The sequence below is a fragment of the Gambusia affinis genome, linkage group LG01, assembly GCF_019740435.1.
Source record: "Gambusia affinis linkage group LG01, SWU_Gaff_1.0, whole genome shotgun sequence".
NCBI classification, from domain to species: Eukaryota; Metazoa; Chordata; class Actinopteri; order Cyprinodontiformes; family Poeciliidae; genus Gambusia; species Gambusia affinis.
The window spans coordinates 32,406,774-32,458,239 of record NC_057868.1 but is presented as its reverse complement, the minus strand read 5'-3'; the positions used below and the strand labels follow the sequence as shown (position 1 = coordinate 32,458,239).

Genomic DNA, 51,466 nt, shown 5'->3' with positions numbered 1-51,466 from the left:
AACCCCTCTCATAGCATATCTAGTCATCTTTAGTCACTTTTAATTCCATCTGTTAAAATGATTGAGGGTCATTTTATTATTTAGAGTTAAAAATCTGTTCTCTGCTGCCTAAATGATAGACAAAATAAATAAACTCTGTATTTTATGAAAATGAACCTTCACTGCCAGAAGCCGGGCGAAAGAAACAAACAAACAAAAAAAAAATGAAGGTGGTGATCATTGCTGACTTCAGCGAAAACATATCACAATATTTGCCTTGCTTTTAGTAAATACTTTAGTCTTTGGTCAATATATTCCTCCTCAGTTTATACATATAGTCATACACACACAAATATGCATGTACATACACACTTATAAACGTGTAATAAACTGGATATTTGTGCACGTATGTGTTCACACTTTTTCATAAAGGACCTTTAGCACAAAACATCAAGACTGAAATAAATAATTAAAGCGAGAACAAAAGTACCTGTTCATAAATTGTGTCAAACGAACAAACAAACAAAAAAATAATAATAATTAGTGAACAAAAGAACGACAAATAAAATAAAAAGTAGCCTTATGTACAGCGATAATTTTCTTTTCACACAGGCTAAAAGGCGTTGTTTTAAATAAACAGACTTTGCATCTTTCAAGAAGCCTGAGAGAGAGGCTAGACATGAGAAAAACACGTTGTCCTCCAACATGTACGCGTGCCGAGATGGCTGTCAAACAAGAGCTTTCTCCTCCCGTCGAGAACGCTTCCCCTTCTCCGGAGTCCTAAAAGTTCATGTTTTCCTCTTTGCTTGGGATTCAAGTGATGGCGATTGTAGTTCTCAGCTGTTTCGCTTGCGCTGTGAGTCTCGCTCAGTGGTGCCGTGTCCTTGCAGTGGGTACCGACCCAGCGTCCGCTGCTGCCATGGCTGCTAGCTGTTAGGTGGCCCATCGTTTAGGAAGTAGGTTGTCATTTCCCCTTTACCTTTGACCTTAACGACTCCACGGCACTCCAGCACGTATCCTTTGCTATCAAGCACCTGGTAGAGGTCTGTGGTCACCTGGGGAGTTTAGAAAATATCAAATGAGCATTTAGGGCAATAGAGTCATATTCTGAGGTACTCTCTGAGGTAGTTTTGTAGGTAACTCTATGGTTGACTTCATACCACCAAACACACAAACATCCCCATTTAAAACAGACTTTCTGGACTCCTCTTACTTAAAGTAGTGAGATTTATAACACTAAACATCCCCACAGTAACATTCAATCTTGGTTTTGAATTTACTGATATTTACAGATGCTTTCATAAAACAAACAGTGGAGAAAATGGTAAAAATGCAATTTAGGATAATAATGTCACTTTGGTTTTTATTTGGTATCGTTAGTTGAAATTTATCGAGACGACTGTAAATCGATTTCCAGCCATCCCTGGATGTTGAGTTACTAAAAATACTAAGTTTACCAAAGATGCTGTACTACTATTTTGTGCATTAATTTTTTTAATTTGAATAAATGCCTCTCGTCCTTCCAAGTTGAATTTCCATTGTTATGTATATTAAAACTTACCTGAATGCGGTCAGGTACACCTGTGCTGTCCATGCGACTGGCCACGTTTACTGTGTTTCCCCAAATATCATACTGGGGCTTCCGGGCGCCAATAACTCCTGCTACCACTGGCCCAATATTCAGACCTGTGAATTAGCAAACTTTGTAAAAACATGCGCTGTGAAGAACAGGCTTACAATTTTCCCCATAATTTTCTCGCCATACCTATCTTCATCTGGAAGTTGTTGAAGGAATGCTCATTGATATATTTCATCTGCTCTCTCAGTCTCATAGCATAGTCTGCTAGCGCTGTAATATGAGAACGGCCCTCTTTGTCATAAGTGGAGTCGTTAAGACCGGAGGCCGCCATGTAGGTAGAACCAATGGTCTTGATCTTCTCCAGCTGCCTGTACTTCTCTTCACTGATGATCTGAGCCGTAAAAAAAAAAACCAGATGTTCATTTTCTCCAAGTTGCACTTTAATACTGTGATCTGAGTTTTGTAAAAAAAAATAATAATAATTTTTTACCTCATCGAAGTCAGCGATGATCTCATTGAGCAGACGGAGACACTCAACCCCCTCGTTGTTGGCCTCCAGCTCCACGTAGAACTCAGAGAAATTGCTGATGGATGCGAACATGACGGCTACGCACTCACAGGACTGGTAGTACAGCTCATCGTTGCGCCGTTCTCGAGCCAAGAAGTGAGCAGCCACGTCTTTCGGCAGGATGTTGTGAAGGAGGCGGCGGTTGTAGGCCTGCAGCTCCTCCATCTCTTCCTTCTCCTCGGTGGCCTGACAGGAAATAAACAGCTTTGATGAGGACCATGATGCCACAACAGAGACGTAATTATTCACCAGGAATCCAGAGTTTGGTAGTAACTACTTACATTCAATGTTTAAGAAAAAAATTACTTTTAGGAGTATTTTTATTGTGCTGTACCTTTTACTTTTAATTGAGTAGTTTTATTATGAAGTATCGCTACTCTTATTTGAGTAAAATCTCTGGACACTCTACTCATTTGAATAACTTCACTGAATGAAGAACAAGCTTGTTTTATATAAAAATTCCCCTGACACATATCTGTAGTTTTTGTTAAATTTTCTCATATTTTTTGTTGCTGTTGTTTTCTCCCTCTTTTTCCCATTTCTACCCAAAATATCTGTGACTCTAGATTAATCAAAACAAGTCAGAAAATATCTGCCATGATTAAAAGAAAAAAGTATCCTAACCCAAATATGTTAAACAATTAATTTTTGTTGTGACACCACTTGGTTATGCTCCGTTTTATCTTTGTATCCATTTTAATGTGTACCTCCTTTTTTTATTTTATTAGTTTTTTTTGTTGTTATTATTCATTCTCTTATCTAATTTATTTGTTTGTCTGTGATGTACGTTTTGTATGCACTGTTTGGCGAATAATAAACAAAAAGTTTAATTAATTTTAAAGTAAAAGAAATTAAGAAAATGTTTCTTTTGCCCGATTTTGTAATAATATTATTCATAAGAATTCTTGTTATTTTGGTATTTAAAATACAACAATTTCCACATAACTTTATATACTGATGATGGTCATTTTTAAATATTGAAATAATGATGCTTTGTTTTAACAAATACTTTTTACTTTTACTTGAGCAAAACTATGTTTAATGTTTTTTTGGTGTACACACAGGAATCACAGAGCGACAGACCTAAGCATAAAAGTGACCCGACAGCGCCCTCTGGTGGCCGTACCTGTAGTTTCCAGAGGAAGTCGAGGCGGGCCGTAGATTCAACCTGTTGTGCGTGCAGGTACAGCGCCAGGACGAAGACTGTGAGGATCACAGGAGTCATGACCCGCAGGGACACTTTGGTCACAGAGTATGGGCTGCAAAGAGACCGAAACTCAGACTGAATGAAAGAAACTCAGAGGAATGACTACATTTTTAACAAAAGCAATTGAAACAACATACCACTCAACTGTAGTTTCATTGAAACTGGACCTGAAATTACAAAGAGAAAATTATTTTTGTTTGTTGGAGTTGTGAAATATGGAAAAATTTTAACTATTATTACTATTAATTTTAAATATTTAAATGCTAATGAAAAAATTAGGAAGCACAGTAAAATGAAATTCCTTCTTGAGGAGATAAAGGGACGCTTCGAAAAGAAATATAGGGTAGGACACTTTCTTCACATGTTTTAAGTTCATTTTAGGACTAGATAAATAATAAAAAAAACAATCTAATGTTTTAGATTTATTCATTCTGGTAAAGATATAAAGAAAAAAATTATAAGTTATTTCATAAATGTAAATAAACAGAACTTACCAACTGGTTTCATTTAAAGCACTAAAAAGAAAAAAAAAGCTCAGTGAAAACACAAAAAGTATTTTTAAAAAACTGTCAAAATGAACAAATTGTAATTTCAATATATGATAATATTTAATACCAGTTTTAACAATGATGAAAGATTCAACCAAAGACACAGATTATTTGTCATGACAGTTTGACAGTCAAGACAGTTTTAACAAATATGTATAAAAACATCCTGTTTATAAAAGTTGCATAAATAGGTTAAGTATCAAACTCTATAGAGATTAGTTGAAGAATGAGTCACATAATGAGCAAACAACAAAAATTTGGTGATTTGATGCCAAGTTTTAGAGACAGTTTTAGTTATAAAACCAACATTTAAAGACTTCTTTTACCACAACACGCTGCTGCACTCACATGGCATTGGAGGTGACAAAGAGGTCTGCGTTGTCAAATAGTGCTACTTGTGGCCACTCCACGAGCAGCAGGAAGGTGAGCTGGATGAGCAGCATGAGGGCCAGCTTCCCTATGCTGCTGATTTGCAGGAACACGGAGCAGGCCAGCAGCGTCAGCAGCACACTGTAGCTGAAATACTGGAACAGACAGGAGACAGCCGCGACCCGCATCAGCAACCACGAGTCACAGAAAAATTTGTTTGCTTCTTTTGGAGGCCGCTCCAGAGGAAAGTGGTGTAAGTTGGTTTTACTCACCTCGGGAAAGGGGCAGGAGGGCCCTTGGCTGGGGCAGCTCTCCAGGCCTCCTTCGATGGACACATTCAAGCTGCGGATCAGACACGGTGTCACCAGGCCTGCAGACGTGTTCAGCTTCTCGGCGACGCATTCTGTCAAGCTCTGGGTGTCGCAGGCGAACTGGAGACAATCATCAAGAAACGCATTCAGAATCATGTCCTTAAAAAATATTTATATCTTCTTTTTGTCAACTCTGAGCTTACCATATTAACAAAGGCAGAGATGAAGACAAGGATGATGGAGAAAACTCCAACCAGGGTGCTGTTGGTGCGAGACTGGACAATCTTCTTCGAAACGGTTTGCATTGCAGCTGGGAAGAGCTGCAAACACAAATGATTTCCCGATTATATATCGTCCCAGCACAGTGCCTTATAAAATTATTCATATACCGTAAATTTCTTTCATTTTGTTGCTTTACAACCACAAATGTCAGTGTATGTTATTAGGATGTTATACAGTAGAATTGGAAAGAAAGCATTATACAAAATAGGTTTTTTTTAACCCTAGTGGATAAATAAGTCAGAAAAAAACAATTCTGTTCAATTCTGGCAACAAGTACGTAACTGAATTTCATTCTGGCCTTTAACTAGGCCATTATTAGGCTTAGATTATCTGGCTCTTTTAGGTTTTCTTTTCAGATTGTCTTGTTTTTATTTTAAGCTCTATCCGTCTTTCCATCAACTAGGACCAGCTTCCCTGTCCCTACTGAAGAAAAGCCCTGCTGCTGTTATCGTGTTTCACCATGGAGATGTTGCGTTAAGAATTTCAGTGGTATTTCTCGCCTCTGCATTTCAAGTTATGTTTTAGTCTCATCTGATCAGAGCATCACTTCCCTTCAACAAAATCTTTCTTCTTATTTGTGGAGTGAACGACTAATATTAGTCCGGTCAACTACTGTGATGAATGCAGCTATTTCTTTATAGGCTTTTAGTTGTTTTGTGTTATTTCTTTTTATGAATCTTGCATTGAGCAGCAATACATAATATGTTCAAAGCTTGTGATTTTGTTTCATAATTATATCAAATGAGCTTAATTTACTAATTATGTCATTGCTGAAAGCAATTTTTTACACTATATTTTATTTAGGGGTATCAAGTTATGTTCATTTTTGAAAACATGATCGATTCAGTTGCACATCCCTTGGATCATGAGTTTCTAAAAATTGTACAGTATTTTCTATTACAGTTTGTACATTATTTTATTATTGTTAATTTTATTTCTTTATATATTGTTTATATGGCTACTTTTTAAGTGAACCTATATATTAGGGCTGTGTAATTTTAGATTCTACACTATTTTCAATAAACATTTTTTCTTGTAAAGTATTGATTTTCCATCCTTGAGTATCAATACATTAAATCCTACTCAAATCCCTCCTGTTCCAACTTTCACATGTACATTAAAAATGGCATGTAATGAAACAACCAGTTACAATTAAATAAAAATAATTAAATGAAATAGATAAATTATATTATCTAATATAACTGAAAAAGACAAAAAAAGGTTCCTTTTCTGCATAACCAAATACACAAAGCCACACAATTAACATTTAAACAAAGCAAACGTATAACAAAAACTAAAATCTTTTACACCAGTATTACACAATCAGTTCAATTAATTTAATCCACGTCTATGGAACAGTCACAAAATGTCACCAAAATCACTCTGTCCCTCTAAAATCTTTTAGAAAATCTTAAAAATGTATTGAATCGCACCGTTTTCTGAATATTGTGATATATATTGTATTGTGAACAGAATATCATGTATAGTATCGTTAGATTAGTGTGTTGCTACAGTCCTGCTATATATCTCTTGCTGCTGTTACACCAGATTTTTTTCTCTGCAGAAATATAAGCATCTTCTATTACAGGAAGATGACTAAACATGAACACCACACTTCAAAACCCCTTTTCATTAACTTCACAATCCTTGTCTTCTTTTATTTTAGTCTACAGTATAAAAGACTAATAAAAAACAATATTTGTGGTTGCAACAAGACAAAATGTGCCAAAATTCAAGGCGCAAGAGTCGTTTTGCATGAAAGAAAATGAGCAACACTTTTGTAAATGTGCCCAGATGAGCTGCTTCGCTACCTTGATGCAAGAGTATATGGCACAGATGAAGAGAATGTTGGCGAGGATGATGAAGATACTGATGTAGATTCCCAGCATCACTGGAGTGCTGCGGGGAAAAGAAATGCATAAAAAGCTTCAGAGGTTCATTTAGTATCTGGTTCAACAAATGTTGATATTTCTGCGCTCGGAGGATTCAGCTACATCTCCTGTTAAATTCCCTAAATAGAGCATTCATTCCTGTTTCTTGTCGTCATATGTTGCAGTCAAAATAAATCACTAAAACAGCTCCAAAGGAGAATTTTACTTACAACTTCTACAGAAATACATGCAGTCAAATAGCAAAATAAGAGAAAATGCTTTTTAGATCCTTTGTCCAAAAACAACCATGATTTGGTTTTTCAGAGTAGTCAATCTGGGAACTGTTATATGTAGAAATAGGAGAACTTTAATGATATTTACCATTTTAATTAGATTAAACTAATTAATCTTGTAGTGGCTACTTGGGGCCTTCACTCCAAACCTCATTATCCTATTTAGATTTTCCCAAGTATGGAGTCATAAAGATTTATTGCAATTTGAAAAATTGTGACAAGGAAGAGGCAGAGTTCATTCAAGTGATGAACCCTAACCCTATTTATATTATATTTAATATAATCATGTGCTTCCTACAATAATAAGAGCGACCAAATTGTATTGCAGTTGGATTTTCACAACAGGTATTCCCTTAAAGTACCGCATTTTACAGGTTCCATCATCTTGAGATTGATTTTAAAGCAGTAGTGCAACAGGATTTACAATTTTTCTATTTGGGTTACAAAATTAAAAAACACACAATTCTCTTCACTGCATTTCCCTTCACAAAAGAGACACAGAAACTCTAAAAGTTCTGCAAAGCCTTCTCAGAGGAGTAAAGGCTTTACAGCTCCAAAATATGGGCTGATACTATTTTGAGCCCTACAGATAAGGAAAAGTCGTGCCTCAATAGGTGTATAGACCGTTTGCAACTACGTCACTTAATCATTCGAACCACCATGAGGGACATCAGAAATGAAGGAAGTATTGAACTGAACGACTGAAGTTGTTTTATTCGTGACTTCTTCTTGTCCGAGTCAGGCTGATTTGTCTTTGAGCGTAACACATGTGGTTGGGGCTCACAAGACGGCGGTATTTACAGAAGCTTGAAACAGCTAGCTTAGAAACCGATCGGTACTTCCTCCCTCCTGACACATTGATCAAATTACCGACTTTGGCTGAATTCACACTATATGATTTATGTCGCTAAGGAATAACCCGCGTCTCCGTAAAAATGTACCGAAGACGAGACGCTAACCAGTTGTTTTTTTTTCCCCCTACATGCTAGGCTACATGACGGTTGGGCTTTGTTTCCATGGTTACTGGTGGTTAGATGCGTACCTTCGTCATAATGAAACATTTGATATCTTTCTAATCATACTTACTTATAAAGTATATGAACGTTAATCTTCTTACCTCGTAAAAAGTGTTAACTGCAAATCCGCGGTTACACCGAGGGCTGCCAGTCATTATGATTAACAGCTGCTATCCGTAGCCGCCGCCATCTTTCCTCGTAAAAAGTTATACAATAAAATGACACGTTTTGGTTTGCATCCTTGTCTGTTTGTGCAGCCAACCGCGCAGCTTCATGTGACAATTTTTACTGCAAAATCAACTAAATAAAAACGATTTTAGGCCACCAAATTTGCATCCACGATGGATGTTTTGGCGTCCATCTTGGTGAAGCGGGTGTTCTATCAGATCATCATACGTTGTCAGAATATCATACATGCCTGCGCATGCGCATTAAGAAGTCCGACTGTCTAGCTGTCAGTTCAGCACACGCGACAAGTTGTGACGAAAATAAGTCATTAAATTGTTTTCAATTATAACTAAATAGATATACATGCATTATCGTGGTTTCAAAGTGTATTTAAAGCAGGGTCTAGCTGTCGCTGCAGTCAACTACAACACACGCCCATGTAAAACTCATTAACCTTCTTAACCGCTAAGTCAGGACGTCGTACAGCTATTAATAACAAAGTGTATGACGATCTATGTCATGTTTCTATGTTGCTGATTAAATAAAATCATATGGTAACGACAGTATATACTTGTCTGATAGACATAGCCGTCAGTTCGTGCTAAGCGTATGACGATCTGAAAGCGTATGCTGATCTGACAGAAGACGGGCATAGTTTCGAAGATAGTGACGTGACGTGCAAAGGGTTAATAAATGCAGCTGAGATAACACTTTAGAAAAAATATATGTAATTTTAGAAGTGCTTTCTGTTATGTTAACAAGTCACTCACTGGTCTGTTAAAAGAGCATATCTACTGAACACAATGGATTTTTATAGTGAAGTCAACTGTATAAAATTAATTAGCATTTTTCACTGCTAAATTTAGTATAACTGTGAAAATACTTTACAAGTAAATTCATCCTTTTGTGACTCATTCTGACATCATCAAAGTATCATAAGTGCTACTTCTCCACATTTTCAGCTTTATGCAGAAGAGCGTTGACTAGACTCTATAACTTCCCCGCAGTCCAGAACAGTTTTTCTGCACAGTTCTCTGGTTATTATTACATGAGCTCAGTGAAAGCAAAACTAAAGTTTCAATATTTGCAGCTAATGACAGTTTACGTTGGAAACCTTTAAAGATGCTTCTGTAAAATTTGAAACAATGAAAGCAGAAAATTCTGTTAAAAACAGTAAATATTGAAATGTCTAAACATGAAACAGACAGACGCTGCGAGATGTGAGGTACTCACTGTGGAAAGACGACAATCTGTATGAAAGAAATGAAGCAGAATACTAGCAGAGTACAGGCAACATATCCCCCAAAGCGGTCGTCAACTTTCTTGGAATACTGAAACAAAAAAAACACAAAAGGAAATAAATGTTTTTGGGTTTTTGGGGTATGAAAATATTTACTAATGTAGACACAATGAGGGCACTGGTATCACTGTCAGTTTTTTAAAGTCCTCCTCTGATTGTTGCTGCAGACTGCTAGTCAGCTGGCTATAAGAAGGCTCCATTCTTGTCAGAGAAGCAAATTGAAATATCATGTCTCTGAAACCAATAAATGCTACTTATTTTTCTTATTACGGTAAATAGTTGGGTCACTATTTTGACACAGTGAAATTGTAATATTTGTATTAAACATTATCATAATAAAGGAGCATGCTTACTTTGATGTGCAAAAAAAAACCGAAACATTTTTGTTATTTTGCACCTTTTTTTCCAGACTGGACGTCTGGAAGGTGAGAAGGAACTTCTTGACGTGATCTTTTCTGAGCTGGTCAATACTCCGAGCATCAATGGCTCGCCCCAGAAATTCATCCACCTCATCTTCTGGGTTCATGGCCTCCTGAACACCTCGGCTTTCATAAAAGAAAAAAAAGTACGGAATGAGTGTTACTAACTAGTAGTAAAAAAAAAGAACTCCCACAATAATTAGTGAATGGAAAAATATAACTGAGGAAATTCGTGTTATGCAACAGTTTCTCTAACATACTCTACAAAGAAAGGAGAAGAATGCTGAAAAAACAGGATGTCCTTTAATAAGATCTAGTTTTGCTTGGACCCAACTGACCAGGATCAAACTCAAAAGATAAAACTCAATATAATCATGATTAGCGGTCCACCGATACATCTATTACCGATCTTTAAAAAGCCTTTACTGTTGACTCTGATTTTGACCAATACCAATTGTTTTTGTCTGAAATGTTGCTAAACATAGCAAGAAAGTTGCTTAATTGGCAACAGAGGGGTTCCAATATTTACCTGCAAATGTGCAGACATGACATGGAGTTAAATCAATCATGGAGTTAGATCAAATCAGGGAATAAGATATAAGTATCAGTCGATTACCAATATCCTAAAATATTGAGAAAATTGAGAAAATCAGCACTGATAAATCGGTTAATCCCTAATCATGATTCTGGTGTAATCTCATGCAACCCAGTTTCCCTCAGGTTTACATGTGAACTACATGTTTGTTATGATGACTTTATTTGTCTGTCAAAATGTGTTTTACTGTTGTTTCTAAAAAAATAAAAATAGAGTTTAAATAAGGAAAAAGCAGAGACACAGGGAGGCAACGGAGCAAAATAAAAAAAAAAATCTAACAAAATAGTGTTTGGACTTACTTGTCTTTACTGGAGGACTCGTCAATCCCCTAGAAAAACAAAAGAAAGGAGACAAAATGATGGATAGAAGCTGCAGCCTGTCGCTTTTCGCCAGCATATGGATTCTCAGCCTCACCATTTGTCTGAAGACTTTGGAGTCTTTGGTCCTTGGGAAAGTTCTGTCAGGCACCCAGCGCGGCATCAGCCCCTCGTTAGAGTTGGCCCTCGTCCGCTGCATCTTCGCCATCATCGCCTTCTCGTCCTTCTGCTCAGAGAAAGCAACATAAAGGCTTGACCAACTGTTCTCGTGCAACACAACACACAGCGAACAACAAAACAAGTGACTAAGGGCACCTTGTGTATCTGGCTTCTCTCTGGTAGACTGGACAAGCAGACAGGCAGTTGGAGAGCTTTATTTACAAGTTTGTCAGTGGGAAAGAAATTACACACTTGTGGTTTTTTGTGTTCAAAGCAATTGTTAAAACAACCAAAAATAACAAGTAAAAAATATATCTATTTTAAGGACTAAAATAGATTAACAGGCTCTGACCAGATTCATCTACAAAGCTCTCATCATTTCTGTCATGCCGCAGCCTTGAAAGGAAAAAATATAGTCTTATTGTTCTAATCAAATGTTTCTGTTTGTCCACTGACCCGTTTCTGGCTGCAGCCCAGAACCAGGAAGGTCTCAATGCTGTTTTCCTTCAGATACGCGTTCCTCTCTCCTCCATAGCCTGGCTCCACTTCATAATCTCCATTCAGGTACTGCAGTGTGGCCTTGGTGATGTGGATCCGCCTGGTAGAATCAAATGACAATTTTTTAACATTTCATTTAATTTAGATTTACTTCTTTTTGTCTTGCTTTGTTTTTTTTTTTATTCTTTTCTTTTGTAATATTTGAGTTTGTTTTCTGTTCTGTTTTACTATCTTTTCTTCCAATTTCAACTTTAATTTGTTTTATTTTAATATCTTGTTTTATTAACTTTTTAAAAATTTACTTAAATCTGTCACTGGAGATAGGAAGCAGCACCCCTCCGAACCCCATTAGGGACAAGGGTGTACAGAAAATGAATGGATGGATGGGTGGATGGATGGATTACATTATTTAATTTTTTTCATTTTAAAAGGAATAATTTATTTTTATTTTTCATCCATGCATCCATTTTCTGTTCACCCTTGTCCCTAAAGGGGTCGGGAGGTGTGTTGCCACAAGGTTAATTTCATTGATTTCACTCATGTGTTTGAGGAAGAAAAACAAAAACTTCCACAGCGCTCCGATGTAAAGATGTAAAACAAAAAGATTTATAACACAGTTTCTTGCGTTATCCTTTACATGAGCAGTCAAATCTTAAATAACCTCCACAAAACAAACTACGGTTGAAAAACCGTGTGGCTCTGTCGATTCTCACTTGCAGCGACCTCGCTTTCTCCCCCCTCTCTTCCCTTCCGTTAACACCAGGCTGCTCACCTCATTTGCATAAATTGCAAAGTGGCCAATGAAGTTATAAGGCATACAAACTTAAAATAAAACACTTAAAATATTATGAATTTAGCTACATGCAATATAATAATGCTTCCTAAACCACAACAAATTCACTTATTAAATTACTAATTAAACAAATAAGTTTTTACAGTAACTGAATATTTTCTACATTAACTTGGCCTCCACAGGAGGGTTGCTGGTTCCTATCCAGCTACGTTCCAGGCGAGAGGACAGGTCACCCTGAACAGGTCGCCAGTCTGTCGCAGGGCAACACAGAGACATACAGGACACACAACCATTCACACACACACACTCACACCTGGGGAGAATTTAGAGAGCCTAATTAACCTGACAGTCATGTTTTTGGACTGTGGGAGGAAGCCGGAGAAACCGGAGAGAACCCACCATGCACAGGGAGAACATGCAAACTCATGCAGAAAGACCCCGGGTCGGGAATCGAACCCAGGACCTTCTTGCTGCAAGGCAGCAGTGCTATTTATTTTATTTTTCAGTTTTATTTAATTTTATTTTGCTTAATTCTACTTTCTTTTTGCACTCTTGTTTTTGTTTTTACTTCCTAATCAGACTCAACTTCACTTTATTTTATTTTTTTTAATTTAAAGAGGTATGATTTCTTCTATTTTTTTTTTTGCTTTGTTTACTTTTATTTTCTACAATTTCCCTTTCATTTTGATTTTTTTTATTTTGCTTTACATTGTTTGTTTTTTAGTTTAATAAAACTGGCTTTATTCTACTTTATATTTACATAGGAACAATTTAACCTTACCCTACCAAAAGTCTTGCAACAATACATCAGTAACTTATTAAATATATTGTTTAAGAGAACATAAAATCATTTTTAATGAATTAAAATATACATTTAGATCAGGCTCGTTTGTCCGATTAAAAGTACCTTTTTTGAATTCACAATAATTTTTATTTGATTCTAGTATTACTTTAAGCAGAAAATCATCATAATTAACATAAGTAAAGACTTAACATCCCTGTGTGATAATAACCTATATAATAATCTGTTCCACTAATTATTGAAAATTTTTAAACTGGTATGTAAAAATGACACAACCTCCAGAAAGTCTTGATTATAACTGAAACCATTTACCAGCATCACAAAAATATCTTTGCTTACAAGCGAGACAGTAAATATGTGACTAAAACAAATATTACTAACTTGACCAAATATAAATAATATTTCTACAGTTATAATTTAAAAAAAATCTTTGGTGTGGCACTGGCTAATAATATGTAACATCAGAATGAAACTAAACACTATAACCATGATGCAAAACTATTTTCATGACATTCTATTTGTTTTTCTTACAAAAACATTTACACAACAAAGTCTCTGAAAATATATAAAAATAAAGTTTATTGTTGATGATTTAGCGGGTAGCGTTGACTGTACTGATAAAAACAGATTTAAGAAGTGTTAATGCGATTTTCCCCTCACCCTGCTTTGCCCCCCGCCTCCATGTGATTGGCCAGTGTGACGTCATTCGACCACACGTCAAACTGCCACTTCCTGAGTCCCAGCACGCCGCAGTGGACACGCCCACTGTGGATGCCGACGCGCATGTTGACGTTGACCCCCGTCACCTCACGCACCAACCTGTAAACATGGGCACATCAGCGAGCGAAGCAGAATACAGCAAAACTCACCCCAGCCCAGAATGTTTTTATTTCATTTTCTACTTACGAGATGGCTTCGATCATGTCGACGCCCATCTCCACGCAGCAGTGGGCGTGGTCGGCGCGCGGCTCGGGCAGCCCCGACACGCAGTAGTAACAATCGCCTAAAATTTTGATGCGGAGACAATGGTTCTCCTGAGAAACAAGAGACAAGAAAAAGAAGGAATAAAGACAGGACGTCATGAGCAACTTGTTTTCCAGAGTATAAAAAGTTAAGAGATTAATCAGTTTCAAATCTGTTTCTTCTTAAAACAACGATTCTGAAAGCGAGGGCTTTACGTCATGACAGTTGGCGAACCAGACGCTTCCTGATATTTATCTCTTTGTTTTTATTAAATTTGTTTTCGAGTGGAACTACCGCAAAGTCCTCCAGTGTTGCCGCCCAGACTTATTTCCACTTAACATGATCAACAAATTAGCGTTTCCATGGTGACAGAGACAAAACATGGCTACAGTTCGGTCTGCCAATATATGACGACCAGTGGGCAAGAAGATTATGATGTTAGAAGAGAAAAGTTTTTGTGACATGAAATCAAATCTGGGACCCGTCTGCGTAATGACAACGTATTCATCTGCGCTGTGTGTGTGTTTCTGTTTGATGCACAAATTAAATATAAAATATATAAACAAGAATAAAAAGGAGGGCAGAAAGGGAAATATTATGAAAGATAAGAAAGAAACAGAAAGCATAACATATAATCATTCTGTAAAAATATTTTAACCCCCTTTTAGACCCCATTATGTTTTTAGAAAGAAGTTAAAAAAAACAACAACAAAAAGGACAATTATTTAAAAAAAACAATGGTGTGACAGATTTGTTCTTTTTATTTACAATTAAAATCACAATAATTTTGTAATAAACGACCACAAACTGTGTTCATCCTGATCATTTTTCTTCTAATAACAATCATGTTCTAGATCCTACATGACTTTAAATTGAAACTTTGGTTAATAAATGCTGAACTTTTGGTCAGACAAATGATTTAAAATACATTCAAGGATTTTATTATTACATAATGCAGTTTAAATTATCTTTTATTATATTTTAAAGCACAATTTTATTACACATATTGTGGCATTATTACATAAATCAGGTCCGACTTTCTTGAAATATTACGCAAATTACTACTCAATTGCTTTTTTTATTTTGGAAAGATAAAACATCTCAAATTACAAAAAGACACAAAAATTATTTCTCATTTTTGTACAAAACAAAAAGACTGAGCCACTTTACTCAGCATGAAAAGTTTGAGGTTAGAAACAAAGCAGCTGGCGGCTGAACGTCTGCCTGCCTCCTTACCGACGCCAGCTTGTCGAATCGGGCAAAGAGTTCATTGAGTGTCATGACCAGCTCCTGTGCTGTGCATTGGGACGCCAAGCTGGTGAAACCCTCAATGTCTGCAAACAGAATACTGAAGCAGAGGAAAGACAAAGAGAAGCAGAGTTAAAAAAAAAGCATTTTTGTAAAGCGACACAACAACTTTTAGCTTACAGTTGTAGTTTGAAATCTGCAGGGCCGCTGGCCTTGGCATGAGGTCTGACCTTAAAGTGGGCTCAAGGACTTCTGTGTGCGTGTGTGTGTGTGTGTGAGGGTGTGTGTGTGTGTGTGTGAGCTCAGGGCTGTAATTGAATGTGTGCCGAAGCTCTCCATCTTTGGGGATTATCTTATCTTGGCTGCGGGTGATTAAGTATTCCCTCTCTAGTGTTAATTAGCCTCCACTCTGCCAAACCACTCTACCCTCCTCTGACGCTGCGAGCGCGCCCGCACACATGTGTGTAAATCTGTGCGCGTCGACAAGTGACAGCGTAGGTGAAAATTTGGAGAATTTTAAATTTTTTTGGAACAAGCAAACAAATCTTACAGTGATTTTTATTTTTTTACAGCACCAGTCAGAAACTGCTCCTGCCAAGCTGGTATAAATGAGTACTTTTCAGGAAAAAAACCCGGCTTTCCCACCTGACATTGTCGTGTTTCTGGATGTAGATCTTATGAAACATCATGTTTTCCTTCTTGGCATTGATGTCAGCCTTCATCTCCATGGCAACGTGCCTTGGCAACACTGAAAGCAACAGACGTTCCTGGAAAACACACACACACACACGAATATAGAAAATGCAGATTGTGTCATTCACAACATCACTGTCTGGACGCAGAATGTTAAGGCACGCTTCTGAATGTCTTCAGATTAAAACGTGATTTTAATCTATCACAAAGATCCGTTAGAAGTTAAAGAATTTAATTTGGCTCTTTGTAGGTAAAAATTACTGCAATTTACAGAAAGGATCACACAATGTTAATGTGTATAAAGTAAACTGGATTCAGATTCAGGATAAAGTGTAAGAAGTTGTTATTTAGTGTTGGCTCAGACATTCAGGGTTTGCTTACCATAACATGAAATTTTAGAACAAAAAGATATGCTCTGTTGCTCCATTTTTATTTTTCATGAACAAAATAAAACAAACTTTGCAAAGTTTTTACAAACTGGGAGCTTCATATTTGAACTTAAATGTGTTTTATTTTTTAGTAGTTTGTAGTTTTTTCCCCCAGAGATTTGTATTTGGTTCAGAGTTTGAATTTTACTCAAAATATATAGTTCTACTTCTTTGTGAATGTCACTCATAAAAGCTATATTAGATTAAAAATTTCTTCTTTTTAGAAAAATGGGCTTTTTCAAAAATGGATCTTTTGAACAGCTCCTAAAAGTGAATGGCTTCTGAACATTCAGTTCTCTACAAAGAGTCATAAGTCCTGTTGTCAGTTGACAATCAATGCTGGGGATGGGTTTATTGTAAAGTAAAGTAAAAAAAAACAAACAAAAAAAAACAGCCTTTGTTTAAGAAAACCTATTATGCAAAACTCACATTCTTCAAGTTTTTGTGCTTCCTTTTGGGTCTCAAATGCATCTAAAAGCATTCCAAGCACTTAAAAAATCACCTAGAAGCTTTTTGGCAGTAAGTTAATGTTTTTTGGTTTCTGAAAAATGACCCATTTCAAAAACCTCCTGATTGTTGAGTCACATTCTACAGGCCCCGGTCCGTTACCTAGCAACCCAAGTGGAGTTCCAGCCGGTTTGGTCAAGTGGTTTCACCACTGTACGCTCTGTACAACGGATCCTGGAAACAACATGTCTTGTTGTTGACTTACCATCCAGAACCAATTTTCTACTTGCTCGTTGGTTGTGCAGGAGGCTCGACTTCTGCTTTTCAAAGCTTAATGGTTGTACAATTGTTCGTCTGTTTGCAGCCATTTTGTGAGTGTAAACATTGAGTTAGGGGCGTTACCAGCAGCAGTTTATTTGGATTTAAAGAGGCAAGAAAATCTCATTATCTAAGGATGATTCTGAGCAAAAACATGTAACAAACATGTTCTGTATCGCCCATAGCTCTGTGCAAACCTGTTCATGGAAGCATAGATCACCTTTAACACCTCCAGACTGCTGATCGGATTTGGAGACAATTCATCTGAAATGTTGAGGACTGTTTTTCTCATTTCTATGCATTTGACGTCATTAAAAAGCTTAGATTGCACACTTTAGGAGTCTGTAAATATCTCAAAATGCCCTCTGGGAGACTTGTTCCTCATTGTCACATTTGCTATTTTGATCAGAATTTGAAATCTTACTCAGTTCGAACATGTAATGTGCTCAGAAAGACTGCGCCTCCTTGGAGTTGTACCTGCTGCTGATTCTCCCTCTGCAGGTGGAGCCTGGCCTGGATGTAGCCTCTGGTCTCCTGAAACGCTTGTCTCTGGGAAACCTCAGCCGGGTAGTGGGTGCAGATGCCGATGATGTTGGTGCACAGGAAGATGAGGACATTGGCGCTCACCTGGAGAGAGCAGAAAAATTTTTTGCGAGTCTTTTATTGTTTCCAAGAACATATAGTTTAAATATTTGTAATATTGCAGTTGAAACAAGCTTTAAATTAGCAGTGGAGATAGGATTTTACTGATTCTCATTTTATATTAGAACATGATCTCATGAGGTTTGATACACTCTGCTTTTGAGAGTTTATCATGAACAGGTTTCAAGTTATTTAATAGATAATACATTTCCTGTATTTATTTCATCTTTCTCCCTAAAACTGTCCATAATCTGCTGGATTATTAGCAGAAGCTCTGCAGAACCAAACCATGCAAAGAGAGATGCTTAAAAGCCGTCTTCAGTCTGCGCAGGAAGTCAGCAGTCACATCCTGTAAGATCCGATTATGATTTGATCAAATGTAATCAGACACATCTGTCAGCCTGCGCAGCCTGCAATAACTGTTAAAATGGGTTAAATAATTATGGTGCCCTTTAGTTTGTCTGATCATCATGACATTTATCCTTCTTATTAAACAAATATATCAATTGAAAAAGTATTTACGCTTCTCCATTTGCTGCGCCTATTAAACATTAAATGACATCAAAGTTGATTGCAGTTCAGGACTAAAATTGCAAAAAATACACAACATACAAAACTGGTGGGAGGTTGAGAAGATTAAAATACTTAGAAGAGGTGTCAAATATGTTTTTTTTGTTCAGTGAGATGCCAAATACAGACATAAGAGCCAGTTCTCACACTTTGTATCAGCTTGAAAGCTAAATCTCACACGTGTTTGTTGCCAAAAACAATGTTTGTGCTCACATAAGGATGGTTTTTTATTGAAAGGTACGCACATTTACTGCAGACTGTTTTTGTCTGATTGGCTTTTATAAAAAACAGACAGCATTTGATTAGTTTGTTTCTCCATTTTATAATTCAGTTCTTTATTTGGCCAGGAAGGATTCACTGAAATACAATCCCTGGAAGTCTGCCTGCAAATGGTGTCTGAACCAGGTTATCTGGATTTCCGTGCAAACACATGCAAATGAGTAATGCAGGAGACTAAAACAGTACAAATTCAGCCGTAGAAAAATCCATTTCTCAATTGCTTTATTAACATCAAAACCAGAACACTTCGGCAAATTATCTGTGATGTAAACTAAATGGACATTAACGCGTAGACCAGACTCATAAAATACAGATTATTCCCTTCCAACTTTCACCGTGTGTTTAGATTAGATCACGTGTCAAACTCAAGGCCTGTGGGCCAAATCCAGCTCGCCATAGCTTTCTATGTGGTCCTCTATTATAGACTAAGCATTTATTTTGCTTAAATATTATGTTTTCAATCAAATCAAAGCAGTTTTTATTTCTTTATAGCCAAATTGTATTAATCAGTCGCTCCATTTTCTTGAGAATTATCATGGAATTTGTCAAAAACTTTAATTGTACTGAACAGCTGCCTCAGCCTTAACTGATGTCAGTTTGTAGTCCATGATCTACACAGTAATAAAAAGTTGCATTACCGTCATAAATAAACGCAAATATGGCAAATATTTGTTTTAATACTAAAAACACTTAAGATTTTTATTGGCAAAAATCACAAGAAGTATCACAAAATCCTGGAGGGACTAAAAAGATGTTCAACAATATTATTTAATTTCAAAAATTCACTGATAATTTAACAGTTTGTGAAGAGAATTTTTTTATTAACATATTCTGACACGGCCGCCCCTTTAAGAGCATTCATGATCTTGATTTGGCCCAAAACAAAGATGAGTCTGACACTGCTGGACTAGATGTCCTCAAACTCTTTTCTTGTGTCTTTGTAGCATACAACTACTTTTCTCCCAGGTTTCCATTTAGTTAGCTCCATCCATCTTCTAATTAAGCCTCCCTGTCCCACCTGAAGAAAAAAACTCCCACAGCATGATACACACTCCACCATGTATTTCTATGTTCAGTGATACAGATTGTTAGTTTTGATCATTTTAAAGATGTTTCTATATAGAGCAAAGATCTCAATTTTGTATTTTCTTCTCTTATGTTTGCTTAATTCCGTACCTGGATTCTAGTCATTAAAAATGACTCTTCTTCTTCTTTCTGCCACTCTTCCATAAAGACTACTCTTAATTTTTTTCTCCCCTTAACAGATTTCATTACTTTTCAAGACGACTAAAGAGTTTTATTCAGGGGTTTCTGACAGAGTTAACACATAATTTTCCTTCTACTCTCCATAATTTTACTGTTCAATTACATTTAATCCCAACAAATTACATTACAGTTTGATAATTGGTTTGTAATAATAACATTCTATAACTGTAAAATCTTTCACATACAAAATATTTTAGTAATTTTTTTTATTCAAACACGCAGAATGTGAACTACATACCTCTGTGTACCTTTACATTTTCTGTCAGGTCACGAGGGAATATTTACAACATCCTTTACTTGCATCTTTCTTTGGTTTATGTCTAAATCTCTGGGTGAAACTGGGCCTGTTTGTGTTCATATTCCATGCTGCGGTCTGTTCAGAAGCGCCTGCATTTTTTTTTGAGACAATGCGATAACCTCCAGCGTACGATAAAAACTTTCAGTCTGCATCTTGGGAATAGCTGCCGACCCCACATAGGGCCACTTCCTTTAAAAGATGAGCTCTTGTTTCCACGCTGTACGTGACGCTCGTCACTGCGGAGGCCACATGTGGACCCGCAGAGAGGCTGAGACTCCAGAAGAGGAATATGACCTGAATTAAACTCTAACAGGAGCAAAGACGAAGCTTACAGCCACCAGATGCTCTGATGTTTCACACTCCTTTTTTTTTTCCATCTGCTTCTTCTAGCAGCTCTTGTAAGCTAAATGTGTCACAGTGCCATCTACTGGTTGAAAAGGGGAATGCACAAAGGTAGAGCTACTTTATAGTGCAGACAACTGCAGCTGTAAAGGTAAGATACAACATATAAACCTAGAAAACACAATGATGTGCATATAAAACAGCTAGCTGACACTACAAAGACAGTTTCTTATATATTACCCCATAACTCTAAAACTTAAACTTTAAAGTTACTATTAAGACTTTCTGTAAATGGCTTAAGGAGAACGTCATGGTCAGACTTTTCTATTTGTTTTGTTATTTTTGCTGTAAAATGTTATTCAATAAACATAAAATCTATCCTCCCTTGTGTGTCTCTGATGACATCACAAAAGGCACAGCTGATCAGAAACATTTCAAGTTCTTGTTTTGACCTGCAGCACAGCCTGTTCCATCAACATCCAGTCATCCAGACCAGAAGAATTAAGAAAGGCTGGGAAAAATACCACTGTTCAGAAGTTCAGAACGTTGGATTTAACTCATTTTAGTTTCAACATATAACTTCAATAAATAGCTACTGAAATATATCAATAATTTCATCATCATTTGTAAAGAACTGCTGTTTCATTTTTATTTGTAAGCTTTAAAACACAGGAAAACTTAAACATTTTTGCAAAAAGAGGTGCATACGTTTTCCTTTTGTACTGAATATCGATATTTATGGAAAATTATATAAAAAAAATCACAAGTGGTTAAAATAAATTGATCTAGAAGATATTATTGAAACTTTTAGGATCATTTTGTTGTGAAATTTCAGTGCAAAAACTATAAAACTGCAAAAACTTGCAATTATTACAAGATCCATTTTCAAAAACGTTAGTTAATTCTTTAATGTTTTTAGTCTTATTAACATGAACATTTTACAACATATTAAGAGTCATTAACAACAACAGTGGACGGTCAGAAGAACCATCTGTGGTTGCCAACCTGTGACTCCACATCAAATCCCAATAAAATACATCAAGGATTTTGGTTGTAATGTGACAAAATATGAAAAAGTTCAAATTATGCAAACACTCTTGCAAGGCACTTTACAAATACAGTATTTGTGCAATATCCTATTCATAAAACCTCATAGTGTTCAACTCCACAACTAGACTTTTCATAAACATGAGAAAAGGTAACTCAACCAGCTCACATCAAATAAGGAAGCCATCATTTGTTATGGAATAAAACATGTTTCATCTGTTCCTGAACATTTTTTCACACAACCGATTAGATCATATTACTCTTTCTAATTTTAAAGGAATGTTTTGCATGACTAAATATGGATTGTAAAGTTATATTTGCTTCAGATTATTAAATTCACCTTGGAAATCTTTAAGCTGTGAATATTCTGCTGTTCTGTTTTATTATCTTCCACAGACATTAAGAACAAAGGTAAAAGCAAAAGAGATAATGAGATCAAATCAAATAAATGCTTAAAGGAGCCTGGATGTAAACAGTACGGGTTTATTGCGCTGAGGTTCCAAGAAACTTCTGAGAATAGTCAGTGTAGAACAGAAACAAAAATAGAAACAGACGGGTAATGCATTAACAAGTTTACAAAGAAAGTAAATAAAAAGTGGATTATAAAAAAGGAACTGCAGCATAATGGACAAGTCAGATAAAACTGAAGAACGACAGCTGTCGGAGGAAGGAATAGGAAATAAGAGGTACCAAGAAAAGCGGGTCGAGGAAGGAAAAACACAATGTAAGGATGACAGGGGCAGGAAGAATGCGAGTAAGAGGGGAGCGGGGCAGATATGGGCCACTGCAACATTAGGCAGATGGCTCAGAGCGCTCACCACTGTTTACTTTACTCTTACTGTTCAAGCAAAACCAGTCGTGGCGCTAAAGTGAAACCTGCAGCACCGCGCCTGCTTCCAGGTGGACGTGGGAACTCGTGGCCAGTCGAGAGGAGGCCTCTGTGTGCAGAAAGGGCTTTTTATTATTTCCATATGCAAATTTCTGCAGCGACAGTAAGCATACATCAGCATGGATTCCCACGACGTTGGAGTCACACCCTGCGCGCAAGCCTCAAAGTAATTGCTTGCTTTTCTTAAGAGGGCATGGACGAGTGGGTTTACAGAGCACACAGTCATGTCCTGTGTTTATGCAGCAGCACTCCACCTCTTCAGCAGCATTTACCTGCTACCTGCCCAGAGCACACCTGCTCACTTCAACAACACACTCATTAATCTTGACTCCTGTCCACCATTAAAATCCCTCCTCCGTGCTTTATGTTATCTACATCAGGATCACTTTGTGAGCATGAGAACAAATCGTGTATACGATTTTTCCTCTGTAATAAAAGCAGTTGTCGTTTCGCCCAGGTTTGACCCCGGAGGAAGCGGCCAACCGGCTGGTCTGTGGAGAGGCCCTAATCCCCGGGTATCAAAATGGCCTTATGTAAGAGATGCTGTGGACTCCACAGGACAGGAGAAGCAGCAGTAATACTGGCTACTCTGCAGCGTAGATTAAAGTGCATTTTGTCACAAAAAGCCTCTGCCAGCTTAGTGAGGATATGCCGGCTTAATCAATAAACATGGCTGTATGGATGCATTGCAGAATCAATAATCAGCTGTTTTCATAACCAGAACTGTAAAAATGTTGCACGGCACAACCAAACCAACAAACACAGCATGAGGGCGTGTGTGTGTGTGCGCGTGTGTGTGTGTGTGTGTGGTGGTCTCTTATTTCTCATTCGTTTCTTTCCTGCCACTTTTTTTTTTTTTTTTGAATAATCCAAATATATTTATTTCTCCTAAACATTTAAAGATATTTTTTAAAGATGTTTTTTTTCTAAATATGCTTATTGTTCATGATTACACACCTGATGTCTAATTTTTCCAGGACTTTTTCTTGAATTGTTTCTAATCCAGATTACATTAATATATATATTTTTTTTAATTCTCATACCTGCCAAATAGCATTTGAGTGTTTCTGCTACAAGTTTTGTCTTCTTAAATCATCTTTCATGGAACAGTCATGCAAATGTACCGTATTTTCCAGATTATAAGTCACAATTTTTATATGATTTGGTAACATATTTAAGTTTTTTCCCCTCTTTATGACACTTTCTTTTATTTATAGTGAGGAAAATACATCATTTTCCTCCTTTTTGTGTTTTGTCACATGTATTTCAGAACACCCAGCAGATTTTACTATCAGACAAAGGCAACATGAGTAAATATAAAAACCAGTTTTTAAATTCTACCATTTATTCACAGAAAAAAGAAAGTTATTCAAACAAACCTAATCCATTGTGATCAAGTGACATATTTTATGGGTATTTGAACATGAGCAGCTTGTTTAAGATCTCCCACATTCTATTTTGAACTTTGACTAGGCCTCTCCAAAATGGCGGTGAACCCGGTAGTGCGCTGTGGATTATTGTCCTCATAACATGAGCTTAACATCAGAAACGGATTGGCAGTTTTATCAATTATGGCAATTATGGACAAAAATAAAGCTTTTGAGTCTAATTTCCCCCAGTATTATTAAAATGATCACTGTAGTTTTGACTTTGATTGATGATAAACTGATACATGAAGCACCAAAGAAGCTATGAATTTTAACTCCAGCTCCATAGAAAGGCATAACAAGAGTCACTCTGGAGACCAGTACCCTTGTGAATTCAAATAATAGCTCCTACTTTTACAGTTCCCACAGCAAAACAGCCAACATGATGAAAATACAACTCAAACTCAGAATTGGAAAAAATACTTACTTCATTTGTGAATTGTACATGTTTTCCTTTCTTTTCTTTTCAGTAACTTGAAACTTTCATCGCCTTCTCCTCCTAAATCTGTGCTAGTGAAGCAAAAATATATGAGCAGTGCGAGCAGGTAAAAATGACAGAGCTAATGGAATATTCCAGTAATATATTTATAATTTTTCTCCCCCATTTGTGATTAATTTAACACAGCGCTCATGTATTTCATCAGCCAGTTCACCATCCTGACAGTGAGTCTATAAACATGGACTTTTAAGGCCATCGGCCCCTTTTCAGACCAGGGGAGTGAGTGGGAGAGCTGGGACAAATTAAATGCTCAGCTCTTTCTAAGGAGACAAAGAACCCTAATGTGCTGCATCAGAATCCCATTATTTACTGCAGCTATAATCAATATTTTCACATCACGAATGGGTCGCAGTCACGGAAGGAATGACAAACCCACCGCTATTTTCCATGACTGATGCTACCATCACAACTAGTGAGTGGTTTCTGCCTTAGTGTTTCTGTTTTCTGAGTTTTCCCTTTATGTCGCAGCGTTTAGGAAATATACAGGGTTATGTTAGGTTTCCAATCCGATACTAATGCCAGGTATTTCCTGGAAAACCCAATAACTTTAAAGTACTTTAAAGTCTGCTGCCTGAAAGCAGGATGTGAATGATTGTTGGTAATCTTGACCCCGTTTCATCTCAATTTTCATCTAAAATGATGCGATCTCAAACCAATAATCATTTAGCCGTGTGTTAACAAAGCGCAGCAGAAGGTCACATGTCCCCTCCTTTCATGCCGCCGTCTCTCAATCATATGCAGCCCAACAGGTGTCAGAAGGAGAAAAAGAGGTCAAAAAAACTGTTACCTTAGTCCAGGAAACTGTGCAGGGATTTTCAAACTGTTCCTTAGTTTAGTTACTTATTCTGCCTGAGGAAAGAAAACACATCAATGGCTGTCAACGCTGCAAAAACACAAAATCTTACCAAGCATTTTAGGTCTATTGCTAGTGAAAACATCGTAATACACTTCAAATGAAACAAAACTAGCTTATGAATGACTTTTGAGCAAGATTGTTTTAAGTAAACAGTGCCTTAATATTGATTTAAAAAGTGGCAGATTATTTCATTTATAACTTAGGAAATCTTACAAATTAAATAATCTGCCAGTGGAACTAGCACTAGTTTTTAAAATCAACATCGATGACTTATTTGCTTAAAAAGTTCCTATATTTTGCTCAAAAGCTACTTCACAAAAGTTAGTTGTGTTTTCCTGCAAGTGCACCAAGATATTTGAACATCTAGACCTAAAATAATTGGTAAGATTGTTTGCTTTTGCAGTGAAACTTTCCATTTCATGTGCTTTATTGGAAAATGTACGGTAATTATAGAAAAGATGGAAAAAAAAAGGATGGTCTGCCGAAGTCTGACATTTATTCACTAAACATCTTTGTTATAAATTTTTTCCTTTAGTATTTGACATTAAAACAACTGGAAAATCCTTCAGGTTTTCTCTCTTGTTGTTATTGCCTTACCCAAGTTCTGATTGAGCAAACTTTGTAAAATAAAGATTAAAAAAAATCTCTAAATCAACACAAACAACTATTTTCTAACCTTACTAATAACATTGAATGCCTGCTTCATAATGTCTGATTTACCTTTATTTTTACTTCATCTTATTGATTCTTTTGCCCAAAATATGGAAAATCCTTAAGTGCTGGACCTTATTTGCGCCTTCACATTGCCTAGGAATGACGGATAAGCAATATCTTTAAGGCCTAATTTAGTACATTCACAGGATGTATGCTTGCTAATAAATAAACCTAAAAACAGGAAGAAGGAAGAAACTTAAAGTACTGCTCTAAATTTTAAACATTAAAAAAATTATTCAGTAAATCCTCAATAAAAACCACACTTCGTATCCAGGAAACATCAGGGGCGTCTTAGACATGACAGACATCGACACGACGATGACTCTAATATGCTGATGCTACTGAAGCGTCGCTCCGGCTTCGTCTGTTTGCCAGAGCTTCTTTCTCTGCCTCGTGAAAGGTTCTGCTTGGTGTTGGCCTCAAACTAACACCCACGGAGGCTGTGAATTATCAGAGATGCCAGTCCAGCTTTCACTTAGCAACTCTCACCCACATTCCTCAGTCTCCCTCCAAAGAACCAGAACCCCCTCCTCAGGTTCAGCGAGGATGCAGCGAGAGGAGCGACCAGCTGAACGAGGGAGGTGGAGAAATGGAGGCAATTAAAACCAAAACAGTCAGACTGGTTTGTTTTGTTTTCACTTCCTATGTGCCTATTTCTGTTTTATCAACATAAGATGCTAACCTGCAGTGAACAAATCCCCTTATTTCCCTGTTTCTTCTCTTTGAAAGTATGAATTAATGGACAATTTTGAACCATTTTGCTTGTTAATTTGTGTGTTTATTGGATCCATCTATTCAGTAGATCAGCTGCTTGCAACAAACACAGTGAGGGTTAAATCGGTTTACTTGCTTCGTTCTGGAGAGTGATTTTCATACCAAACACATAAAAACACACTTATTCATGTTATGTTGAATATTAAAATGATTTTAACAGCTATAGTTCAAAGTTCATCCAGCTTATATAAACTCACTGAGATTATTGAAATTGCAGCAACTTGTCTGTGAAAAACCAAAAAGCATTTTTGTCATGGAGATTTTAGTGTCTTTCACGTTCAGCTTTGGTTTGTATTGTTTTGTTTAGACTGAAAGCACGTTATAAAAGTATTACTATTATTATTTCAAAATGGATTATAACTACACTGAAAAACATTTGAGACGAGTCAATTCTTTCAAACGTCTTTTAAGAGTCACTCCTTTATACAATGATAACCTTTATTAAACCAGGTTTGAGATAAAAAAAAATCTCTTTTACAAGACAGATCTTCACTTGAGAGTGTATGTAATTATTTCTATACTCTTTCACTTTGTTCATTTTTTCCCCTATGAGCTCACTGTCACTTTCAGCCTTTCTCACAGGGAATATGTGTGCGTTTGGTGCCAGGCAGTTGCTGGGTTTGTGTATTCAGACTGAGCGTCATGTCTACACACAGCTTGCGCTGCCCTTATCTAAAATGACCAGAACCCAGAGCACAGATAAAGAGTCAAACCCCTCCTTCTTTTCCTGCTCCTCTAACTCTGCCAGGCGGTTTTCGCACCGTCCGTCTGTAGCGGAGCGTCAGCTGACCCCGATGCCGCACAGACAGACGTTTGTGTTTCACGGTGCATAAAGCGCCATCAAAGTAGCAGAAAAGAAAAAAATATTTTGGAGACGAACCACCTGTGGAGCCAATCTGTCATGAACCGCAGAGGAAGGTTTCTCAGGAAACTAGTTTCCAGGATGTTTCCAAGGCAGAATAAATTTCAGTGACAGGAGCTATTCTTAGTCTTTGTCTTGTTCTTAGTCTCCAGATTCTGTCAACATTGTGACGGACATGAAGAAGTGTCATTTAAACAGAGAGAGAACCGTCTTCTGCTTGATTTTACCTCTTATTCCTACCTCACATTTTTAACTACAGTCATACTGTAAAAGTGCTGATCCTGTTGTTTCTTTTAAAAACAAACATAATGTGTCTGTGTTTGACTGTACAAAACAAAAGCTTCGGCGTGCTGCGGTGGCGTAGAGGGTAGCGCGACCCACGTTTGGAGGCCTTCAGTCCTCGACGCGGCCGTCGCGGGTTCGAATCCCGGACCCAACGACATTTGCCGCATGTCTTCCCCCCTCTCTCTCCCCCTTTCCTGTCAACCTACTGTCATATAAGGGACACTAGAGCCCACAAAAAAAACCCTGAACAAAAAACAAAAAAAAACCAAAAGCTTCAACATCCAGGCCTCAGCAGACATGGTTAATCAGAAAGCGAGAGTCTCTTGTCGGTCAAAACACGCTGCAGTTGGCCATTTCAAAAAACATTCACTCATACAAGACGTTTATGTTACAGTGGTGCAGCAATATCTTCTAATGCATTGTATGGTGGTGGTATCCAACTCTAGACATCAGTAGACGTTAATCTACAAGTTTTAGATAACTTTCTAATTTGTATTAAAATATTCATATTTCATAAATATCATTTAATGAAACACTTCCACAAATCTTTCCAGGAACTAATTTCTCTAACATAAAACTTAAATAACTTGTTTTGTCAATAAATGTTGAAGTGGGGTGATTCTGGGAAGCGCTACTGTCCAGTTGTTTATCAGTAGAAATGGAAGAAGTATTTTTTATTAGGATGAAGATGCTGTACAACTTTATGGGAGTAAATGATGAACAACCACATCAGTATGAACCCGAAGTGACAGTTGGATGTTTGAAATCAAAGTGAAAACTCTTCAGATTTGGACCGTCACGGCCGACAAGCCGAGGAGCCAGGTCGGCTCATGAAAAATACTGAAAACACACTTGTGTTTTTCTTTTCAATACTAAGTGATGCAATGATTTTCTTTCACCTGATGTTAGCTTAAAAACAACGTTCAGGAAGAATGCAGCAGATGTCACAGTCAGACAGCAGGGGGAGTTGTCCCATCAGACCGTCAGTTCTCGAAACCACACAAAAATATCCCAATTAAACCAAACACAGGGTCAGTGCGACCCTGCTGGACTGTGCACAGAGCCCTGTCTCTTCAGACCGCAGGAGAACTAAACAACACTTCACACTCTTCTGCAGAAGCTGATGAAATGCACTGGAGGAATTTAAGCATCTAAATCAGAAGGGCGGGAAAATGATAAAACTGTCAGGACTGTGGTCCTGAAGGATGGGATTTGGAATAGAGATGTCTTCAGGTCAGTTTTTCTAAGGCCAAGTAAAAATTTTGATTTTTCAGGAAAAATTTCTAGCTAAATCTCAAGTTTCTGAAGACGGAAATTAACATTCTGTCATCTGACGTATACAGCTTAGCAAATCTATATCATATGATTTGACATTATTTTCCTTAAATTTACTTTACTGATTGAACATTTATCATTGGAATACTATACATTTTAAAACATAATATTCACCAACTAAACTTTTTAAAGGAAATAATACAAAATTCTGAAAAAAACCACACAAACAGAAAGTGGTTTTCATTTGAAGGTTTGTGGAGTCAGTAGTTTAACATCCAGAGAACAAGATGTTCAAGTTAACTTTGTTTCTTTCTGAAATGACCAGAAGTCTTTTCAAGCAGAGTTCACTTTGAAAGAGTTAAGATAAGCCATTAATAGCTCACAAAGTTCACAAACGTCCTTGGTTAACAAATCGAATGAACCTCTGTCAGAGCTCTGGTCTCTGACTTAAGTTGTGTAAATATTGCTTAATGGCAGCAATAAATTTAAAACCTTATGCAGAGGCTTGTAGTAACTTTTTTAATGGCATATACTTTCCAGAAACATTACAGAGAGCACATACATACCATGCATAACATTACCATGACATTTGTATGGCGAGTCAGAGGGGACAACACTGATCATTCGCTCAAACAATCTGGAGTTACTGCCGTACTTTTACCCTTAAACACATGAAATTGAAAGTGTTACTGCAAATTTAGTCGGAGTTACAGACCACCGAAGGGCTTCTGAAGAAAATCAGGCCTGGTGAAAGAGACTGGTTCTTAATTAGTTTCTTCAGGAACAAAGATTTAGTTTCCCACAGTCAAAGATCTGTCACATCATTATGTCAGTGAAAACATCTCTTCCAGTAAAATGTTGTTCCTCCCTATGTTTAATTTAATTTCCTGTGGAGGATCACTGATCAGGATGACAACATCACGGTATTTGATCCTTAATCCCTGTGAGTAAGTGCGTTAACATCACCAGATTAACTCATTAATCTTCATTTAAACAACAGTCGATGGTTGTCAACACATCTTAGAAACCTGGCTGGTTTTTCTCACTATTTTAAGCAGATATGTTAAAAAGTCAAAAATGAAATTACAGAGATAAATGAAAGTAGGGATTGCAAGCATAGATCTGTTTAGTGCATTAATCTATACTAACAACATAATGAGCAAAATTAAACCAAACAGCAGAGGCCAATAAACCTTTTTTATGTTGATGCTGACCTGATTGTTTATCAACGTTGGAGCTTTGTGATTTTGTTGATGCTATTCTAAATTATTGAGAGTGAAAGAGACAGAGAATATTTAACATTTTTACTGATTATTGCTGCCTTTAGACAGCCTCCACAAAAGACTAAGTGCTGAATTAGCACCAATTTTATAGACTTTGGTGATAAAAAAAAAAATGGAGCTACCATTAGTGCCAGATTTGCATCAGTTTGGCAGGGAAAACAAACACCAACAAAGAATAAATATGATTCAAAAAATGTAAACAAGAAAAAAATCACGAGATTGTTTTAATAAATCAGTTAAACAAATAAAAATCCAAGCTCTTTCACTTGATTGTGAAGGACACTTTTTAAACATAAACAATCAAAATTATTCTCATTATTTTCAACATTACTAAGCAACAGTTTAAGCTTCTGGAAACTTTTGTCTCAGAAAATGGTCTAAACTAAACTAAAGAGTCTTAAGGGAAATCTTACTTTGACACCAACTCTAATCATTCCAGAAAATGATAAACAAATTCAGTCATTTGTTTATTGTAGTTTACTTTTGAATCTATAAGTAGCTATAATATACAATAAATTTATAGGCACAATTGTGATTATTTTGGGTATTTAATCAAAAAATATGGGGTAAAATAAAGGAGGTGGCTGGGATACACCTTCAAAGATTCATTGCTGCTTTTTAGATTTTTTACATCACTTATATTGTTAGGAAAACATGTTTTCAAACATGCGATAGACTCAATAATTCATCCTTGAGGAGTGAAAATGTTCCTGTTTCTTCTATCAGAATGTACAAACATTACAACAGGTTCTGTCTCAACACCTCTGCTTGGTGATTTTTTTATTTTATTTTTGGCAATAGAGGTTTACCAACTTGTAGACTTCTGAGGCATCCTAGTGAAACACGAGACCCTACCACACATTTCATAATTGATGCTCAGCTGAGTCACGATCAATCCCCTTGTAATGTAAAGACAGTTAAACCTGATACTGCTAAAGGTCATCATTCTCAGTCAGGTTTTATAAGTGTGGATCGGGGACAAGCTGGGGGTCCTAACACTGAAAAGCTACACGCCACACTTTTCTTTCTGCAAGTGGGCGAGTGTGACTTCTGTGGAGAGAGTGTGACTATTGAGGCTTTCTGGAGCTGGAGTTGCCAAAATGTGTGTTTTTTTATTGTTATGCAAATCAGACATAAATTTGCACGTAACTAAAGACATTCTTGAAGTCTTTTCTTTTTCTCTGAGACACATGGAGCTCCCACAATGCTTCCCAGTTTCACATATGGTGAACAGAGAACACATTGAGGGACAGCCGGGACAAGAAAAAGCCTCCCCAAATACTGTCAAGTAAATGTAAAGGAGTTGGAAAGAAACAAAACCAACTGCAAAAAACAAACATTTACTTCTAAATGCATCTATATGCAATATAAATGAATGCTGTATATTAAAAATACATCTCTGGAAAAAGTCTATGCAAAATAGTTTAAGGCAAGTTTAATCTGGTTTGAATTTTAAATCTAATGTTAGCTCTGAAAAGCTAGCATTAGCTAATATGCTAGTAGAAACTAACTATAGAAGGAAACATTTGGAGGTTATTTGAAGTTAGCTAGCATCAGATTCTATCCTTAAAGCAAAATGCTATTAGCTATGATGATAAAATTAATACTAGCTATCAATAGCAAATAAATGCTAATATTTCTGGTTTTCTGTTAGCATTAGCAAACATGCTATTTATTATATTAATGAGCATAATAGCCTTTTTTTGTTGCGTGGTGTTTCTAGTTATAAAGTAGAAAACAAGCTTTTTGATTACATTCATTCATTTGTGTGGATAAAAATAATTAGAAAAGTTGTAAACAGAATTAATAACATATTATTTGAAGAGTTCAGCTCCTTTTTTTTCCTCCAAGTAATGGTTTGCAGGGGCTTGACTTCTTCTATCTGCCATAACTCTCCGAAGTAAATATTGACTTTTGACCAACCTGAAGCTGATTATTGGCTGAATCTTTAGTATTTTTAACTAATCTCTCTGTTGGAATTCTATATATTTTTTTCTTTTGGGTTCCATTTTTGAGCAAATGAGATTATATTTGATGATTTTTGCTAAGGTTGCTATTTCATTTCATTTTAGTTTCTTTCTTCAATTTTATTCCCTAACTAACGGAAAACATAGGTGTAGTACACACAGATGTAGAGGTTATATAAATATAATTTTATTGATTCATTTTGAGTTATGTATTTTCTTCTCTCCCATCTACTTTTTAATCAAAGTAATGTTTTCTTATTAATTTCTGGTATGAAACATGCTAATATTTTCAGAAAGGAATCCACCATAACCATGTAAATAAATACCACATGTTTATTCACAGCATAAATTACCTTACTGACTGCTATTATTTTGAACATACAATGTTTAATAAATGATTCATCTGCACAACCAGCATTACTCTACTACATTTACTTGTAATTTCAACTGTATGGCATCATTCACAGATATTATTTGTGACAAGAAAAACACCTAGCTCTACTAACAGGCATACAGAGTCGAAATAAGCATTTATTCCTGAAGATTTGTGTTACTTTCAGTCCCAAAGCACATGTTTCCACAGCAGCAAGGACACAAAGCTGCCCTGTCACAGCAAGCCGACCACAGATAAGCTCCTCTGAAACAGACAACTGACAAACATCGTCCTGCGAAACCCCCCCACCTCTTCTCATGTGACCTCTTCCCCGTCATCGCCATGTTTAATTATGGACTGGTTCATTTGGACCGCGGGGAGGAAAACAGAGCACAAACACATCCAAACAACCAAACAGCGCCACATCTCCACAGTTCGCTTCAAGACCTGCCCTGGAGCTTCGACTTCAGGGCAGAGGTAAAATTAAGCGCAGCAAATCAATTTTGACCTGATTTTTGCAATTTTCCTCTCTCCTCTTTTCTCCCCTTCTTTTTAAATTTTACTTCAGTAAACAGTGAACAAACTGGGTCTCGGCTGCTTGAGTCGTAGCTGTTTCCATGGCAGCCACTGGACCAACTCGACACGAGCGCTGACTGAGACACTTAGCAATGCTGTTTATTCCCTGTCAGTCTCAGAAGTGATGCTAAACTAACAACTGCTTCCCCAGAGCAGATTGGCTGACTGCTGATGGTGGCATGTGTGTCTGTTTGCATACAATAATGTCCCTTTGTAATAATAAAACGCTTACGCAACAACAAAGTATGTTGAACGTGTTTATGCTGTGATGTAAATCTCGACTCCATTCTTTTTATGTGGCCTGTATTTTTCTGTATTTGAGGTTTAAGGAATCCCAGCCGTCGGCACCCAATCCCAGCCGTGAGCGAAGCACGCATGTGACAGGTATCCTCGTTAAAATGCCGCGGACAAGTTAAACACACAAATTATTTATCAAGGAGGCTGTGGAAGGAGCGCGTGGGGAGAATATCAGATTCATGTCTCGACGCACCACTTCGCCTGCCTCTTCCTTCCTCCGTTAGACGGCTGTGTTCTACAGCGGCGGCTTTGCACAGGTGATCATCGCAGCCCGACACTTCCTCCGCTGAGATCCGAGTCTATCGTCTAGATGCAGAAAGCACACAAGGTTACTCCCGCACCGGAGGCTGCTGTGAAGCTTGGAACAGCTGCTCCTGAGGGTTCGCTGGGAGATTTGCTGTGACACAAATGCACAAGTTCTTGGTGAAATTTACTGGAATTTTTAAAGTCTGGTTCAGTTTGTGCAGCATAAACCAGCAGCTTTTTCACATTTTTTTTTTTTAGAAATTACAACTACAAAACTACAGTGGATTTTTTTGTGATATGGAAGGCAAATTACTACAAATAAAGATCTGGGAAGGGCTGTATGCATTTGTTTTTGATCTTTACGCTGATGCCCCAAAATAAGGAGCAACCAGTTGCCTTTTTTGAGCCGCATGCAGTAACTCTGGAGGAGCTGCAGAAATCCATAACTCATGTATAGAAATAAATCGATTTTTGGTTTTTGAAGATTTAATTTTTGGAAAATCTGGATTTTTGTCCACCATTCCACTCTTTGTAGTCCATTGGTGTAGAGGTAAGCTAATTATTTTGCACGTTTTCTCTTCCCCTGGTTTCTTGTTTTATTAGTTTTTAACAACCTGTTTGAAATAAATAAATAAAATAAATACAAATTTGGGTTTACATATTTGGAGTGATGTCGCACGTCCAAGGCTGCCATCTTGCTTTACAGCCTCTACTTATTTGGACCTTGAATTCAAGTCAAGTCTAAGAAAAAATATATAAAGGTCAAGCTATGACTTTTTTTAATGACATAAAGTCATAACATTACAATTGTACAGTCATAATGTTAGGAGAATGAAATAGTAATTATGGGAGAACTTCAACGCCAAACATTGCAGAAAATTAATAATCCAAACTTTTTGTTATTAAAATAACTTTTTTTCTCATATTTATAAGACATTCTTCTGGTAAAATTGCATCTATATTCTGCTAATATTATATGACTAATCAACAATTTTGTAGCCTGGCCATCATACAACTCTCAGAAGGGATGACTGAGATAAAACCAGCTCTTTGAAAATGTTTAAGAGAGAAAAAAATAACTTACAATCGAATACCATATTAATAAATGGGAGATTTTTACGCCATTTCGCACAGCCCTACTCAGGAGGGAGAATCAGTCGACAAAATTATCATTAGTGGTTCAATCTACAAATATTGTCTTTATGAAAGAAAGCAAGAAGAAAACCAGTGTCTACATCTTGCTTTTATGTATAATAGGAGAGTGTGGCTGAACACATCTGGAAGGCACCATACTTACAACATTACAAATAAATTGAAATAAGAGTTAAACTTTAATAATTTTTGGGGGGGATTTTGTGGCCAGAGCTCAAAGATCCATTAGGTAATGCTTCTTTAACACACACACACACACACACACAAAACAAACAGCGTAAGATAACAAAAATGCTGGACTGGTTGTGAAAATCCAGGCCTGTGTGTATCCAGAGAAAAGCGCTGGACGGAGCGTTGGCCTGCCTGTTGCTTTGACGCAAGCTCTGATAAGACCGTTCCCTGTGACGCAACACTTCGCAGAGATGCCGAGGGCCTGGTATTTTTAGGAACCAGTCTTTGACCTCTAGCTGCAGTCGAGTCAACAGCGCTCACAAAGCAAGGCTAACCATTGTCAGAGGCCACAAAGCAAATAACTCCAGGGTGAAGAACGTGACAAAATCCAAAGAAGTCATTGACAAGCTTATCTGCAGAGACCAGTGTGCAACTTTTGAGTGCCTGAAATGTGCCTGCTGCAGTTGTCTGATCGAACGCCGGGGAGAAGAACATGCAGTACATGTCAGCTTGCATGCCCGAATGGACACCCACACGTGAAGGCAGGACCGCTGTTTTGTGATGTAACTTCCCAGAGAATAACAAACAGCAGCAATTCTGACAAACATTTGACAGCGACAAAAAGGGAAGGCGTCGACCATAACAAAGAACGTGGGGCGCTTGTGTGTTTGGAATGATGGGTGGAACGACTTTATGCCTTAATGTCCAAACTGTGCCGCCATGACTAAATGATTTCAGCTGAAGATCAGGAAAACAAAAGACTTACAGACGAGAGAAGCTTGCATGCAACAGGACATCTCCATCAGAAAAAGTTTCTATGGATAATTTCTGCACTTCCAGGTGCTGCTGGCGGCTTTGTGTTGAATTGAATTGTACAAGCATGACGAAAAGCACACAATAAGATCCTGGAATGGCCACCCAGCTGTAAAAACACACATGCAGTACAGTCAAGGAAATAATCACTCAGCCTGAATGGCTTATTATTGACTTGTTGGGACAAAATGTCATTAATTTCAAGAGTGGACCATGAAGTAGCCCACATTTACAAACCAGAGACCCTCAAGATTGAGTGCAAGAGTCGCCGCAGGTCCGACGTGACAGATTCATCTGGCAACAACAGCGAATGAAAGAAAACACAGGCAATCCCCATCAGAATAAACACACTAATGCTCATTTTCATGCATGAATGCACTGTAATCAGGTTCAACATTTTCACAACAAGATTGGTTTGATTGCATTAGGCAATAGTCTGCACAAAGAATTGGTTTAATGAGTGAACTACAGCCCTTTTTTGTACCTGTCGGATGAAATTTGTCCTTTAAATGATGTTAAACTTTAAAATATTAGCAAGTTTTGATCCCTTTGTTGAGGGTCATGTTTCTCCCGTTAACAGCATGAGAGGAATATGCTGGTTTCAAAAGCAGAAAATATTCTCATTTTCCCAGAGCAGATCACAGTTTGTCTTTAATTTGACTGACAACTGATAATCTAAAAGTATTTGTCTTGAAAACCAAGACACAAAAGAAAAATCACAAAGAATTCATGTTAAGGAGTCCAAAATCAAACATGAAAACACAAGAAAATAACAGTATCCACTAAAATGCTTACTTTGTAAACAACCAAGAGTAAAGGAAGCATGTTTACAAAGGACACAAGACTTTTTAGTGACCAGAAAAAGCCAGAGCTTTCATGTCACTGTCAAGGCTTTTTAAACAAGCGCTGAGACTGTTTTGAATTTCTGTGGCCGTGTTCAGATGTGGCATTGATCTGGCTGATTCAGATTCAAGTAGACAGCTTTAAGAACGACGGCTTCCAACAGACAGAATAAAATCCGACCTGAACAATCAGATCCGTTTACTGGTGTTAGAGCACACACAACCTGATCTGCTGTAAAGCTAAGTTTCAGAAACAGACATTTAACTAACGTATGCTAGCTCCTCTTATCAACCACTGAATATTATCCTGACAGAATGTAATCTGTTATTGTGAAATTCCAGCATGGGGCTCACGAAAACAAGTTTATTAAAAAGTTTTCGGTGATAAAAGATGTCTTAAAAATATTCCCCCCAATCAGGGTGGAAACTTGTGCTAACCACTCAAACATATGTGGTTTATTTCTTCTTCAGATTCATTTTGTTTTGTCAAAAACTTCTTTTCTCCTGACATTTACTGCTGCATAAGTTCTGCTGTTATGATGCTCTTGGCAGTTGGTGGTTACCGTGACAACCAGTAACTGACAGCTCCTCCCCCTTTTTTTCTGTCACTGTGGGGCAGAAGCTGCTGGACTCAACTTGTTAACCAGCAGGCTTAATTTTCTCTCTTTCTAGAGTAAATACAGTGAACCTGAGTTTGCATGTTGCCGTTACTGGACCCGAGACGAACAAAGAAGCGCTACACACATCTGTGTACTGAAACACGCTGCTGATGGCTCCCATTGGCCACAAATTTGTGCCCAATTTTGTAACCACCGGTGGCAATAAAAACCATTATTACTTCCATTTCATATTGTTTGCTTAACCATGAATGTCAGTTATTTTTTCTTGCTCAATAAGTATTTTGATGCAAATAAATTTGCTTAAAATGCAAAGATCTAATATGTTTTTATGTTTAATTGTTTGTTATTTTCAGAAGATTTTGATACAAATTATGGCTGACCTCCGTTTGGACCAATTTGACAATTATGAAGCCTGATAAACCAAAATGTTTTTGTGTTTTTAAACAGACATTTGCTACAGTCAAATAACCATACTTTACAATACTGTTGTTCACATACATTGTTGAAAACAACCTTAAGTGAAAATCTGGGGGAGAAAAGTTTCTTTGTGACTTTAGATGCATATTATTTTTTCCGTTTTTCATGGGGTTTTTTCAATTTGAACTTTGATTGGGTAATGAGCAATTTCATGACAATAGCTGTACATCCGTTTTGTGTTGCTTTTTTCATGCTCCTAATATATGTCGCCATGCTTCAAGAAATGCAGGTTCAAATATGCATGCTAAATTTTCTTATAAAATTATATTTTCTTTCAATATAAATGCTCCTATAAACTGAAATGCTCCTATAAACTGTCACCGTTTATAGGAGCAAACCAAATATCAAACGAAACATGTCCAAAAGTTGGTTTTAAAAACTCAAAAACTAATAAGTTGAACATTTAGAAAGGAGTTCTTCCTTTAAGATTGGAGGTTTGTGCAAACCGGTTTACCTTTTAATACCCCCAGAAATTAGCATCAACTCAGGCACGTTGCCATCTGTAGAAAAGAAAGGCTTTGTAAATGTTTAAACCTGTGGATTGTTGGTTGAGGGTTAGGGTTAGGGCAGGGGTCTCAAACTCCAGGCCTCGAGGGCCGCAGTCCTGCAGGTTTTAGATGTGCCACAGGTACAAAACACTGGAATGAAATGGCTTAATTACCTCCACCTTGAAATTCAGTTCTCCAGAGCCTTAATTATTCTATTCAGGTGTGGTGCAGCAGAGGCACATCTAAAAGTTGCAGGACTGCGGCCCTCGAGGCCTGGAGTTTGAGACCCCTGGGTTACGGTAATACCAAGGCTAATACCCAGACCCTCCAGATGTTGTTGTTGTATGCTGTATAACAATCAGAATCAGTGATAACTTTGCAGCTTGAAGGAGTCACTTAAGTTCAGCGGCTGGTCCTTGAATGGACAGGATGGAGTGGCTAAACTAATCAAATACCCAGATTTCTTGCTAAAAACAGAAAAGCACTTCTGGAGGAAAAAAATCAAATGAAATTCTTTACAATTTTCTGATATGGGTGAGGGGACAATATAAAAATATTTGATTTTGAATTATTAGAATGTGTTGACAGCCTGCTAAGCATAGAGATGATGCCGTGGTCTATAGGCTACATGCTATGTGTTGCAAGTCTGTGCTACACATCTTGCTTTAATGTAGTTACTATTGTTGTTGTTTACTTGTTCTCAAAGGAACAATGCACATCAAAAATTATTCCAGAGTTCAAAAAAAGAATAAAAAGGCATATAGTACAAAAGTTGACCATAAAACTAACAATACATAAAAAATAAGAGTCACACGATTCTTATTTAGGAATATTCTTAGTATTACTACCAAATCCAAATCTTGATCTAAATGATGGGAAACACTCCTCTTTAAATACCCTTTGACTCTCCAGCCTGCTTCAGAAATAAAACAAAAACTGTTTATCTTATTATAAAAGGGAGGCAGGAAGTGAAGTCAGACATCCTGAACCAGAAGGATTCCTCGTTTCAGCACTGGAATCATCCACGGCCTTCATCGGCGCTACAGTGTCCCTGAGGTTAATGAGTTATTGGAGAAAGAGGAAATACTTGCAGAAAAGCATGAAGCAGTGATTGATGACAATGTAATAACCGTGTCACACAATACAGAGACGACCTCAGAGATATGCTGCTCTCGCTGGGCCGCAGCTATCTCATGACATTCGTTCGCTTAACGATGGCAAACAACGCCGGGTCTGTGATGGATAACGCCACAATATATCATGCAGGAGGCTAGGCACAGTACTGTAAACACCAAGTTCCCATCGAGTCCTGATGTTTGCCCCCTCATTTGTATTGAATTTATAATAAACAGTCACAATATGAAGTTGTTTGCTGAGAACGGATTCAGCAGCAGGACAAATAAGTGAAAGGATATCGTAACGAATGCACACCTCGGACAATCAGCAATCATTAAGTCTGATATCCTCCCATTGTTTTCACCTAATGGCCCTCCTGTTATGCTTTACATAACTCGTCTCCGAGGAGATGACTGTCGTAAAATAGCTAAGATAGTAAAAGAGGCAAACAGCCGCAACAACCCTCCCCTCCTACCCCCCGTCCCTTTGCGGCTCCCTCTGTCCTCCCTTTTGGCCTCACCCCCGTCACCCCACCAGAGCAGAAAAGTACAAAGTGTCCCTTGTGAAAGAGCACAGAGATCTGAGTGTTGCTGCTTTATATCATAGTATTCTCCCATTGTCACAGAGCAGCACACAGACACACACTGCTGTCCTGCCGGAGTGGTTCATTCAGCCCACTGACCTTCAGCGAGCCCTCAGGTCCTTGGCATGACGTACAAGCGGCACACTGTGCAGCGAGACCCTGTAAGCCCCAAATACGCAGCTCCGGCACGGTGACAAATCACAGCCGAGCGGTTCACACTGCAGCGGCTGCGCTGCCAGTTCACACACTATCACCCCATCGTAAATATCAAGTCTGTGTTTCGGTGTAGCCAGACATGAAGCCACGCGGTCAGGGGTCCATTAATGTTTGAGGGATGGATTTTAATAAACACGCATCTTTAACTCAAATATTCCACAACACGTTTTCAGAAGTGATCACCTAATTCATTTTACTTTTTTGGTATTTATAAGTAAAAACTTTCACATTTCCCAGCTAAGCAGTAAAACCCCAGCAGCCTGAAGAGCTCCTTCACTAAACTGATCTGAAAGCTGGCATTGGGTTTTGGTCAGTGATTCATGAAGTGGTGAGGAACCCCACTTGAAACAAGCGCTGCTGTTGTTTCATGCAGACCGGATGTGAAGAGAGGTATCTCTCTGGAGGTTTGACATTTGACACGTCACTTTTACAGCGTGATGAGATTACAGCCGTGACAGCGTGTACAGCTTGTTCCCACAAACTCCCAAAAAACTACATCATCCAAATGTTCTAGTTGATGATAAATATTTTTTAATCGTTTAGCTGCACACATACTTTAATGATTCACAATTTTTGTCTCTATTTTCAGGGGAAAAATGGTTAGTAGCTAATGTAATTGTTTTTAATGTTGGATCATGTATGTGAAAAAAGAGGATGAAGCAGTAATATAGCTGATGATTGCTCCAATAGACAAGAAGACAAGGTTTTCTAAACAGGCACTTCTTTTACAGAAAATTTGCTGTTTTAAAAGTAATTTTCTACTTGCTGAATTGTTTTATCTCTTCCAATTCAGCAGAAACTCTAAAAAATAAACAAACCACTGCACATCCCAAGTAAATTACTCAACGGTTTGTTTGCTTAAAATTAAGATTTAAAGTATTAAGATTTAAATTGTGATGAAAACTCAATATTCAAATGATTCAATTTTAGGCACTTTCTACATGGAGACTTTATCCAACAGGATGAAAATATTATTTATTAAAACTTAAGACTTTCAGAAGGAAATGTGGATGTTAGAAGAGGGAGAAGTACTTAGAGTGCCCAGAAAAGTTGCTTTGAAAAACACCTCAGAAATCAAAAGAATGTCAACGTTTCACCTAAAGAGTTTAGTTGTCAAGTGGTCCTTTGTGGCTCTTTTCATTTATAGTGAATTCACACCAGCCCAGTTTGGTCCACTTCAATCAAAACCTAGTTTGTTTCCCTGGAAAGTCTGATTCATTTGGGGAGGTGTGAATTTGTAACCAAATTCTGATGTGGCTCAAAAGAGCAAACAAAGCTAATACCTCCTAGGTCTCGATTTGGTTGAAGTGAATTGTTTGAATGCCAAGCAGAACAGAGTCTGCTCCAAAGCAGGAGGCGGACTTTAGAGCAGGGAATTCTGGGTAAATTCAACCATAATCAATGTAAGAGTCTAACGCCTGTGAGAGAAATGGCTTGTGGTCGTTTACCAAAGACAAAAGCAAAATCCTACAACCGCTGAAATCTGGTGCTATTCCATTTTTGTTTACATTTTGTGAAGAAGGAAGTTATACTCATGTTTTTATGTCATTTCCTTCAGTAGTTGTTTTTACAGCGCCACCACAGGTTAGGAGGGTAAACAGGTTTTTCAAAGGGTTTGTTTGACACTTTGCAGTTTCAAAATGAAGCAAATGTTGCATCTTTTGTCTCCAATAGAACCAAGTGTACTGGATTATCAGGTGCGAAACAACCCATGTGAGTGTTGGGAGATGAAAACCGTCCACCTGTAACAGTGTTATTTTGTTACACATGCATCTATGCGTCATGTAGGTTGATCTGGAGACCTGAATTTCTTAATTCACCTGGAAAGGCTTCTCAAATTTGCAGCTGACAAAGTAATTTGACATCTTTAAGGTTCATTTTTAATAACCAGAGCAACAGCAGAGAAATTAAACAGGTCGTACCTGTTTCCAGAGGAACTTGTCTTCCTGGTTCATCTGCCATGTGGTCACCACGTGAATGATGGACAGCACCGCTCCACTCAGCACCGCAGCCCTCATCCTGACGGGAAGCAGCGTGTAGATGATGTAGATGAAGAACACAGACCACCAGATTCCTTCTGAAGCACTCCTGGGCGCCACCATGAACACTCCGAACACTTGCACCAACAAAAGGACTCCAATCACCAGGTAACTGACCATCCACATGTAGTCCTGGTGGAAGCCGTTGCGGTTGCAAACCACCATGAGAGCCATGAAGAGAGCCATGGCCACGGAAAGGGCTGACGAGTAGGCCACGTCTGGAGCGGCGTGGACACAGTGGAAGGTCAGCATGATGCCGCACACGATCACAAGCACCCCCATGAGCATGGTCAAGGAGCTCTGGTTCAGCCTAAAGAAGTAACGCTGGTAAAGGCGTTCCAGTTTACAGGACTGGAATTTTTTTGACTGGAATACACGCAACACCCTGAGCCAGCAGTCTGCCGCCGTCACCACCCCTCCTGCCCCGTTGGGACTCTCGTCTCCCATGTCACCGCTTCCTCCATTGCATCCCCCTTTCCTGCCTTTCAATTCGCCATCCTCGAAGCCCAAGTCAACTGATTTCAGCCCCACCCCTTCCCCGGGAGCCCCTCCCCTCTTGCCGTAGTGATCCTCCTGCCATCCGCAGCGGACGCCAAAGTTGCCCCCGCCTCCGATAGCCCCGGCCACCCCTCCACGATGGTGCTGAGGGAGGGGGGCTCCGGAAGGGGGCTCCATAGCATCCGGGTCCCGCAGACAGCTCATGTAACGCGGGCTGCAGAGAGAAGAGCCTCCCTTCCGTTTGGACTTCTTGCCATTGCGTTCACCCCACGCAGTCTTGCGGTCATCCACTCGGGCAACTAGGAGACCACTGAACCAGGACATTCTGTTTGAGCAGACAAACAACAGTTAGCATTGACGCTACGTTGGACAACATGATGCCTTTCCCCTCCTTTGACTCCCTCTAGGTAGGGCTGGGCATTATGGCTTAAAATTTATCTGATTTTTTCCTGTTGGTTCCTATTTTAATCGATTTCACTTTCTATTTTACAAAAATAAAAAAAATACAAATGGCTGAAAATAATTTATAAAAGTGGGTTTCAATCAGGGTTTCCCCCTGTGTATTATAAGTGTATTATAAGCCTGGCGGGCCACCAGGCTTTGACTTGTGCCCCCACCAAGCTAAGCCTTGCTAGTTTACTTCTTATAGTTTTTTTTTTCTACACCGCTAACAATGATAGTTAAAGAGTTTTCTAGGTAAAATGGTTAAAGGCACAATGGCAACACAGTCTGGTCAGTGTGTGATCAGATAAGACGACTGAGTTCAGGTGTCTCTTTTACCAACCTACACACCAACAACCTCCGCAAATTAAGTCACAGATAAAAGATGTAAAAAATTTGGATCCCTTTAATTAGACTAAAACAAGTGAAGTTCCAAAAAAGTAAATTTATTTGACGTTTGTCTTTTTAAAAATGTAATAATTGGTGTTTAAGTATTGTCAGTAAGGTCAATAATTTCTTCCAATAATGCGTAACATTTTTTAACTCAAAAACACGCCCCTTACCGCCAGGCTTAACATGTTTTCTGGGGGAAACTTTGTCAGTCTTACATTCTGTGAGTTGAATGATGGATTACTAGGGTCAGCTATATGACAATGTTTAATTGCAAGAATACAGTCAAAAATATTAGCAGAATAATTGTACCAGAAAACAAATAACGTCTTGAAATTATGAGAAAATTTTCTTTCAATGAGAAAAAAAGCTTTGATAGAGTTATCAAAGTCTGATATGAGCAGCTTAGTTCAACAAATAAGCACAGTGGTTTGCAGGTAGTTTAGTTTAGTTTACATTTAGTGACAGCATTGCTGCCGCTATTCTTACAGACATCCACGTATCACTTCTTTATATCAATAAAACAATTTTTGCAAATTCCAAAAAAAAAAATACAGCCAACAAAAAGCAAACAAGAGAGACATGGAAAAATACATGTGGTATTAGGTTAAACACAATTAAATCTAGTGTAACATATTTAGTTCACAACCAGAAACCTACATTGTTTATACTAAAATATATGTCCTTTAAATGTTTTTACTATTGTTAAATATGACTAGTAATGCTAGTAATAAAAATTTGATGCTGATGTGTTAAAAGATTAACTATTTCTAATAAGTTTTAAATGTTATGAGTAAAACTTAAACCAATGTATTATTTCACAAGATGCTCAATGATGCTCATGTAATTTTTTGTCATTTTTCATGCTGGACTACTTTATTCTTATGATATTACAACTTATTTCTCCTAATTAATAAAAAAGAAAATCCGTCATAGAGTTGAATTCAAAGTGAAAGTAAATAAAAGCTGCAAAACACGATTGTCAAACAAGATGGCAGCTCTGGAAGTGCTGACTGTGGAAACCCATGGTAAAAAAATGATGCAGATTTTCTAGAAATGAATACTTTGAAATCCAAAAATTCAATTAATCGATCAAAATCAATTTACCGCCCAGCCCTACCTGTAGGAGCTGTTTGTTTACCTGTCAGGGTTCTGGTACATGTTCCAGCCCTTTCCCTTACGACCGGTTCACTCATTTATCCCCCTGGAAGAAATTTTGACGAAGAGAGGAGAGGTTTGCAGGCGCCGTGTTGCACGGCCGGAGGCTGGGAGTAAACAGCGGGCCGACTGACACACCAAACTCCAGATGGTGGTGCCACACCCAGCAAGCAGAGCCTAATTTAAATAAGACTCGAGTGCCAGGCCTATCTCCACGGCTTCTGCTGGCTCTGGAGGGAAGAAAGTCAAACAAACAGAAGAGCGACAAGTTGATAAATAGACATGAAATCATGTTTTAACAATAAATTAACATATAAGAGGTAACATCAGGATCTGAAAATTCAAGCAGATGTTTACGGGGGGCGGTAGCCCTCTTGAGTCCTGGTACACAATATATTTCTAAAATAGCAAATAAATCAAAACTGCATTTAATTGTCATGCATAAACTACACAAATTCCCATAGATTGCATTTTCTACCTTTGTGGTAGCAAACTGTAAGACAGTTTTATTGGCGAACAGCCTCCAAACTTTAGCAGCAAAGCAGAAGCTACAAAGTTGTTTTATTTTTCCACATCCTATTTGTGGGCATAAGTTCATACTTTTTGACTCCAGCATGCCCCATTCTCTGATGTAACCTCTCTAAAAAAAGCATTTTGGAGTCAGCCAGGACAAAAAAGAACAGATGGACGACCCGAAGCCCTGTTTATGATCTCAATCAATGATAAACAGACAAGTAAAAACATCCAGAGAAAAGCTGCCAGACAGCAGGACATTGTCAAAACCATAATGTTTTATTCAAAGTGACAGACTCTGCAGGCCTGTGGGCCGAAATAAAAAGTACAAATAGAAACATCCAGAAAGTCAGGATGTCAAGGTTTCATCCACATCAGAGGTTACAGCAGAGGATTTTGGCACTATGGATTACGTGTTATAATAATATTATTCTAAAAATATGCATCGCACTTCATGTTGGAGGTTATTCTGAAGCTGAGGTGTTGGATAAAGAACAAGAAGGATGGGTAGATGGATTAGAGCTTTGTGTGCAGTAATGTGTGTGTCTGCTCTGTTGAGATGAACCAGAAACCAAAGCTCTAAACCAGTGGTGCCCAAAGTCGGTCCTGGAGGGTCGGCCTCCTGCATGTTTTAGTTTTCTCCCTGGTTTAACGCACCTGGATCAAATGATGGCTCATTAAAAGGCCTATGAAGAACACTGACATGCAGAAAAGGTCGTTACTACCACCAGGGAGAGAACTAAAACGTGCAGGATGCCGGCCCTCCAGGACCGACTTTGGGCACCCCTGCTCTAAACCATGTGTCAAACTCTGGTCCGTGGGCCAGTGTGGAAAGAATCCCCGAGAAGAGGAATGCAAGGACGGACAGATGGATGGACCCAGATATTCATGCATTTCTCGTACAACTGATCAAGCAGACGTTAATGACTCTGTCTAGTGAGTGTAGCTCTGATCTGTTGAACAGAAATAAACCCCTAAAGGTGCGTTTTTGGTGTTCTGATGACACCAGGGGCGGGAAACATGGACGTAGAATTTAATCAAGATATTTTGCGTTTGTGTTACACCAATCCACTTTTTTCACTTCCGATCCCGTTACAGACGTCTGAGGTTTAACATTGATACTGAATTGACTTAATCTGTTTCTCTTTTTAAAAAACAAACATAAATGTGATGAAGTACAAATTTATTTGAAAACTGCACCTGTACAGAACATTTAAATATACTAGTAGCTTCACAAGCTAGTATATTCAAACATGTAGAAACAACACAACTTTAATTTGATCAGTCAGTGGAGGTAGCAATATAGCACCACTGTAAAATAAACAATAAAGAAACTGAGAAAAACAATAGACCAAACATGTAAAATTAAACAGCAACAAACCTTTTAAATTGATTAGAAAATAAGGCAGGACGTCACTCAGAGCACAGAGCATAGCATTAGACTGAATAGATCTGCCCTTATTCTATATCTAGAATTATTTTCAATATGAGGATCGATACAAATATTAGTATCGGATGTGTGCATTTTTAATTGTGATACAAATAAAATGACGATAAGATCTTTTTATGTAACAATATGGCTGTGACTGAGAGGCACAAATATTACTCTTAACAACGTATCAAGCTTTTCCAGGACTTCACTTACTTAAAGAAACATGATTTACATTCCTAGACTGTGCACAAACACTTAATTTAATCCTATTTTTTAATTTACTGAAGAAAAAACTGTGGAGAAAATAGCAAAACAATAACATTTTAGTCAAATTTATTTCCTTCAACCAAAATTTATCTAGAACTTTTTCACAATAAATGATATGTTAAATGCCCATATATGCCCAAATATCTGACACCAAGATAATAGCAACAGATCTTTCCAGTCCTTTTACTTTAAGAGATCTATTTTTCCGGCACGCCCCACAAATGCTCAACTGGATGGAAGAAATCTGTGAAAATTGGAGTTCAGGTCAACATTCACATGTTGTGTTTCTCAAATAATTTTTGCTCTGTATTGCAAAAGGACTCCACAGCCATCGGTGACACCGATTCCATGACAGGATGTAGATATTCTGCAACAATGCCTTGGTAGGTGTTTATGTGTCAAAGCAAAATCCAAACTGCTGGTGGGACTCAAGGCTTCCCAGGAGGATGTTGTGCAAATCCTCACAGTGTCTATCAGCGGCCAGGCTACCTTCCTGTGCAATTCTGCTTGATTCAAATCTCTCTTACAGCACTACCTGGGATTTCTCCCATTCACTGGGATTTCTCCGGTTTAATTTCAACCGGGTCAATTCGGGAACACAAGGGCAATCTGAGAAACAATGATGTCAATTTTCTGCGCTGTTTTAGGATTGTAGTTTGCCTGTGGTTTTAACAAAGCATCAGAGGAAGTGAACAAAATCTGTGTTGGCTACACTCCCAAATATTAAATTAACATCTTGTTCAGGTCAGTGCTTCTCTCCTCGCAGTGGACGATGGCTGTTTACAGCGCAACTTCCGGTAAGCTTCATAGCGTCGACCTGGCGCATTACACACTTCAAATGTTATTTATTGGGAAAGATGTAAAACTTAAAAACAGTGATGCATTCGGTATTGTGTCATCTTTTAATAAGAATCAGCATCAACGTCTTTGACAATCTCAGCTATAGCATTTCATCCGTTGTGTCGAGTCCAGTGGGTCTGCTTTCCTTGCCTACTTCAGCAATTTATATTTCAGTCTTTATTTTAACTTTGGTGTAACAAGCAATTACAACCTGGGTAATATTCTGATGACCATAGTGCTACAAATAACCCATAATTTCACTTTCTTTCCATCATAACAATAGAAAAGAAACCCCAAACCTTGCTCTCCCCAAACCTAAGTTTGTTGAATTTATACCAGGTCAACTGGTCAAATGTATCATCAGCATGCAAAGCTTTACTGAATTGCACTTCAGATGCATTACCTAGTAAATACTGCGTTCAGAAACTCTTTGGCTCAGATTTGATATTGACCATGCAGACCAGTTTTCAAGATCCAGTCCTTGAGATTCATTTAAATCTTTACGGGTGTCATTTCTTCCTGCAACACCTCAACTTTAAGAACAAAATGTTCGCCTGCTGATGTCCTGATAAATAGATACTAATCAGCGTGTTCATTTCACATGCCAGTGGTCATAATGTCATGCCTGATCAGTGTGGGTCATAATAGAAATGCACTGTGCGGATTTCTGATTGGATCATGAAAAGGCCACATATGGTGGATCTTCCCAGGCCACCAGTCCACCAGATCCTCGGCTGCAGAGAGACGGAGATTCGCTGCCTCGTTGCAGAGAAAACAACTTCTTCTCGCCGTATTTCGCTTTCTTTCGTCCAGCACCCCTCCTCCTCCTTTCGCTGGATCGACAAGATTCAAGGGGAACCAGTACCTCCCCTCCCCGCCCCTCCTCTTCGCTCTCTTCCCACCTCTACCTCCCCGTCTGCGTCCGTCGCTCCCCCCGCACAAGGTCGACCAGCTCATACCCATTTGCCAGCCTCGCGTCGCGGCTCTGCCAGTCGCTTGCTTGGTGCCTGGCTCAGCTCTCCATCCCCTCCCCCCTTCCCCCTGCTAAAGGAGAGCAGTGGGAAAACGAGAGAGGCAGTGGAGGGTTGGGTAGGTGGGTGACCATTGCTCTAAGGGGGCATTTTCAACCGGACGCTGGCCGCAAACAGCGCGCACTGACTCATTCATTTCGCGCGTGCACCCCTCTGTCCCCAGGTCACTTCTCACCCAGATGATGCAGATGCAAAATCCTTTCAAGAAAATTAAAAACTGCTTAATTTAATTTTTATTCTGGTTTTCAGTCCCTGCATCTGCTGCGGCTCTAGTGTCTGGATGCCGTGCACACACAGGCAAGGCCATGTGTGTGTTGGCGTGCGTGTGTGAAAGAGAGAGAAAGAGAGAGAGAGGGCCCGCATTCAAACAGCGTAGGATTCCTGTTACATAACACCGTGGCCTATGTGACAACCACAGCGGGGACCAGAAAAACCATTCCCGAGTCAGGACACAAACACGCCTCTGTCAGTCAGAGATGCACGCATTGTGTGTTAGCTGCAGTCAGTGTCCTTCAGTCTGCAGCAACGCGATGCACTCCCAGGATTAAGTGCACCGACAAAACATGAAGTACACGGGAAATAAACAAGTTGTTATAATGCTGCACATTCCTCAGCATCAGCCAGAAGATGGAGGAACAAGCATGCTCAAAAAACTAAATAAAATAAAAAAAATTGCAACCCATTTTGGGACGCTCTGGTTTGAAGTTGTCATAGAGAGAATTGCCTGTTTTAACACCCTCCGGAGCCGTCAGCTGCACCAAGAAGCGCAAACGCACAGCGATGCGTCTCATCCTCCTCTACCTTCCCCGCAAACACAAGCGCAGAGATGTTGTTGCTGTCCGCCAGTGGGGAACATGTACTGACCGTGAATCCTTTTGCCACCGCCACTAATGTGAAAGCGGAGGCCTCGCAGGGTCTGTCGCCAGCTATGTCATTCTCTCCGGCACAAATGAAGCGCTCGGCGGAGAGGTGGCGGACGCGCACACGGCCCAGAGAGAAATAGCGTATGGCGCGTTTGTAAGACATATATGGGGTTTATTTCGGCCTGCAGCGTGCGGCAGTAATTCCAGAGAAGGGAGAGAGAGGGAAATAAAACGACAAAAACGGACTCACTGTGATCATCTTCTGTTTCTATTCCCGGACACGACTGCAGCTGACAATCCGATTCTCCGCGCTGGTCGGTCGGAGCGGCCAGGGTGGAGGAGCATTTGTAGCCAGGCTGGTCAAGGATGGCTCGGTTAAATTGGTCACCCTGTGGAGGATCTTCTCCTGTCGTATTCTCGCTCCACACTCACTTGCCTCTCCTCCCCCTGACCCTCTCGGCTTCAAGCACCACTGTCAAGGCGGAGAAAACGCAAACTCTGCACATCCGATAATGCCTTTCAAAATAAAACACTCATACCCGTGATTAACACATTCACAGCCTCGTTATAATCATGGTCTGACTCATTCTATTGTGCTTATTTACTTTTAGAATGATTTATAACTCACGTTTATTTCTGCAACAAGGCCATCAAAGTGCTTAAAAACATCATAAAGATATCTTATAGTCAACAATTGTGAAAACTAGAAACAGATGACACTTTTTGTCAAGTGCCATCATTAAAATCATCAACACACATCAAATGTGTTGCTCATTATTCCATTTATTATCTTTCAAAATAACACCACCTGTTTGATACCATCTGTCAACTATTCTAGGGCAGGGGTGGGCACTCCTGGAGGCCCGGTGTCCTGCAACTCTTAGATGTTTCCCTGATCCAACACACCTGAATCCAACAGCTGAATCACCTTCCAAGTGCAGTCAGGTTCTCCAGAGTCCTGCTAATGACCTCATTATTTGACTCAGGTGTGTTGAAGTAGAGACACATCTAAAAGTTGCAGGACACTGGCCCTCAAGGACCAGGAGTGCCCACCCCTGTTCTAGGGGGTTTATCACCAATCAGCGGTCCCAGTTTGTCTCAAAGTTCATGCCGCTTATCTAGAGGAACTGAACCTCCATCAACATCGCAGGATTCATCATGGCTAATAAGCTGCGGTCAGAGAGATCTCTGGAAAATAATAGGAAATCATGGTCAAGTGTTGGCTGCAGGAAACCTCATGTCCATTTGAATGAAACTGTGGTCGATGGAAACTACCTGGTTCGTCTGCACGAAGGTAACTGGTGGTAAAATCCTATTTTTTTTCATAGTGACACTTTTTGATAGTTTAATCAAAGATCAATAAGTGATGGTAGTATGTAAATTAAAATTCCAACGGTAGCTCAATGGCAGCATAAAAACATGTGCTGCAGTAACTGCGATATTTCCGTCTAAGCACTTTTTAAAACTACCAGTATGTTTATTTTTAAGCATTTACTCACCAGTTTTGTACGTACTAAATGTGTCCAACAAGTTTCACTCTCAGATCCAATGAGATTTTGTGCCTCTCATTCTTCATCT

General features: G+C 38.4%; 1 protein-coding gene across 1 annotated transcript; it reads right to left on the bottom strand.

Annotated features, from left to right (window-relative positions):
* Positions 1-695: 695 nt before the first annotated feature.
* On the bottom strand, positions 696-50,407 carry LOC122839097 (adenylate cyclase type 6-like). The gene is made up of 24 exons (XM_044130413.1): positions 50,139-50,407; positions 44,926-45,172; positions 42,339-43,278; positions 17,649-17,798; positions 15,931-16,052; positions 15,274-15,385; positions 13,981-14,108; positions 13,735-13,893; positions 11,438-11,579; positions 10,920-11,048; positions 10,805-10,833; positions 9,889-10,036; positions 9,425-9,522; positions 6,655-6,742; positions 4,765-4,881; positions 4,523-4,681; positions 4,230-4,405; positions 3,828-3,848; positions 3,471-3,500; positions 3,253-3,385; positions 2,049-2,312; positions 1,745-1,949; positions 1,541-1,665; positions 696-1,034 (listed from the first exon to the last, which is right to left on the bottom strand). Exons 2-24 carry the CDS (start codon positions 44,943-44,945, stop codon positions 906-908), a joined length of 3,624 nt encoding a protein of 1,207 aa, XP_043986348.1. The 5' UTR covers positions 44,946-45,172; positions 50,139-50,407; the 3' UTR covers positions 696-905.
* Positions 50,408-51,466: the final 1,059 nt, after the last annotated feature.

Excerpts from the sequence above, each read along its gene's own strand:
- LOC122839097 (XM_044130413.1), bottom strand. The coding sequence starts at position 44,945 with ATGTACCAGAACCCTGACAG. Across the intron at positions 3,849-4,229 it reads TTTGTCACCTCCAATGCCAT|TGCTTTAAATGAAACCAGTT; the intron begins GTGAGTGCAGCA and ends TTTTCTTTTTAG. Across the intron at positions 3,501-3,827 it reads GCTTTAAATGAAACCAGTTG|GTCCAGTTTCAATGAAACTA; the intron begins GTAAGTTCTGTT and ends TTGTAATTTCAG.